Source organism: Ictalurus furcatus, chromosome 10 (genome assembly GCF_023375685.1).
Source record: "Ictalurus furcatus strain D&B chromosome 10, Billie_1.0, whole genome shotgun sequence".
NCBI lineage: Eukaryota > Metazoa > Chordata > Actinopteri > Siluriformes > Ictaluridae > Ictalurus > Ictalurus furcatus.
The window spans coordinates 24,059-94,166 of record NC_071264.1 but is presented as its reverse complement, the minus strand read 5'-3'; the positions used below and the strand labels follow the sequence as shown (position 1 = coordinate 94,166).

Below are 70,108 nucleotides of genomic sequence, written 5' to 3'. Positions count from 1 at the left end.
GTCCCTGTACACCTCGCCGAGTATTACAGTAGATATAGTATAGTTGGATATGTTGTTAATGTTATGTTCCTTGATAGATTTAGTTAGTTTAAACTATAGATTAGTTCATTTAGACCCTGCTGGTTTTTCCGCTCCCAGTCCATAGTACTAGTTCATGTTTCTTGTTTTGACCCTGTTTTCTGTGACCGTGACTTTGATTCCCTTTGCCTGTCTTGACTACGTTTTTTGGATTACGATTTGGATTTGTCTGCCTGCCCTTAAATAAATACGTCTTTACCTGCTTCCGTACTCTACTCCCTTCTGTCTCGCGACGTGACAGAATACTATGGAAAAGAAACAAAAAAGTAAACATCTGAAGAGCACGTAGTTCGTGCATGTGCGCGCCCCCTTATCGAGGTCATGACATTCGAGCGTCTCACTCTGGTTGCTAGGCTATTTGGTCGCGTCATCAAACATGTCATTATTTGGTCAAATTTATTCGGCATTTTCACTTATTCGGCCGAACACCAAAATTTTTTTTTTTGCTATTTTCGGCCGAATGATTTCGGTTGCCGAACATTCGGTGCATCCCTAGTCATTAGTGATTTCAACGAGCGTGAGAGACTGCTCCGAATGAGAGAAACAATACAAAGCAAAATGAGCAAGACAAGAAGAATCATTGCACCTATTGATAGTACTCGGGGGATGGGCTCATGGATATTAACTGTCTGTCTGAGTTCAGCCAATCAAACCCCGTCTCGCTAGAATGTGGAGGGTTGCATATCGCAGACCGCATGTGTTCAATGATAGAATAATCATTATGTGTCTGCGTGACGAGGGGACGTGTGACGTTGTGTGGGTAGCACTGTTGGTAATGATTCTTCTGACGAAAGGCGATACAGAACGGTTTACAGAGGCGGCCAATATCCTGGCATACGGGCTTTTAACTACTAATTGTCATCCAATCTGCAGCAATAGTCTACTAGAGAACTTCATGGGCTCATGTGGGATCTAAAGAAATCACGTCGCCTTAGGCACTTAGTCCCGTCACCACGATCAGCTAAATACCAAATTTGGGTGAAAGTGTGTGCGTCATGCACTCTTTCTGCTGCAACGATGTGATTGGCGTACTTCATCATTAGGTCTTCCACACAATAATCTTTCCAGCTTAAGGGTCTACCCCCGGACCCGCAGTGTTGTTGGGAACGGTCCCAGTGATGAGTTTATTTCTATGACAGGACTTACTAACAGATAAACATTGGCCCCCAGAGCAAGGTCATCTTTGTATGGCTAGTATACAATTCAGATAAACATATAAAGTAGGGCTGCAACTAACGATTATTTTTTATAATCGATTAGTTGGCCGATTATTTTTTCGGATTAATCGGATGCGGGGCCAAACTTTCAGTACCCCTTTTGTTGTTTATTTAAAATAATATCCACAAACTGAGTGTTACTGTCACGTATAGTGACGGAGCGGAGATAGGACGGATGCAAGTGCAGGATGAACAGTTGTTTATATGAAAGAGAGACAGGCAGACAAATCCAAAACGTGATCCAAAACGTAATCCACAAACATGCAAGAGGTCAGGCGATTGGCAAACAGGCATACACTGGGCAAGGCTGGAATCTAGGTCGTGGTCACGGAAAACAGGGACGATAAACAAAACGAGAAACGAACTATGATGAGGAACTGGAAGCGGATAATCCAGCACGAACTAACTCTAAACATGGACCGTGACTATGACTACGATACGAACTAAACTAACTCTATGATAATCTTCCGCGTTGTGTGCTGGGAGGCGCGCGGTATATATGCGGACATGATCAGCGTCTAAACCGCTAGCAGCTGAGAGCAATACAGACCCACGTGAAATCCCAGCCAATGACAGAACAGGGAGGAGACATGACAGAAACATAAACAAAACACACGTGTCCAGATGTCATTACGGTCAACAATGGAAAGCAGGTGCTCGCGCATTCGCGCTTAGAGCACGCTGCTTCAAGGGGGAATCATGACAGTTACAAATTTAAACTTCAGACTAAAACTAAACTGTTAGTCCAGTTATATAAGACTGAAAAGAATTTCATTATAAATATGTATTATAAATAAAACATACATAATATAAACTAAAATAAATAAATAAATAAAATATATAATACATTTAAATATTTAATAAAATAAACAACATATATAATATAAATTAAAGTAAATAAATAATTATATAATATATAATATATATAAATAATTACACATTCATACATTTAAATATTTAATAAAATAAATAAAACATAATAAACAAATAATATAAGTATTTATGAATTATTTTTTATGGATGCACAAAAAGCACTGAATTAAACCACAGTCCTAAATGAATAATAAAAACTCACTTTCACTGCACCTTGTGGTTTCTGTTCCTCACTGCCTTTAGACATTATTTTACTTGTGTTTACTTTTATTCATAATGTTTTAATTAAACATTACAGATCTTACTGTATGGAGCAACGCGGCCTCGTTACTAACACGTCACTTCCATTATAATAAATGACAGAAGTTACACTGTAAGCGCGCTGATACAACATATAATGACAATAAACTTAAATTAAACTAAACCTTTTAAGCAGCTCGCACCAGTTTCCCCTGCCCCTTACACACAGTGGAGTATTCTGGATATAAACATGTTTGTGCTCGTGCAGCACTGTTTGATCTCCGCGGTGTTTAATATAAAATGCCCCCCTGCCTTAGAGGACTTTCTTCCTCAGTCTCGTGACGATTTCGGCTCTGTCTGATGGAGACTGAGGTCATGTTGGGAATAAAAGGTAACGTTGATAAACAGTAAGCTGAAGAAAGTCAGTGTCGGTGACTCTGGGTATTAGGCTAAAGCTAGCGGCGTCACATTATGTCCGTATGACATCATGCGCCGTCGACTAAGAAGCGGCTTATACTTTCCGGTTAATAAAAACCGCTAGTGTTCCATTTGAGATGATATTACCTTTCTAAAATCCACACACTAGAACAGGGGTGCACACACTTTTTCAGCAGGCGAGCTACTTATCTAAAGTCAATTTGATCTACCTACTATAAAAATGCAAGACATATATTTATTTATAAATACATTGACAATTCTTTATGTGTACAATGTATGCTGGTGTACCTTGAATAACTGCATGAACCCATATTGCACAATACAACTGTGTACATTTTTGTCATTAGCCTACCTTACTCTAACGACTTGCACTGAATGGAATCAGTCAGGGATGCATGGTCCAGACAGTAGTTGCTGATAGCCAGCCTCAAGCAAACTTCCAAATGATCATCAGTCATGGTGGAACGGTATTCAGACTTAATGATCTTCACGTGTGAAAAAGCTGACTCACATAAATAAGTGGAGCCGAATAATGCAGTCGAGGAGGTGGCACATTTCCTCATGTTGGGGTACTTTTCCTCTGTGAGTAAGTTCCAGAACTGTCCATGAGCTCTGGACTTCAGCTCAATGTCGGCTTGTGGTGTCAAAATCTCATCCTCCACTCCAGAAGAGTTCAGGTGAAACGGTGTTGCAATTTTTGATGCGAGTGAAACAACTTCAGCATCTTCCCGAAATGGATCGCACATGAATGTAGCGATTGGCTCGATTAAAGCAAAGTCTTGAAAGCGTTTGTGAAACTCTGACAGACAAATGTCAATCTGCTCTATGTAGCGTGCACTGTCAAGCTGCACACATGACTTCCCTTGCGTCTCCAGCTCTGACACGAGGTTCTGCAAGTTTGCCGAATTATGGCCCTGCAGCTTTGAGGAGAGATGTTGCATTTTTCGTTTGGATGCATTAATTGAGCTGATCATATTGATCACGGTATTTTCTTTTCCTTGCAGCTCTAGATTAAGGTCATTCAACATGTTGGTCAGATCGGTTAAAAATGCCAAATCTAGCAGCCACTGGTCGTCATTTAGTTGGTTGTACTCTGCATGTTTAGCTACACGGAAAAACTCCTTTATCTCCGGACAGAGCTCTCGAAATCGTTGCAGGAATTTACCTCGACTAAGCCACCTCACGTCAGTGTGTAATCACAAGTCAGAGTGGTCGCAGTCAGCCTTCTCCAGATGCGCGCGGAATAGCCGTCTTTGAAGAGATCTGGCGCGAATACAACAGGCGATCTTCGTTGCCACATCCATTATCTCTTCATGTTTAGCATTTCTGAGCATAACGCTTGTTGGTGTATTATGCAGTGGTAACTGAGGAAGTCCGGAAAATCATCGTCCTCCCTGCACTTGGCAATAAATCCATTCAAGCGACCAACCATGGCGGGAGCTCCGTCTGTGGTGATGGACACCAATTTGCACAATGGGAGCTGGGTTTTCTCGATAAAGTTTCTGCAAGACTGAAATATGTCTTCTCCTCGTGTATGTTCTCTCATGGGCAGTACAGTTAACAGCTCCTCTTTCGCAGTCATATCGGTAAACACCATCCGAATAAAAATGCACATCTGGGCTGTGTCACTCACGTCTGTAGACTCGTCCAACTGCAGTGAGAAACACTCGCAATCTGTATTTCTGATTTGTTTTTAAAGTCTCGGAACAGCGAGTCAGCTGCTTCAACAAACGCCTCTTTCACCATCTCTCCATCTCGGAAGGACTTCTTGTTCTTAACGATGAGGTGACTCACCCGGGATGACGCTTCGGTGGCTGCCTTCGCTTTTGTAGTTAGCTGTGAGAAAAATGACTGCTGTCCGGACCACTGGGATTTTAGTTCTTTCACCTTTCTCCTTCTCAGCTCGCTTTTTGGAGGAGAGTCGGTGTGGTAGTTTTTATGAAGGGTCCGAAAATGGCGCTCCACATTCCCTTTCTTAGGTATAGCGATGGTAGACTGGCAGATGAGGCAAACGCACTTCCAAAATGACACAGTGAAAAAAAGTCCTCCTCCCACTCCATATGGAAATGGTAAGTTTTAGGCTTCTTACTTGGTCCAGCTTCTTTACTCATTTTTAAACCCTTTCTCAAGTTCAAAAGAAATAAATTGGAGGCTAACTGGGCAACTCGCAAGCTTGCTAGAGTTTTGCAGCACTTAGCGCCGTTGTATGTGCATGTGCGGCGATGACTGGCTGCCCTGTATGTCAATCAAGTGACAAATTTTATAGCGAGGACGGATGATAGGCTGAAGTGATTTTTTTAACGTCATGCGATCTACCCACACTACCTTTGCGATCGACCGGTAGATCACGATCGACGTATTGTGCACCCCTGCTATAGAACATAGTTCATTAACAGCACACGTCATTACATTCCCCGCGCCACGCCGTCCGACGTCCCTCCAGAATTTCACGTATCGACATACAGTTCGTCTTCATTATGGTACCGTATACAGTTTTGGGTGTTTTTATTTAAAAAAATTTTCGAACGCTTCAAAAAAATTTTTTGATTGCACGGTGGCTTAGTGGTTAGCACGTTCGCCTGACACCTCCGGGGTCAGGGGTACGATTCCCACCGTGGCCCTGTGTGTGCAGAGTTTGCATGTTCTCCCCGTGCTGCGGGGGTTTCCTCTGGGTACTCCGGTTTCCTCCCCCAGTCCAAACACATGCATGGTAGGCTGATTGCGTGTCTAAAGCATCCGTAGTGTATGAATGAGTGTGTGAGTGTGTGTGTGATTGTGCCCTGTAATGGACTGGCACCCTGTCCAGGGTGTACCCTGCCTTGTGCCCGATGCTCCCTGGGATAGGCTCCAGGTTCCCCGTCACCCTGAAGAGGATAAGCAGTATAGAAGATGGATGGATGGACGAACGCTTCAAGGTTAATTATTTGTCATGCTATACGTGCAAATAGACGATGTACTGAGTGATTACGATTACAATAATTTACGGCTGCAACAACTAATCAATAATAATCAATTATGAAAAGCGTCGGCAATGAATGCCATTATCGATTAGTTGGTCTGCTGACGTCACGGGTGGCGTTTACGTATGACGTCGCTTTCATGAAAACACAGGTGCAAAAGAGATAACCCGGCGGTAAAAAAAAGTGTGTCCCCCAAGTCATCTAAGGCATGGGAGCATTTTACATTAAATGCAGCAAAGAAGATGGTAACGTGCATGTTCTTCAAAGTGGAGTTTGTGTGACACGGGAGTACCACAGTGATGCACGAGCACATGAAACGAAAACACGTTGGTGTCACGGACGAAGGTGGAACATCAGCACGGTAAGCAAAAACCTGAGTATATCCACGTTATATGAAGATGTGAAATGGTATAGTCTAGTTGAATTCCATGCTACTGTGTAAAAAGCTTTGTTTACTAACTTCGGGACAGTCACACTAGATGTATTTTGTCTCGAGCATCAGGTTGTGCAGCATATTGATGGATTAAAATCGCGCTACCACAGAAACAGGTTAAATTAAACACGGTGTGAACAAAGTCAAGCAGTAAATCTAAAGGCAGGTGATAACAGCAGCAGTAAAAGATTTTTTAGTCACTGTAGTGGTTTTCATCGAATGCTTATGCGTTAGTGTATAATTGTTCCTGTCCTTTTAAACAAGCCTGTTAGCTTGCTGCGTTTCTCTGTGTGTCTGCTACAGTTAACTTTGATCTGTTTTTCAAATGCCATCTACTGCGGCTCTACTATGTTATATACATTAACAGAATGAATTATATATTTGAGATATTTTTGGTTTATATTGTCACATCTGAAGTACAGCATGTCTGTGTAAAAGAAATTTAACAAAAATTGTATTAATTATATATTATTTAGATTTCTTATATTAATCATGGTTGTCATCAGCAATTATCATTATAAACAATGAAAATATTAATTTACATATAAATTGCTTATTGCATACTCAATTACTGTTTTTTAAATTTAATTATTTCAGAAAGAAACAGCTCTCCATGAGTGAATTTGTTCGGAGGAGAAATCCCCCATGCACTAAAACTAAATTTTTACCTTTGTTTTTGATTATTTATATTTTGGGTATTATTTAAAGTTTTGCTGCTTAAAACTGGACAAACTGTAGACAAATGACCAATGTTTGAAAGGTTTAAATGTAAAAATTAAAGATTATGTGCGTGGACTTTTAAAAAAAATGCAAAAGGCACATACAGTTTTACTAATATAATCTTTAATTTTTACATTTAAACCTTTCAAACATTGGTCACTTGTCTACAGTTTGTCCACGCACAAATACCCTGAGGGTATTGGGGGTTTATTTTATTATAATAAACAAAATCTAATTGAAAAAAAAGTTTAGTTTTTTAAAAAAAAATCAGATTAATCAGAAAAAAATAATCATCCGATTAATCAATTAATCAATCAAATAATACATCATACTTTTTATGAGCCTATGAATATAAACCTGCAATTCCCTTCAAGTCATCATTACTGTATGAGTTGATCTTATAGAAAATTAAAGCGAACCCATCATGGCTTTGAAACGTGCCTAATTTTGTTTTAAAGCTCTCGTACAATAGATTTATATGCATCCAAGGTAAAAAAAAAACAACAACAAAAAACTAGGGTTAGGGTTTAATGTGCTCATAATTTAAATTGCAACATTACCTTTTTTCCACCCAGTGTCAAAAACGACTCGTTAAATGATCCATTCTAAAAGATTCACTCTAAACTCTTCCTTTCAGAGAGTGTCAGAGGAGTTTCAGAGACTGGTCAGGTATCCCAGTCTGTTGTGATTGGTCTACCGCTGTCAGCGTGTCGAAAAGGAAACGCCCACTACCATAACGAGTTTCAGCTCAGTCTGTTCCCGAGCAGCCGATGAAGACCAGATCCAGGGATTTTTATTACAAACCTACGTAGGCTAGTACAGGAAGTAAGTCTGGAATTACTAACGACTCGTTTCAGCTCTTGAGAATCGGTTCCTTCTTTTGTGGGTTAATAACTCCAAGACTTATAAAAAGGTACATCTTACATACTGTACAAACCATATATTCAGCAGAACCTTTTTGTTTCAAAGTAACTGACAAGTGATGAACATTTAGCACATAGCTGGAGCATGGATTTGAAAAGAAAAGTCACAGGTTTTCCTAGTGACTTGATGCACTTTTGCTAAGGCCACAACTTAATCCATTATTTTTATCATGTTTTACATATCTCCCAGGTTTTTTGTACAGGTGAAAAATAAATAAATAAATAAAACTATTGTACCTTTAAAGGAAGATGAAAAATGCACTCATTTTTTTACTTTACAGTCCCCACAAAACAACTTTGAGAGCTGTGATTTGATTCTGTATGACGACGTATTTCTTTTTGAAACAGGAAATAAGAGTGGTGGCATGTTGAAGTGTTACACAACAGCTAACAGTGTTTGGGATACGCCCAGCTCTGAAGAACATTGATGCTAATGAGCTGCTACTGTTGAGCAAGACCCGCCTCAAGACCCACACATTCCTACACATTCTAGAGAGCATTTAATTGGACGAACACAAGTCTAGTGCATGTTGAAGCATTAAAATTGTATCATTTTTCCCCAGAAGTGATTTTTTAAATTATTTTTTTAAACTATGGTATTGGAGGCCATAACAGATACAAAAACATCTCGAACCACCAGTTTTGATTTCAGGAGCAGCAATTTAAAGACTTTACCAGAACAATCCAGAAAATATATTAAAGATAAAAATATAAAGATTTGATAGCCAAAATCAAAAAAGAATACAAACAAGTATAAAATTAAATTCATTTGACCTGAAATGTGAACAGAACTTCCATCCAAGCCCTAAAACTAGATAAAGAGAACCCAATTAAACAAATGCATTATAGTTTTCACATTTATTCACTGAGCACAATTACCCAACATTAAACACCTTTGCTGAAAAAAGTATGTAAACTTTTGATTTCAGTAACCGGTGTGAGACCTTCGAGCAGCAATAACGTGAAGCAAACATTTCCGATGACTCAATCAATCCTGCACAATGGGTTTGAGGAATTTTGGCTCACTCCTCCTGCTTCAACTCAATGATGCTGGCAGGCTTCTTTGCATGAACTGCTCTTTTTAGGTCCTTCCACAACATTTCTATTGGGTTAAGGTCTGACTTGGCCATTCCAAAATGTTCAATTTCTTCTGCTTTAACCATTTCTCTGTAGACGTACTTGTGTGCTTAAGGTCGTTGTCTCTGCTGCAAGGCCCACTTACAGTTAAGCTTGAGTTCACAGACAGATACCCTGACATTCTCCTGGTACAATCTAGGATTCATAGGTCCATCAATAATGGCAAGCTGGTTCGGACCCAAAGCAGCCCCAAACCATAATGCTGCCACCCCCATGCTTCGCGGTTGGGATGAAGTTCTTATGTTGGGATGCTATTTTCAGTTTGCATCAAACAATGATTTTCAATTAAAGCAAGAAGTTCTATTCTGGACTCATCTGTCCACAGAGCATTCTTCCAATAGGCTCCTGGCATATCCACATGGATTTGAGCAAACTTCAGACAGGCAGCAGTGTTCTTTTATGGAAAGTAGTGGCCTGTAGGTTCTCAGATGTTACCCTGGGGTTCTTTATGACTTACGACTTTATGACTTACTGTGATATTATTCACCACACCCTTGGAGTGATCTTTTTTGCTGGAAGCCCACTCCTTGGGAGAGTAACAGTGGTGCTGAATTTCCTCCATCTGTATGTCATTTACCTCACAGTGGATTGGTGGAAGCCAAACTCTTTAGAAATGGCTCTGTAATCCTTTCCAAGCCGGTGAGCATTGACAACTCTCTTTTTCTGAGGTCCTCAGGAATGTCCTTTGATCGAGGCAGGGCAAACTTCCATAAACCTGTGTGGTGAAGACCAGACTTTGATGGTGAAGACCCAAGTTAATGTTCTTGAAACATGGGCGGGCTTAATTGCCATTCCCTTGATTGAAACACCTGACTTCAATCAGCCCAATTTAAATGAACTCGTACTCCTAGACTTCACATACCTTTTCCTACAAAGATATTTAACGCTGGATCATTTTTGCTTAATAAATAACTGTAAAAACTACTGGGTTTTTTTGCATCTGCTGTTAACCGGGTTCTCTTTTACCTAGTTTAAGGACTTAGATGAAGATCTGATCAGGTTTCAGGTCAAATGTATGGAGAAATACAGAAAACTGTAAACGTTAAATTTTCTAGCTGCACAGTAGCTGTAGATCAAATGAGTCATATTTGCTTGCAGTATAAGTAGGTTGATTATTTGCTTGCAGTCGCTCATGTTTTTGTGGTAGGAAATCGTGTTATTGACACGGAGCTGTCGATGCATGTATGTTTAGACCAGGCATGGGCAAACTACGGCCTGATGGCCATATACGGCCCGTTGGGCTTTTTAATCCGGCTTTAATCAGAACTTGTCCAAATGATATTATTAAACCTCAGTGTGGTGTATTACTCTCTACTTCACTTTTTCGCTTTGCCCTTTGAGCCCTTCTGTAAAAATGAGTGGACCAAAGAAAAGAAAAGTGGACAGTGAGTGCCGAGTGTTTAATAAGGAGTGGACAACAAGATATTTTTTCACTGAAGTCCGATCAACGGTTGTATGCCTGATATGCCAAGAAACTGTTGCGGTTTTCAAAGAATACAACATCAGCCGTCACTTTGCCACGAAGCATGCCAACTACGCTAGCAAGCAGTCAACGCAAGAACGGGCGGCTACGGCTCAGAGGTTGACGGCTAATTTACAGACTCAGCAAAAAAATTTTCACAGACAAACTGCGATTCAAGAGTCAAGTACCAAGGCAAGTGTTTTGCTGGCATTCAAATTAGCAAAGGCTAGCAAGCCTTTCTCCGAAGGCGAGTTTTTGAAAGAATGCATGGTAGAGACAGCAGTTCTCCTGTGTCCGGAGAGCAAAGGCAATTTTGAAAAAATCAGTTCATCACACAGGACTGTGACTCGCCGTGTGGAACTAATTGACGAAGATATCGCCAGCGAATTAAACAAAAAGGCGGATTCCTTTAAGTTATATTCACTAACACTGGATGAAAGTAACGACATAAAAGACACTGCTCAGCTCCTAATTTTATCCGAGGGATTAACGACAGTTTTGAGATAACGGAGGAGTTTTTGACCATGGAGTCCCTGAAAGGAAAAACGCGGGGAGAGGACTTGTATAACCAGGTGTCTGCTGTCCTCGAGAGAATGAAGATAGCTTGGCGTAAACTTGCCAATGTCACCACGGATGGATCGCCAAATTTAACTGGAAAAAACATTGGGCTGTTGAAAAGAATCCAGGACAAAGTGAAGGAGGAAAACCCTGAGCAGGATGCTATTTTCCTTCACTGCATCATTCATCAGGAATCTCTGTGTAAGTCTATATTGCAGCTTAATCATGTTGTGAATCCAGTCGTAAAACTTGTTAACTTTATACGAGCAAGGGGACTTCAGCATCGTCAGTTTCTTACGTTCCTGGAGGAAACTGATGCGGATCACCAGGACTCCTCTACCACTCTCGGGTCCGCTGGTTAAGTTTGGGCAAAGTGTTTCAACGAGTGTGGTAGCTCAAAGAGGAAATTATCGCATTTTTGAAGTTAATGGGGAAATCCAACGAATTTCCTGAGCTAAGCGACAACAACTGGCTTTGTGACTTTGCGTTTGCTGTGGACATATTTTCACACATGAACGAGCTGAACGTCAAGCTACAGGGGAAAGATCAGTTTATGCACGACATGTACACAAATGTTAGAGCCTTCAAATCCAAGCTGACTTTATTCTCCAGTCAAATTTCAAACAAATCTCTCTCTCATTTCCCCACACTAGCCATGCAGAAAGAGGCGTCCCGAAACGTGAAGAAATACAGATCACTGGGCGACCTGCACAGAGAATTCTGCCGTCGGTTCAGCTGGTGTCCTGTCCCCTGTCACAAGACCCTGAAACAGCACCACAGGAGCTGCAATTGGAACTGATCGATCTTCAGTCTGACTCCGTCTTAAAGAAGTTCAACTCTCTTAAACTGAATGACTTTTATGCTTCACTTAATGAAGAGACATTTCCAAACCTCCGGAGGACGGCACAGAAGATGCTGACATGGTTTGGCTTGACCTACGTATGTGAGCAGACATTCAGCGTCATGAACATCAACAAAGCCCCTCACAGATCCAAGTTAACCGACCAACACCTCGCATCTATCCTGAGAATTGCCACAACAAAACTAACTCCAGAGTTTGATGCACTGGCAAAAAAGGGAGATCAACAACACTGTTCCCACTGAAACTGGACGCGAGTTTCCCTACTGTGTTATCAAATTAATGCATTTGGAAAACAATTGGTACAACGAGCCTTGCATATTCGTGCTTTGCTACCTGTTAAAGGCCAAATCCTTTCATGTAATGGCTTTTACATGTCATTTATATTAGTTCACACAAACACTCCAGCCGTCTGTTCCTGTCCCGGCCCCTCTGTCAAATTTTAGAACCCATTGTGGCCTGCGAGTGTCGTGAATAAAATCAACCTTTTAGCCTAGGTCAAAAACTTCAGAGACAGAGAGTTTAGTAGATGTCAAAAAGTGAATAAACTTTATTGAACATCAATAAAGTGTGAATAATATATAATAATAATAATAATAATAATAATAATAATGATAATAATAATAATAATAATAATAAAGTCTGTAGTGTCCGAATTATGCATACACAAACATGTCTTTATATACCTATCTCCACAGCATAGTCTCTGTAGGTGGGGTTTTGCTTTTCCTCGTTGAAAATAGACCAATCTTCTTTTGCCACAATTAAATATTCATGTCTATGCGTTATCTTAAATTTGTGGAACATGCGCAGTTAGTTGTTTTTCTTGAAAAGGTTTCATGAGGACAAGGTTTCTTTTTACAAAAAAGGTTTCACACAGGCTTGTGTCTTGACCTTGACTCCCTTCTTAGGCCTCAATGAGCATCTGTCTGTCTCTATCGGTTGTCCCCGCTGATCTCTACCTCCTTTCCCGAAGCCCTCTCCTAACTCCCTAATTTGTATCTGCCTCAAAGTTATTTACTCACGCATGCGAATATCTACTGCCAATTTTTATTGCTGTGGAGACAGGAGCCAGCTAATACAGAAGAACAATTGTTGTACACTGAAACACAGAGTTCATTCAACTCAAATCCACTCAGAATAGAACCTGATCAAACATTGTTCTATGGATTTAGATTATGCTTCTAACTGTTGATTATACATATAGATTATGTTTTTTAACCAATATTGATTATACGATAACGCGCAAGTAATAATTCTAAATGTTGGTTACATATTGAATTCACTTCATTAACATATCCAAATGTCAGTTACACATATTGTTTGCCCTTCATAGATATTTTCCATATATTCTCCCCCTCTGGGGCTTACTAAGCCCCATCTAGCTAGAGAGAGTAATCTCACAACCCAGTCCCTTCATTTACACTAACTAGTGATCAATGTATGACCACGTCAGCCTTCTACCAATGACCAAATCCTGAAACCACTCTCTCTGGAGACCAGAAACAAACATCTCCTCTCCCATTGGCTAGAAAGGAGTAAAAGATTCTGTCTCTTTCCCTACCCACAAAAATCAAGACATAGTTTGTAAGCGTGAGCATGCGTTTGGTTCAGCACTTGCCTGTGGTTGTCATCGTGATGTAGAGTACACAGTTGATTAAGCACATATAGCTGATACAAGTATAGACTAATAAACATGAATACAAAACAATTTTATCAGTTTGATTAATCATGACAGTGATCACCCTGTCTCTTAATCACACTTGATTATATTGTAACAGAAAATGTAAAAATGAAAAAATAGAAAAATGGAAAAAGCAAAAAATAAAAACTCCATCACATCCTTTCTCAGAGGATGTGTTAACAATGTTTGTCTTCGACCCAGATACTTTGCATATCGCGGGGGCCACCCTTGAGGAGAGGTCAAGCTAGTACTTACACCCATGGCATGGCTCATCAAGCTGCTTCTTCGTCCTCACTTGAGGAACTGGAATCTGTTCCCTCCTGTTGCAGCTGATCAGAGTTCCAATCTGGCTCACTGATTGTCTCATTCAGTTTTAGTTCAGTACTGTTTTGGAGACTAGTCAAGGGCTGAAAAGTCAATTATGGAAAAGTTGTCCTGTAAGGAACGTCTGCTTGGGCCTCTTTCTCCTTCAGCAGGTGTATCAGGCTCGTCAGAACCGCTCTCAGCAGCAGGAGCCCTTCTTTCCTCCTGCTCTGTTGGTACGACCCCGACCCCTGACAGACCTTCTTCTTTGCCATCGCCTGAGACTGCCATTCTCCCTTATCTTCATTTAGACCCTCTCTCATGTCTTGTCTTGTTCTTTCTTCTGCAATGTCAACCACTGGATCGTCCCCTTCGATCAGCTGATCCTCCTTTCTCCTAGGTCTTAATCTAGGTGCTCACTTTGTATGGCCCTTCCCTTCTGGGCTGGAACACCCCTAGGTACACCTGTTCTCCAGGAGTCACAGGACAAGGAACTTCTGTCTCCTCTCTCAGTCCCCAGCTCTGGTCCTGTGAATAGATAGCTTCATACATAGCAGTTAGTTATCACATATATGCTCTTAGTTCCATCTGTAATTACTTCAGCGGCAGTTCTTCATAAGGACCTCTCAGGTATGACACAGACATGGGTCGGCCCGTAGGCATTTCATGCGGTGTTAGATGCATATTTCTGTTAGTCTGCATGCGATAGGTCATTAGTGCAGGAGGTAGAGCATCTACCGAAATGAGTTTAGTGTTAGCACAAATTGCGTTAAGCTTAGCCTTAAAAGTACCACTTACCTTTTCCACTATTCCCTGTGACTGAGGGTGATAAACACATCAAAATTTTAATTTAATCACAGTTACTGTAACACTGTTTTTTAAACGAACGCTGAGCCATTGTCAGAGCTAATCTGAGATGGTATGCCGTCTCTAGGAATTACCTCTCTGGTTAAAAATCGAATCATTGTTCCAGCAGTTTAGTCTGCTGATGGCATTGCCTCCCTCCATCTGCTAAACCTGTCTATCACCAAGTGCTTAAACGGCCCTTCTGGCATTGATATGAGCCCTATCGATACTGATTTTCCCTTTCTGACATTGTTTTGAGCATAAATTTTACACTCAGATTATTATTCACCATTGCCTGTAAGTTTAAAAAAATAATAATAATTATCCATAATTGCCTGTAAGTCCAGAGACCAGTCCTCTTGCTGTTTTATCTTTTCCCATAACTTCCCCCTCGCGCACTGGTTAAAACCATGTGCATCTGAAATTCATACAGTGAGAAGTACAGTAGGTACAATCAGAATTCGATTAAACTATTTGCTCGGTATGTTAAAGTGGCGTTCCAGCACTTTTACTAAAACCTCACTGCATTCAAACAGCTCCAAACAGATGACGCAATCCATGGGCATAATCAGAGTCAGTATATATATTAGCAATTCTACCTGTAACCAGTTCGCACTCTGTAGTGATAGCTTTTAATTCGGCCAATTGGGCAGAACAGGGTGCTCACAAAATCTTCCAGATGGAACGTCTAAAAAGTTCAAACTTTGGCTCGAGGAAATATGAATTTCAGCTAGGCAATCGTGAGTGTTCTCAGTGACTGGCTCCACAGAATTAATTAGGCAATACAACACTACAGTTGGTGTATTAGACACACTGATAGGTTTAATATTAAAATTTTGGGTGACACATAGAATAACTTCATATCCTGTTCTTTGATGAGCTGTCGTGTTGCATGTGGATCTAATTCAAAATAGAAGTGACCTGGTGTGATGAGTGTAAGATCAATGTGTGAGAGCAATTTTCCCAGTGATCTGCACTAAGAGAGCAGCTCAAGCCATGGCACGCAAACGTGCTGGCAATCCTTGTGACACCAAATCCAATGTTTTCGATAAATAAACTAAAGACCTGCGAGCGCCCCCATACTCCTGAGCCGGGACCCCCGCAGCGACAACCCCTCTCTCAGATGGTTAATACAGGATAGAATAAAGCAGGACAGAATAATGAGAGCGCTCTGAAGTCCTTGTACTAAACCACTACTTATATATATATATATATATATATATATATATATATATATATATGAAACTCAGAGCATGACATCATTCTGTGTACCGATAAGAAGCAGTTTGAGGCAGTTCAAACAGGCTTTGTTTTAGGATCTTAGATGATGTTTAGGCGAACATTGAACAGAAGAACATGTTTGTGTCTCTGTAAGCAGACAAACATTCTGATCTCAGTGACATCACATGGCCTTCTGAGTCGTTATCCTCACATGAGAATGAAACAGAACAAGAACAAAACTATTTCAAAGTAAAAATGAATAATTTCCCTCACAGTGTAATGAACAGAATCTGCTGTTTGTTAATAACTGGAATCTGTTCTGGGAGCGTCCTAGGTTGTTTCATCCTGATGGCCTGCACCCCAGCAGCCTCGGAGCGGAACTGCTGTCTGACAACATCTCCAAGACGCTACACACCAAGTGACTGTCTACCGTAAGCACATCTTCTACAATAACAACGTTCATCATAAGCAATGTTCAATTAATAGTCCAACACCTGTAGTACATTCTATAGAGACTGTGTCTGTTCCCCGAGCTATACAAATACATGGACAATTTCAGAATGTTTGTTTTAGTAACCTAATTAACCTAAAATTAGATCATACTGAATGCACATCCAGCACCTTTAATCTGAAGCTAGGACTATTAAACATTAGATCTCTTGCGTCTAAGGCTCTTATTGTTAACGACATCATTACTGATCAGGAATGTAATTTAATGTGTTTAACGGAAACTTGGATTAAACCAAACGAGTACATAGCATTAAATGAAGCCAGTCCTCCTGGATACAGTTATGTACATCAGCCTCGTTCAACTGGTAGAGGGGGAGGTGTTGGTCTCATCCATAGTCAAAATCTAGGAGTCACACAAAAACCTAGTCATAAATTTAATTCTTTTGAAATTCTTTATACCAGTATAACTTATGTAGCCACAAAAAATAAGTAAATTCCTCTAATTATTATTTACAGACCCCCAGGGCCATATACTGAATTTCTTAGTGAATTTGCAGACTTTATCTCAAACCTGGTTGTGTCTGTAGATAAAGCATTAATCGTCTGTGATTTTAATATTCATTTTGATAACCTGGAAGACCCTCTGAGAACAGCGGTTGTGTCCATCTTAGATTCAGTAGAGGTCAATCAGAACGTAATCGGGCCTACTCATAATGGTGGTCACACTCTTGACCTCATACGTACGGATTAAATATAGAAAATATTGTAACACTTCCACAGTCTGAAGTTGTCTCCGATCATTCTTATCTCGTGCATAATACGTATGGATCATATTTCCACCTCGCCACCGCATAAAATGTACTTTCACACCAGCTACTGCACCGAGCTTCATCAATAACCTCGCACAGACATCAGTTAGATTTGGATCACCGTCTGATCCGATAGAACCCGATCAGGCGACCGAATCAACGCTCCGCTACACGCTAGATCAGAGGTCCCCAAACTAGGGCCTGCGGGACAAACTTGGCCCTTCACAGGAGAAAGTTTGGGCACCTCTGCGCTAGATAGATTAGAAAATGTTGTTGGCATTAAGGGAACGGTCCTCTCCTGGCTCAGGTCTCATCAGACCGATCGTTATCAGTGTTGGATAAGATTTTTGATAGAAATAAAACACAAGGGCAATAAAATATGGAGAATGAGAATTTATTGAGAATAAGGGAAAGAACAGAGTCACGCTCTCTTCCTTATAGACAGTGTCTCTTAAAAGTTAACTACAGCAAGGCGTAGGGCCTGACCAAAAAGAGGAAGTGCAGCACACAGCACACACACCCAAGAGCATGAACTCACTCACACACACACCCAGAGTAATCAGAATAACAACGTAATGGCTAATGATTATTTTACTAAATCATACAGTACATATGCTAATAACAATGCAGAAAAAGCACACAGGTGATAAATGTCCTCACTCAAATACATTTATAATCTGAGTAATAACCCAAAGTATAAAGAACTGCAATGGGTATTAACTGCATTACCTTGAACAAACATCTTCAAATACCACACAATTCTTAGTATAATGTGTTTCAAATAGAGCTGCAACAACTAATCCATAATAGTTGATAATAATCGATAATGAAAATCGTTGACTGAGCGACCCTCCTCCCGGAACGGTCATCGACGCCGAAGTCACGTGACCCGAGTGGTGTGTTCAGGCATAGTTCATCGTTCTTTTTCTCTTTCTGTGGCGGTCTTTCTGATCGCAGCTTCAGGTTGCGTTCGGTGTGTTTTGTCGCTGACGGCTGACGGCTTGATTTGTCAGGTACGACTTCATCGTGAGTCACAAAGTGCGCTTCGGCAGCGTGGCCCCCACTCACTACACACACTCACTACACACACACACACACACCTGTGTTCATACAAGCCCGCTTTCTACACAACCCCGGATCATGCTGATTGATGATGTAAGGATTGAGGATGTGGTCATTTTCTTTAATCGCACGTCTATCATTAGAGAATCCGCATCGTGTGATCAAAAACGGAGAACGCGTGTTAATTTGTTAACCATTAAAACCAGTACCATTATTGGTTCTTAATGGTGTCCACTAGACACAACATGCCACCAAAGCAACAAATTACCAGTAGACCTACAGGGACATTACAGATTCTATGAGGGTTTCTGTTGTGATTGTTTTTTGTTTTGTTTTTTTCAGCAGGGAAATTCCTATTTCCATTTTGGGAATAAATCAGAACAAAGTGCAACCAAATAATGAGCTAATAAAATTATTTATATGTAATTTGCATTCAGTCTCTCGATCTGGCAACAATGAGAAGCTGTGTTTTTCTTTGTCTATTTTACTTTTGTTTTCCTTTATTTATTTATTTATTTATGTATTTATTTATTTTTTAAGTGTACAATATCTGGAGGGAAATACTAAAATAGTTTTATTCGATTTAAATGTATTAATTATTGACATCATTGCCTACTGGATTTCCTTTTTTATTTTAGTAATAAATATATAAATATATTTTAGGAATAAATCATAGCAAACTGTGATTAAATTCATAATGAACTAATTAATGCACAGAAGAAAAAAAACGTTTCAAATTGCACTCGATTGTTCAATCTGGCAACAATGAGAAGCTTTTATTTATATTTACATAAACTTCTGGGGGGAAATACTAGAAAATAAATGTATTAGATTTAAATTGGTTAATTATTAATTGCATTGTGGATTCCTTTTTTTGCGCCTTTAACCAACAGTTGAATAATTTAATAATAATAAAAGTGCAACAGATCTGAAATGAATATAAAATATTATTTATTTGTTTACTTGTTTGTTTAAACGAAAACAACTAACGACAGTTCCCCTCCCTCCTCACCATAAGTCAATGGTGCAACAAGGTATCTGGACTAGATGACCTATCTGGCCTTTGATTAGGCCTACTGCATCTTCTGATGGAGATGTAAAACGAAGTGCGTGAGTTTAAAAGACCCGTGTGTTCCTGTAGTTGTTGGCAGCTCAGCGGGCGAGACGTGCGGCTCTGATCGCTCGGATCAATAGTCTAAGGCTGGAAGTTCAGGGCATAGGGTAAGTCAACACCTGTTTCAGTGTTTATTTACAGTCACAGTGTTTAACTCACGCTTCACGTGCAGTCGAGAAGGAGGACAGGGTGAAGGAAATGCGCCATACCGTGGCGTAGGGCACGGCCAACAGGCTGCAGCTCCAGACCCGGCGGTAAGGATGCACAATTCAGCTAATTAAAACTTGTCTATTTTTTTTTTAACTACGTTCAACCACTCTAACGATTCATCAGTGACTCGATCACTTGAGTTTTATTTTACTGTGTTTATATTGTTTGGGGAGAGTGTGTGTTCTGTCCATGGATAACGGTTTAGATGTTCAACGAAGTGCGTGAGTTTAAAAGACCTGTGTTCCTGTAGGTGTTGAGAGCTCAGTGGAGGATACGTTTGGCTCGGATCAGGAGGATCCTTAGGCTCTTGCCGGAGTTTCTGCGCATGTGGTAAGTGCAGGAGTCAACACCTGTTTCAGTGTTTATTTACAGTCACAGCGTTTAACCTCATGCTTCCTACCTCGCCAGGCAGATCATGTCTGAGGTCAAGGCACTCAGATCACAGATGTGTTAAAGTAACATCTGAACTTATTCATTCATTCACTCTCTCTCTCTCTACAAGTTCATTACGCACCGGTTTCACTGATTGCATTTAACATGCAGCCGAGAAGGAGGACATGGTGACGGAAGGTGAGCTGCATGATGGCAGGCTGATCGCCGATCAGAAGGTACTACACTGAAATACTCCACCCCAGTCAGAGTAACTCTTCTGCACTGTAGCTTTGTAGATAGAAGTTGTTTGAGTTTGAGATGGCGTCGTAACCCTCAGGTTCGAGTTTAAAGCAGAAGAAGCGTTACAGGAACTTGTCATTAATCTCTCACTGTGACCCGAAAGCTGCTTGTTGGATGTTTAATGTAAGATTAGAAAGTTCAGCTGGTTTATCTCCTCTCAGGTGTGTGTAAAAGAGAACCTGGCTGTGTCCTTGCAGCGTGTGATTTCTATTTCATCTGTGTCTTTTCAGAAGGAGGTGGAAGAGAGGTGTTGTTTTTTTGTTGTTGTTGTAGTTATTGTTGTTTTTGTTAAATAAAAGGTTTCTTTAAACAACCAACACCTGCCTGACTGTACGAGTTATTTACATGAACCAGCCGCAGGAACGTCTTGCTATTAGGGATGTGAAAGTGATAATATCTTTTTGTACAGAGCGTAATAGAACTGAGGCATCAGGAATCCCAAATCTAGTAATGAGTGGGCAAGGTTTTAAATCTTCTCTGAGAATAGTGGACATGATAGTAAAGAAACCAGTCCAAAAACCATGGAGATCAGGGCAGAAGAAAAACATATGGCCAAGATGACAGGGAGAGCCATGGCATTTATCACACTTGTCCTCTACTTCTGGATATATTACAGAAAGTCTCGACTTGGACAGATGGACTCTGTGTAAAACTTTGAACTGGATGAGTCCAAGATGAGCACAGGAAGTGGTAGACTGTATCCTACCTATAGCATGTTCCCAACACTCCTCACTTATCTGTACTCCTAACTCCATTTCCCACGCATTCTTAATTTTGGTACTCGACTCACTACCTAACGCCAGAATAAAATCATAAATCTTAGATATCATTCCTCTCTGATGTGGATTGAACCCACTCAACCCTGTCAAATGCTTTTTCAGCATCTAAAGAAATCACAATCTCAGCCGAATGCTTTGAATAAATTATATTAAAGAGCGTACGGGTATTGAAAAACAACTGATGTCCCTTTATAAAACCGGTTTGCTCTTCAGATATAAGGGATAACGTTCTCTAAACGAGATGCCATTACTTTTACCAACACCTTTCATCTGCATTAAGCAGAGACAGCGGTCTATAAGAACCACAGGAGGTTGGATCCTTACCCTCCTTTAGAAGGAGAGCTATAGTGGCTTGTGTCAGAGCTGGAGGAAAAGACACATTCCAAGGATTCGTTGAACACAGATAAAAGCAATGGAGCTAATTTTCCAATAGATGCTTTAAACAATTCAATCGGAACCCGTCCGGGCCAGGAGCTTTGTTACACTGCGTAGTTTTAACTGAATTTAAAATTTCTTCAAGAGAGAGTGGGGAGTCCAGTTGCATGGCAGTATTCGAATCAATAACAGGGTTACAAAGGTTTTGAAGAAATGCATTCACTTTAGTATCGTCTGCAGGAAATTCAGATTTATAAGGTGAAGAGTAAAACCATTTAAAAGTAGCATTCATTTCCATGGGATCTGTAGTGACGATATTATAAGTGTGCGCGTGCTAATCTTAAACCTGTGCGTGTGCTGCGACGGGAAATACCGGTTTAAAGCGTGTTCGCGTTAAAGTCTTGCTGAAGGTGTTAAATGTCACAGAGCCACACTCACGAGCGTCATAAACCGGTTTAAAAAATTAATAATAATTTCTGTTCCTTTGGTGAAAACTTTCAGAGCGTTTTAAATCTGCACCAGCCTTTTGTAAATGTACAGAAAGTATATAATCCGTATATGTAAAATATTTAAATGAATAAAAAAGCAGTGCTCGTGTTATTACAGGAGGTGACATTTTGTAGGAAAACGTGAATAGTGAACGCGCCTCGGGGACGTGCACTGTAGGGTTGACAAAAGGCCAAAAACGCTTTAACAACAAGTTTCAGCTCCAGTTAAAGGAAAGTGCTGGACTCAAGTAGTTTTTTCCCCTACAACAATTCCTAGATAACCGGTTTAGAGTACAAGTAAAATATACTAACTTGTTGATTTGATCATATCACATTCCACAACACTGATTAAACCTGAGGTTCTGATTCTCACAGGGGCCTCTGTTACTGACTGTTTAATACTGTCTCAGTTCTGAGATTCATTTAATGTTCAGTCGAAGTGAATAAGTTTCATATTTAGTGTAAAATATTAGTGTAATCCACCTGTTTGTAAATTACATTATATAGCACATCTATCATGTGCACACTGAAAATTCAAGTCCCAGATGTTTCTAAAACTACACACAACCGTGTGTATATATGTATATTTTATATAAGTGTATATATGTATACAGGAAATCACACACACACCCCCTACTGCATCCTCCAGGAAACACGTGAAGGAAACCTCACCTTTCCCGGCTTCTAATACACTCATTCGTCTGCTTTAAATATACTTTTTTTCTACACATCCTCAATTCACAGCACCGGTTAATTCTTTATTTCCTTTTTTCTACATCACTTAAACTCTCTCTCTCTACTAAACTAATTATACACAACCTCAGCTCACCCTTAAGATATAACCGTTAAGTAAAATTTTCCTTCAGCCATCAGAACAATACATTAACTCTGACGTGTTTGATAGCATTTCGCTTCCGTTCTTGCGGTTTTGTAAACATCGAGTATACGGACGCTCCGATCGCAGGCTTGGTCTCGTATAGCTCGTATCTTTAACCCTGCAATTACACGGTTTTAAGCTAAATTAAGCTATTTAGATCGTCAACACTGTACGAAACATTCCCAATAAAATCTTGGACAAATTCTGTAACAAATTCATGCGCGTTCTCCGTTTTTGATCACACGATGCGGATTCTCTAATGATAGACGTGCGATTAAAGAAAATGACCACATCCTCAATCCTTACATCATCAATCAGCATGATCTGGGGTTGTGTAGAAAGTCTACACAGTTTACTGAGTGTAAAGTCGGAATTCAAAGAGACTGCAGTGTAACGAGGTCATTTATGAGCATGATGTTCCTCCCAGAGTGCATTTCATACCCTGCACACTTTGAAAACCACCTGAGAGAAGGACGGTGCTCTCATGGTTACAGAGCAGTGGCACATAGCATACAGAGCACATAGCATACAGAGCATGGCCCAGACCCTTTATGAGGAGGATGAAGGTGGCGGTAGCAGCGAGGAAAACAACGTTCAGAGGATTCAAGACTAAAAAATTGTGATTCTGTCCTTCGATTGGAAGGAAATGGAAATACAGAGAAGAGTGTGTGAGATTAAGAGAATCAGCTCAGGCCTGAGTAAAGAATCCTGAGATGCAGGAAGTAGTGTTAAAAGTCTCTGAAATTTCCCACCACTGAGCTGAAAAACTCTTGTTGGATTCATAATCTTTACTGATCGTTTGTAGTGGTAACAATATGCAGATATACGAGGGATTAAAAAATATCAACAAATAAAGAAACCATGAGCATGCTGCTATATGTAGAAAGATCATCAATCAACGACAGGATGGTGTAATGTGACGCACCACGAAGCTAAACCGGTCTTCCTGATGCTTTTTATTCCTTATACCTCAGCAATTTGACAATTAAACATTTTAATCATTAAAAGAACGATATTGTACTTTTTCTCTCTCCTAAAGTTACGATAAACCACAAAGGGTAATGCCCTCTCTTCTGAAGACTGGTGGAAAAGTTCAAATCTAAAATCTAGTTCATTAAACACAACCCTTCTTAAAGCTGTGTACAGAGTCCACACAAGTCATGCTTTAAGTACCTGGACATGGCCGGGTTGAGGCTGGCCACCAGTGCACCGATGGATCTCTTTCCTGCGGCACTGTCGTGGTAGCAGTCGATACCAACATCATCAGGTGCTTCAACTGAAAGAGCAGGAGAAGTCACTAAAACAGTGTTTTAATAGAATAACACCAGGGTTAGGAGGTGCCACTGTTGATCAGTTACAAGATCAGATATGCTTTTAAGTGATGATTTTGGTTGTAGTTGAAATCCCAATGCCGGATATATTTCAGTTACTTGAAAAACTCCCAGTGCTTGAAGAACAGAACCGTACCGGGATCTCGACGCTCCACGGCTCTCCTTCCATCTTGCAGTTCATCTGCAAGGAGATCTTTGTAGCGATGGTCATGAGGGTCTGAGGTCTGCTGAGGGTGTGAGCCACCACACACTGGCTTGGAGTGGGACGGTACACACACAGGTACTTCTTCACGCAATCGTATTTATCCTTACGGTTGGTTGACAGGATCATAACCACCTTACACACATGATTTAAAGTGAGTGCTTCAGAACAAGAAGTAATGGTAATCTGTAGACTGAGGCTGTTAATCTGAAATTATCTTATGCCGTATGCTTAGACCCATAAAAGGATATACTGTGACAAAAATCACATAGAAGCAGCTGCACTGCACTGCGTGTGTCACATCACAAAAGGTGAAACGACTTTAACTAAGAAAATCAAACAGCAATATCCTTAAACGTTCAATTTAAAAAATAAATAAATGCTCTGTGTGTATTGTGTATATATCTGAATAATCTCATATAGGATGTGATTGGGTGAGTTCATTTACACGTCAGATGCAAAGCGCTTTAGTTTAATGGTGTTCATTACTGATGCTCAGGATTTTTACAGCTGAAACCGGTCCAGATACCAATCTTTTTTAATTTAAACTTTAATCATACAGTCTATCATAAACAGTTAAATGTTATCTCTCTGCTCATGGTCACTGTTAACTGAATTAAAATAATAGCAATGATACTGTTGGTTAATTGATAAATAAACAAACATAAAATATTTATTTTTAGATATCTTAAAAACAATAAAGAGTCCTAATTAAAAGTAGACTAACACAAAAGTGATCCATATTAGGAAAAAGGCTAATAGCTTTCAATGAAATAGCGAACTAAGTTTAATGTCAAATTGATATTAAATGCAACCCATAGTAATTAAACATTATTTCATTTCTCATTTCATTTATATTTAGTGAAGTTATTATAATAATATATATCCATCCATCCATCCAACCTGGAGACTATCCCAGGGAACATCGGGTACAAGGAGGGGTACACCCTGGACCGTCCATCGCAGGGCACAATCACATACACACTCACACACCCATTCATACACTACGGACACTTTAGACACACCAATCAGCCTACCATGCATGTCTCTGGACTGGGGGAGGAAACCGGAGTACCCGGAGGAAACCCCCGCAGCACGGGGAGAACAAGTAAACTCCACACACACAGGGCCACGGGAATCGAGCCCGACCCTGGTGGTGTGAGGCGAACGTGCTAAACACTAAGCCACCATGTGCCCAATATATATATATATATATATATATATATATATATATATATATATATATTTATTTATGTATGTATGTATGTATGTATATATATATAAAAAGATTTATTTATAACTAAGCACATTTTCTGTCTTTACATTTTAGTAGTTTTATTTTTGTTTATCAGTTTTAGATCAGTTCCCCAGTACAGTGTCCATGTCTGGTGATAATGTTTTGGGGGATTAAATCAAAACATGGAAACTGGAGTTGACTTTTCTAGTGATATCTGGCAACCGTGAGTTTAAATGAAGTGAATTAGAGTTAGTGAAGGAGAGCGGCAGTGTACTGTATGTTTACAGACGGAACAGTTGCTACTCTTGATTATGATTGGTGAGGAATTTTTTAATAAAGAAGTTTGAATTAAACCCACCTTATAGCGTGTTAATGTCATGATTTCTCCTCACGCAAAGCGCTGGAGCTCGAAGCGAACCTGGCAGCTCGAGGGCTAAAATGCTAAAATGCTAAAAGGGTTTTGGCACTACAAAATGACGTCATCCCTGCGCTGCCCTATGGTGATTGGCTATAAGTGTAGGAAGCGCTTGATTTGATCTGCAGCTGAGTTTTCTATTAGCGGAGGACGAACTTTAAACGTTAATATCGCAGTCGATCATGTTCATTTAATCGTGGGCCGTCAGAATCGTAATCGCGATCGATATTCGATTAATTGTGCAGCACTAGTGCCGTCTATATTATTTTCCCATAGTAATGTGGGTTTTTTCTTCTACCCCCCCCCCCCCTTTATTTTATTTATTTTTAAATCAAAGTCCTTTCAATCATATATTTCATATCACATTCAAGCAGTTATCTGTTAGCAGTTAGCAGTTATCTTATACCAGTAACCATGCCATGGTTGTCTGATGTACACATTAACTGAAGCTCTTGACTTGTACCTGCATGATTTTATGCAATGTGCTGTTGGCACATGATTGGCTGATTAGACAACTGCTTGAATGTGATATGAAATATATGATTGAAATATGATTGATCTATTCACTGGTTTATTGAAAGTTTTACAGCTTCGGCAGGTAAAGAAGCCGTGGCTTTAATCTGATCTTCTGATTTCTAATGATAATTAAATGACAAAATACAGAATTAAAGAATATCTTTATTTAAATTCAAAATTATGAATAAAATCATTTAAAAATATGGACTACAAGTCATTTCTACAAGTGTTCATACAGACAGAAAGACCAGAGATGAAACGGATTTAACAGATACAGGACAATTAGGACAAGGAAAGTGAGAGAACTAGAATGATCATTTATTTATTATTTAAAAAAAAATTACAACTGTGTTCAAGATCACAGCAAAAAGACAGTAGAGGAAACAAAGGAACAAAAATATTTCACATTTCCTGTTTAAATTCAACAGTAAAATCACATGAACTGAAGACATCGTGACTTTTTGAAACCGGTCGTTACATTTTTGAGACAAACGGAGCAGGTAGTGATGAAGAAGCTGCCTCAAAAGATCATTTCTGCTCCTCGAAGAGTAAAAAAAAAAACCATTAAATCCTAAATGTATGAAAAATAAACATTATGTACATTTTATGTCTAATTACAGTGAACCTGACGGAGAGTGAAGCTCACAGAGGCGAAGTGTTCACGCTACAGCAAATTTCACCGGTTGACGCTTAACTCGCTCACTTAGGAGGTGCGTTTCTCTGTCCCGGGATATTCCTAGCACCGTGTGTGAAAGCTCCTGAGATGTCCAGCATGGAGATGTGTGTGTATGTTGATGTGTACACAGTACCAATGGTCAGGATGTACTGTTGTGTCAGAGTTTCTCGTTCTCCTGAAAAACACACGTGCGCGCGCGCACACACACACACACACACACACACACACACACACACACACACACAGTGGAATTGTAAAGCATAACATTGGAATATATATCTTAATCACATCTCATAGTCCTTTTATAGAGTCTGAATCAGTTTGACTGATTCATTTCGAGTTGATTCAGAGTCGAATCACTTTCTAGTGAGAATCAAATACTCATCTCAGTCTAGTTCGTTTGGAAGTGTGCGACCCTCACTAGAAAATTATTTGACTCCGAATCGTCTCGAAACGAATCAAACCGATTCAGACTGGACAAATGGACTAATAGAAGAGAAAGAGCAACAGGAAAGAGGACAGCCTTCCTGCTGAAAGCAAACCGGATCAGAACCTTACATTAGATTGTTTTCTATATTTTTATTTTAAATCAGTTGTGTTGTTTTTCTTCTTTCTGCACTCGATTGAGGAAACACAGCAATGATAAATAAATAAATAAATTTATCTGTCCAGCTTCCTCCTCTTCGTCCCCCAGAATGACGTGTGGGTGACGGATTGACGGATTTAAAAAAAGATGTCTGGGCAAACTGTGACCTCCTCGAGTTAAAAGTGACCATCCAAGGAAATTTAATGTGTTAACTGCACTACATTCTGCAGTCACACAGGACCAGAAAAAATATGTACATCTACTGTACATGTTAACACACAAAACAAGCTTTTGAGTATTAGTTACCCTGTCTTACTGTACAAGGCACCTGCAAATAATAAAGCAAGTAATTAAAAGTTCATCCATCATTTCACTTCCACTAATCAGTCTTTTGACCAGTCTAAAAATAAAAAGACTAAAAAGAAACTGAGACTTAGCAAGAAGAACTAAAGATCTGTGGATGATGAAGTCTCAGTTCCACCGCAGCTTCAACAGCCCTGGATCTTCTCCTTTAAAGCTTGGAGAAGGGCACGTCTTTCGGACTCTTCTTTTCCAGGGCTGCCTGCGCTGACTTCATAAGATCCTGTGTCTGCAACATGTTCATGTTCCAAGTAGCCTGGAGACGCAGAGGAGCAATCTCAGATTTCGACCGCTCTACTTTGTGTTTGTGGCCATACTGTGTGTGCATGGGTCTACCTTGAGGCTAAAAATGCTATTCATGTCTTAAGCAGGTTCTTACCATGTAGTCTAGGCTCTCAGTCACACTGTGGTCTCAGGAGTAGAGGAGGTTGATTTTGGTTCCCTGGACAGCGACGCGACTCCGGCCTGCAATCTCACCTGCTATTTCCAGAGCTCCAGCAATCATTGACTATCAGGGAACACACGACTGCAGAGATGAACAGAACACACACTTACCTTCATTTATACTAAATAATTAAGCTACATGAAAAAAAAACCTTATATACAGGTTTGACCTTATATACAGCCACAATACCAACTGTAACAGTGCTGACTTCTCAAAATACAGGTTTTTATTTCCTGAAAAGGAACAGTGTGTCATATGAGGTTTCCACTTGAGAGTGACATGTACAGTGTCCTCCACTAATATTGGCACCCTTGGTAAATATGAGCAAAGAAGAAAACCTTTTGTTAAAAAAAAAAAAATTCACAAAAATACTCTGCTCTCATGGACAAACAATTGCAAACACCACAAGTTTATAAAAAATATTTGTTAAATAGGTGTACAACAATTATTGGCACCCCTATGAATCCATGAGAAATGTATTTGAAGTATATTCCCCTTGATATTTTACTTTTTTGTACACTTGGGAAACTAGGAACAGGACATTGTTCAACCATGACTTCCTGTTTCACAGGGATAGGTAACGCATAAGCCAAATTCTCTTACTCATTCAGAACAATAAGTGAGGCCAAGATATATTCAGTGGTGCTTGAAGGTTTATGAACCCTTCAGAATTTTCTATATATATGAATAAAGATGACCCAAAACATCAGATTTTTACACAAGTCCTAAAAGTAGACCAAGAGATCCCAGTTAAACAAACGAGACAAAATGATAATATTTGGCCACAGACAGATTGTGCACAAATGGAGGAAATTCAAGACCATCATTTCCCTCCCCAGAACATATCAACCAACAAAGATCACTCCAAGAGCAAGACAAGTAGTAGTCTGTAAGGTCATAAAGGAGCCAGGGTAACATTTATGCAACTAAAGGCCTCTCTCTCACTGTAGTGAAGGTAAGGGTTCTGTTTAGTTTGACTTACCTAGGGCTGCTCCTATCACACAAACCATTGAAGTGAATAGCATGGAGGTGGTATTTGAAGTTAACGCAGGCTGTGGAGTGATCATCAGTAAAGATCAACATTCAAAGATGTGGGGGGGGGCTACAGAAATCATTTGTTGCATCAGCTGGTAAATACAGTAGCAAATGTACCAGGTCATAAATTGGCTAACGTATTGGAGAGACAATCCGAGGTGTTCAAAGAAGAGTTGGGTCCACTGCTGGAGAGAGAACTCCAGAGGCTGGTGGAAGACAAGATCATTGAACCAATGCAGTTTGCAGAGTGGGCAGCTCCCATTGTTCCAGTCAGGAAACTGATGGTTCTATCCCAATTTGTAGGATTATAAATTCGCAGTAAATCCAGCTCTAGTGTGGAGCAGTATCCAATTCCCAAGGTAGAAGATTTATTTGCTCAGTCGGCAGGAGGAAAAATTCTCCAAACTGGACATGACCCATGCGCATCAGAAGATAATGCTGCACAAAAATTCCAATAAGTATGTTACAATCAACATGCACAAGGGATTATGTACTTACAACAGGCCACCATTTGGAGTTGCTTCAAGTCCAGCGATCTTCCAGCGCACAATAGAAGGGATTCTGCAAGACATCGCACGCGTCACAGTTTATCTGGATGGCATTTTAGTCTCAGGGGCTAATGAACATCTGCAGAACTTGGATGAGGTACTGAGTAGGATAGAAAAGAGTGGACTGAGGCAAAGAAGGAGCAAGTGCGAGTTCATGGGAGAAGTAGAGGTATTTTTAGGTCACAAAATTAATGCCATAGGATTACAGTCGAAAGACAGGTCCTATATTATGTTTGAGGAAGCTGGTATTGTAGCCGTGAAATCAGCTAACGTTATGCTCCATGTAAAGTTAGCGATATCCAGTTATTTGTTAAACGCTAACGCATTGCAATGTTATAAACTACCTCCTAATGGACCACCATGCATCTCCATTCAGCCCGTGTCCTGTCAGCTAAATGTAGCCTCATGTCACTAATAATTATACACATGTTCATGCTTTTAATAAATCTTTTTATCCTGCCACCATATCAGTGAATTTAAACTAATGCTTGCATTCAGAGTATAAGGGGTGTGTGTGCGTTTAGGAGTGCACCTTAGCACTTATTAGTCATGGTCAGAGTGTTTGAACTAAAATATCCCTCTCTCTCTCTCTGCCAGTATCAGCCAGAGGAGGATGCCCTCCAGGAGTTTTTAATTTTATAATTTTTTTTAATTCCCTCTCTTTTTTTTAAATAAAAACCACACCGTGGTATTGAGCATCGTGTACTTTTGGTGGTATCGGTACCGACGACTAGATTTTTGGTATCGTGACATCCCTAATATGTAAGGAAATAGGATGAACTCTGCATACAGGGAAGCTTTGTGTTATGGGGGACTCGCGTAGTGATTCCACATCCGCGGCGTGCGGCTCTTCTAAGACATCTACACGAAACCCATCCGGGAATTACCAGGATGAAAGGCCTGGTGCGTAGCTATATGTGGTTGCCACACTTGGATGCAGAGGTGGAAGCATTGGTCAAATCGTGTGCAGTCTGTCAGGAAAACAGAAACGCTCCGGCAAACGCGCCACTGCACGCGTGAGAGTTGCCAGAGCAACCGTGGAGAGGGATTCACATTGATTACGGTGCACCGTGGATGGGTAGAATGTTCTTGATCGTGGTAGAGGCATTCTCAAAATGGATAGAGGCTTATCTGTTAATCAAGTCTACATCCACAGTTACCATTCAGTGCTTAAGACAAACCTTTAGCCAACACAGGATACAAGAAGTAGTGATGTCAGACCATAGCAGTTTCTTTGTTTTTTACCAGTGCTGAATTCCAAGAGTTTATGGAAAGAAACGGCATCAAACACAAGCACAGCACCCTACCATGCATCTTCCAGTGGTCTGGCTGAAAGGGCCGTTCAAACATTCAAAACCCTGATGAAAGAGAGTGCCGAGAGTCCATTGAAAAAGCTAGCCAGAGTGCTGTTCAGTTACCGAACGACGCCACAGTCGACCACTGGCAAATAAGCCGCTAAACTGCTGTGTGGAAGGAAACTGGTCTACACAGGGTCTCATTGAGACACAAACAATTGAGAGAAAAATGGTACCATGACCAACATGCAAAGGAAAGATATCTCGTGGTGGGTGACCCAGTGTATACTAGGAACTTCAGCTCTGGACCTACTTTTATTCCAGGAACAGTTCAGAAAAAGACTGGTCCTGTATGGTGCACAGTAGCATTGGGAAGTGGGCAAGTAGTGCACTGACATATTGATCAGGTGAGAGACAGGCACAATACAACATCCGCAGCACCAGCACCAGAGTTGTAAGACACTTCATGGCCAGATGTTGACATTCCAGTGCCTTCTACAAAAGACTCAGGTTCTTCATTCTCTGAGGAAAGTCACAAACAAAAACTGTGAGGAACTTCTGAAGTGGCTGCGTAAGAAACTTTCCTTGGGATGGAAAACCCTGAGTTGAGAAGGTCTACACGTACTAAATCTCCAAGCTATCTGAAAGATTATAATTCATGTAGCGGTGAGTTCCCCAAACGCAGGGCAAGAATGAACCCAGGAACTGAACTGAATCTCAAGAGAAAGTGGGGCATGCAATAAGACAATGGCCCAAAACAAAGAATGGTTAAAGAACAATAAAGTTATTGGTTTGGAATGGCCAAAACTGATGTCCAAGCCCATGTGCAGGACTAATCAACAGTTACTGGAAATGATTAGTTGCAGTTATTGCTGCACAAGGGGGTCAGACCAGATACTGAAGGCAAAAGGTTCACATACTTTTGCCACTCCCAGATTGGAATATTGGATTATTTTCTGCAATAAATAAATGACCAAGTATAATATGTGTCACGTTTGTTTAAATGGGTTCTCTTTGTGTAGTTTTAGGACTTGTCTGAAAATCTTGTGTATATTTTTGTAGAAATATAGAAAATTCTAAAGGGTTCACAAACTTTCAAGCACCACTGTAGCTGTGATGTGCAGCAAAAGGTTGTTGAGCTTCACAAAATGGGAAGTGTCTATAAGAAAATAGCACAAGCATCGAAAATGCTCATTTTCATCATCAGGGCAATAATTAAGAAGTTCCAGTCAACTGGAAATGTTATGAATCAACCTGGAATTGGACGCGTGTCTATATCGTCTCAACACACTGAAGAGGACGGTTCGAGTGGCCAAAACATCTCCAAGGATCACAGCTGGAGAATTGCAGGAGTTAGTTGTGTCTTGGGGTCAGAAAGTCTCCAAAACTACAATCTGAAGTCACCTACATCACCACAAGCTGTTTGGAAGGGTTTCAAGAAAAAAGCCTCTACTCTCATCCAAAAACACACTCAGGTGTCTTCAGTGTGCCAGACACTACTGGAACTTCAAATGGGATCGGGTTCTATGGTCAGATGAAACCAAAATAGAGCTTTTTGGTAATAAACACCAGAGGTGGTTTTGACAAACACAGAGAGGTAGCCATATGGAAAAGTACCTCATGCCCACGGTTAAATATGGTGGTGGATCTTTAATGTTTTGGGAATGTTTTTCTGCCAGAGGACCTGGACATATTGTTAGGATACATGGCATCATGGACTCTACCAAATATCAACAGATATTAAATAAAAACCTGACTGCCTCTGCCAGAAAGATTAAAATGGGCCGTGGTTGGATCTTCCAGCAGGACAGTGATCCAAAACATACATCAAAATCAACACAAAAACGCTTTACTGACCACAAAATCATCAAGTCATTTAACACTAATGAGCAGTATTAAAAATATTAACATGGATATCCGAGTCTGATAATAAAATTAACTTCTACTTACAGTCAAATTTTGTAGTGTTTATGACATTTAACACCCTTCCGTCCAAAAGAAACCAAAAGGGGGTACAAACTTTTACACTCCACTGTATTTGGTTGAAATTGCGCTTATAGAACAACTGAACAGCAACGTTTCCATACAGGTTTTAGTGAAAAGTTTAACAATAGCAACTTGACTTGAAATGGATGATGTTTCATTAGCGTGGCCTGTGCCCAAAGTGTTAGTAACGAGGCCGCGTTGCTGGTCACGCGCGGTGTAGACGCGCTGATACAGAGTGTAGCGCGAGTAAGATCTGTAATGTCTAATTCAAATATTATGATCAAAAGTAAAATAATGTCTAAAGACACCGAGGAACAGAAACCACAAGGTGCAGTGAAAGTGAGTTTTTATTATTCATTTAGGACTGGAGTTTAATTCGGTGCTTTTTGTGCATCCATAAAAAATAATGCTATCTATCTAACTCTATTTATAAATGTTTATATATTTATCTTATTTAGTTAGTTTACATTTATATTATATAAGTACTTATGCATTATTTTTTTTGTGGATTCACAAAAAGCACCGAATTAAACTACAGTCCTAAATTAATTATATATATATATATATATATATATATATATATATATATATATATATATATATATATATATGTGTGTGTGTGTGTGTGTGTGTGTGTGTGTGTGTGTATGTATATGTGTGTATTGGGTTCTTTTCTGTTTTGGACAAACATCTGTGTAAAGTTTTAGTCTGAATTTATATTTGTAACACTCAGTTTGTGGATTTTATTTTAAATAAACAAAAAAAGGCACTGAAAGTTTGCCCCGCCCCCATCAGATTAATCAAAAAAAATAATCGACCAATTAATCGATTGTGAAAATAATCGTTAGTTGCAGCTCTATTAATAAGCTGCATCATGAAATTGATTTTTTAAACAAAAAAAAAATCATCTTGAATATTTTCAAAAATAGAGTTGTCTTTGAGAAGAAGAATGGAGTGTAATATAGTGTGAATCATAAAAATTCTATTTCATTTCTATTTGTTTACAGAAAGACTTCAGCAATAAAAGCAGCATTTTGCTGTAGTTGTTAAGGGGCCGTTTACACCACAACGTTTTCAAATAAAAACCGAAAACTTCTGATGCGGTTTGGCTGTTCGTTTCCATGACGACGGCGTTTCGGGGCCTGAAAACTTTGGAAAACGGGTTTCAAAGGACAAGTTTTTGAAAACGATGCCGTTATCATCTCCGGTAAATCATGTAAATTATTATCCAGAAAAACCACAGCTCCTCCGTTTACTTGTATTTGTTTACAGCGCGGTCTTTCCCTCATCAATATGGCGGACAAGTTGACGTGAATGCGTACGTGCGCATGCGCGTAGTATTTCTTTACAAAGTCACCTCGCCAGCTACACACACACATTTTGTCCTTTTTTCTTGAGAAATAGAAGAGAGAAGCTCGAATGTGCAGTAAATGTTCAATATAAACCCAACTCTACCCAGGTTTAGCAGTTTATACATTAAAAACATTACAGAAATATAAAGTTATTTTAGCTGCTAAATGACTTAGCCACTTTTACACTCACTGTTGTTTATTTTAGTTGCTATAAGCAGGGAGCAAACAATGGATTTTAGGATAAAGTAAGGTTATACTTAAATAGTGCCGCTAAAACAGAACAAATATCTCCCCATGAGTTAAATAGTGCACTACATAGGGTGTAGACCGTCATTATTTCATCCCTAATGTAGTGCACTTAAACCGGAAATGACATCAATTTGGGATTCGGCCACACAGCTTCCGTTTAACTTACCTCGGGTTTAAAAACAGAACGGAGTTTTAATTCCTCAAACACAGACCAAATAACCAGCTTTTATGTTTAAACTCGATCAAATCTAACTGTAAAACTGTCAGAAATAATTTAATCTGGAGATGATTAGTTCGGTGTAATAACTCAACTGCTCAGGAGATACCAGCTGCAGCTTTTTCTTCTTCTGTGATTTCTACTGGTCGGAGACGCAGCTGTTAGGCGCGTTACCGCCACCGCGTGGACTGGAGGATATAGTTCCAGGTTGGAGGAAGTCTATCCTAACAAACTTACACCAATAATTTCCACTCATGGTTTTATTAGATCCTACTTATTATTCCAGTGGAGTTTATGACTTCTTCATGAATGCCAGCAGTGAGTCGTTCACTGTGTCTTACCCAGATATACTGAGTGAACTACTGAGTCACCACAACCTCAATCTCTAAATGTTTAACAGCACCAAAGCTTTCAATTCTGGTGACTTTGGGAGTATTTATTTATTTATATGATTATATAATGTAACAAACATTAACATAAGCATGTGCTGCACAACATTTCATTAGTTTAATTTTACATTTTAATTTACTGTAAAGCGCTTTGCTAAATTTTGCTACGTAAACTTTTTTAGGTATTAAAACTGGTTACTGTTTGATTGATGACAAACTCCATATTTTTATACCTTGGAGCTCTGTGTTACCATGGTAATTTATAAACAATTACTAACAACATTAACTTCATCAATGCAAGTTTACATTTTATTTGATACTTGACCACTGTTACGTCCTCAGTTGTATTTCTGTTTGTACTGTGTTCCATTCGTGTGTCTATGTCGGGGGAGGGATGGGTGTCTTGTCTCCTCCTCTTTTAAGCCCAGTCCACTGCAATGCGTCATGTTCCTGCTTGCCATTGGACGATCACATCTCATACACGCCTGCTCCCGCCTCGTGCTTTGGGATGAGTTGGCTGTACATTTCCGGACGTGTACTTAAGCCTCGTCAGTCTCCAACCCCGGGGCAGATCGGTGCCGTTGCTTTGTACAGCAGATATTTGGTTACGTGTGTTGATTTCTCCTGTGTACGACCTTCTGCCTGTTCTTGACTTTGTTTCTGCTCTGCCCCTTTAAGTTTAATGATTCAGCTCCCAAACTGCTGGAAATGTGGGACGGGTTCTAACTCTTCACCAAGACTGCAGTATCCTGGAGAAGAGGTTTGAGGTGAGACTCCCGTCATACGCCGTCCTGGTGAGTGTATTATAGTTAATGCTGTAAGACAGAGAAGAACATCAGTGTAAACACACAACATCAGCATAAACACACACACACACACACACACACATTATTCAGCATGATACAGTGGAGTAAAGAGACAGTAAGTCAGTAACTCACTGTAGTGTCTCCAGGTTACAGTGTGGATCCTTCAGTAGATCAGAGAGCAGCTTCACTCCTGATTCTCCTGGATTATTATCGTTCAGATCCAGTTCTCTCAGGTGTGATGAGGAGTTTGACCTCAGAGCAGAAGCCAGAGCAGCACAACCTTCATCTGTAATCCTGCAGTTCCACATCCTGCAAGAAAGAAAACCTTCTCACACTTAACACACTCAGTTTTAGCTCTGAAAACATCAACTACACAAAATCTTTATATACACAACATTTACTCTCATCTCACACACAACAATGACAATATCACATCACTACAATTACAGTCACCACAGAGGGAAACTGTGTGTGTGTACCTCAGTATCTCCAGTGTACAGTGTGTGTGTGAGTGTGTGTGTACCTCAGTATCAAGTGTACAGTGAGTGTGTGTGTGTACCTCAGTATCTCCAGTGTACAGTGTGTGTGTGTGTGTGTGTGTGTGAATGTGTGTGTGTGTGGTGTGTGTGTGAGTGTACCTCAGTTTCTCCAGTGTACAGTGTGTGTGTGTGTGTGTGTGTGTGTGTGTACCTCAGTATCTCCAGTGTACAGTGTGTGTGTGTGTGTACCTCAGTATCTCCAGTGTACAGTGTGTGTGTGTGTGTACCTCAGTATCTCCAGTGTACAGTGTGTGTGTGTGTGTACCTCAGTATCTCCAGTGTACAGTGTGTGTGTGTGTGTGTGTGTGTGTGTACACCTCAGTATCTCCAGTGTACAGTGTGTGTGTGTGTGTGTGTGTGTGTGTACACCTCAGTATCTCCAGTGTACAGTGTGTGTGTGTGTGTGTACCTCAGTATCTCCAGTGTACAGTGTGTGTGTGTGTGTGTGTGTGTGTACCTCAGTATCTCCAGTGTACAGTGTGTGTGTGTGTGTGTACCTCAGTATCTCCAGTGTACAGTGTGTGTGTGTGTGTGTGTGTACCTCAGTATCTCCAGTGTACAGTGTGTGTGTGTGTGTGTGTGTGTGTACCTCAGTATCTCCAGTGTACAGTGTGTGTGTGTGTGTGTGTGTGTGTACCTCAGTATCTCCAGTGTACAGTGTGTGTGTGTGTGAGTGTGTGTGTGTACCTCAGTATCTCCAGTGTACAGTGTGTGTGTGTGTGTGTGTGTGTGTGTGTGTGTGTGTGTACCTCAGTATCTCCAGTGTACAGTGTGTGTGTGTGTGTGTGTGTGTGTGTGTGTGTGTGTGTGTGTACCTCAGTATCTCCAGTGTACAGTGTGTGTGTGTGTGTGTGTGTGTGTGTGTACCTCAGTATCTCCAGTGTACAGTGTGTGTGTGTGTGTGAGTGTGTGTGTACCTCAGTATCTCCAGTGTACAGTGTGTGTGTGTGTGTACCTCAGTATCTCCAGTGTACAGTGTGTGTGTGTGTGTGTGTGTGTGTGTACCTCAGTATCTCCAGTGTACAGTGTGTGTGTGTGTGTACCTCAGTATCTCCAGTGTACAGTGTGTGTGTGTGTGTACCTCAGTATCTCCAGTGTACAGTGTGTGTGTGTGTGTGTACCTCAGTATCTCCAGTGTACAGTGTGTGTGTGTGTGTGTGTGTACCTCAGTATCTCCAGTGTACAGTGTGTGTGTGTGTGTGTGTGTACCTCAGTATCTCCAGTGTACAGTGTGTGTGTGTGTGTACCTCAGTATCTCCAGTGTACAGTGTGTGTGTGTGTGTGTGTGTGTGTACCTCAGTATCTCCAGTGTACAGTGTGTGTGTGTGTGTGTGTGTGTGTGTGTGTGTACCTCAGTATCTCCAGTGTACAGTGTGTGTGTGTGTGTACCTCAGTATCTCCAGTGTACAGTGTGTGTGTGTGTGTGTACCTCAGTATCTCCAGTGTACAGTGTGTGTGTGTGTGTACCTCAGTATCTCCAGTGTACAGTGTGTGTGTGTGTGTGTGTGTGTGTGTACCTCAGTATCTCCAGTGTACAGTGTGTGTGTGTGTGTGTGTGTACCTCAGTATCTCCAGTGTACAGTGTGTGTGTGTGTGTGTACCTCAGTATCTCCAGTGTACAGTGTGTGTGTGTGTGTGTACCTCAGTATCTCCAGTGTACAGTGTGTGTGTGTGTGTACCTCAGTATCTCCAGTGTACAGTGTGTGTGTGTGTACCTCAGTATCTCCAGTGTACAGTGTGTGTGTGTGTGTACCTCAGTATCTCCAGTGTACAGTGTGTGTGTGTGTGTACCTCAGTATCTCCAGTGTACAGTGTGTGTGTGTGTGTGTACCTCAGTATCTCCAGTGTACAGTGTGTGTGTGTGTGTACCTCAGTATCTCCAGTGTACAGTGTGTGTGTGTGTGTACCTCAGTATCTCCAGTGTACAGTGTGTGTGTGTGTACCTCAGTATCTCCAGTGTACAGTGTGTGTGTGTGTGTACCTCAGTATCTCCAGTGTACAGTGTGTGTGTGTGTGTACCTCAGTATCTCCAGTGTACAGTGTGTGTGTGTGTGTACCTCAGTATCTCCAGTGTACAGTGTGTGTGTGTGTGTACCTCAGTATCTCCAGTGTACAGTGTGTGTGTGTGTGTACCTCAGTATCTCCAGTGTACAGTGTGTGTGTGTGTGTACCTCAGTATCTCCAGTGTACAGTGTGTGTGTGTGTGTACCTCAGTATCTCCAGTGTACAGTGTGTGTGTGTGTGTACCTCAGTATCTCCAGTGTACAGTGTGTGTGTGTGTGTACCTCAGTATCTCCAGTGTACAGTGTGTGTGTGTGTGTACCTCAGTATCTCCAGTGTACAGTGTGTGTGTGTGTGTACCTCAGTATCTCCAGTGTACAGTGTGTGTGTGTGTGTGTGTGTGTGTGTGTGTACCTCAGTATCTCCAGTGTACAGTGTGTGTGTGTGTGTGTGTGTGTGTGTGTGTGTACACCTCAGTATCTCCAGTGTACAGTGTGTGTGTGTGTGTGTGTGTGTGTACCTCAGTATCTCCAGTGTACAGTGTGTGTGTGTGTGTGTACCTCAGTATCTCCAGTGTACAGTGTGTGTGTGTGTGTACCTCAGTATCTCCAGTGTACAGTGTGTGTGTGTGTGTACCTCAGTATCTCCAGTGTACAGTGTGTGTGTGTGTGTGTGTGTGTGTACCTCAGTATCTCCAGTGTACAGTGTGTGTGTGTGTGTGTGTGTGTGTGTGTGTGTACACCTCAGTATCTCCAGTGTACAGTGTGTGTGTGTGTGTGTGTGTGTACCTCAGTATCTCCAGTGTACAGTGTGTGTGTGTGTGTGTGTGTACACCTCAGTATCTCCAGTGTACAGTGTGTGTGTGTGTGTGTGTGTGTACCTCAGTATCTCCAGTGTACAGTGTGTGTGTGTGTGTGTGTGTGTACCTCAGTATCTCCAGTGTACAGTGTGTGTGTGTGTGTGTGTGTGTGTGTGTACCTCAGTATCTCCAGTGTACAGTGTGTGTGTGTGTGTGTGTGTGTGTGTGTGTGTGTACCTCAGTATCTCCAGTGTACAGTGTGTGTGTGTGTGTGTGTGTGTGTGTGTACCTCAGTATCTCCAGTGTACAGTGTGTGTGTGTGTGTGTGTGTGTACCTCAGTATCTCCAGTGTACAGTGTGTGTGTGTGTGTGTGTGTGTGTACCTCAGTATCTCCAGTGTACAGTGTGTGTGTGTGTGTGTGTGTGTGTGTGTGTGTGTGTGTACCTCAGTATCTCCAGTGTACAGTGTGTGTGTGTGTGTGTACCTCAGTATCTCCAGTGTACAGTGTGTGTGTGTGTGTGTGTGTGTGTGTGTACCTCAGTATCTCCAGTGTACAGTGTGTGTGTGTGTGTGTACCTCAGTATCTCCAGTGTACAGTGTGTGTGTGTGTGTGTGTGTGTGTGTACCTCAGTATCTCCAGTGTACAGTGTGTGTGTGTGTGTGTGTGTGTGTGTGTGTGTACCTCAGTATCTCCAGTGTACAGTGTGTGTGTGTGTGTGTGTGTGTGTGTACCTCAGTATCTCCAGTGTACAGTGTGTGTGTGTGTGTGTGTGTGTGTGTACCTCAGTATCTCCAGTGTACAGTGTGTGTGTGTGTGTGTGTGTGTGTGTACCTCAGTATCTCCAGTGTACAGTGTGTGTGTGTGTGTGTACCTCAGTATCTCCAGTGTACAGTGTGTGTGTGTGTGTACCTCAGTATCTCCAGTGTACAGTGTGTGTGTGTGTGTGTGTGTGTGTGTGTACCTCAGTATCTCCAGTGTACAGTGTGTGTGTGTGTGTACCTCAGTATCTCCAGTGTACAGTGTGTGTGTGTGTGTGTACCTCAGTATCTCCAGTGTACAGTGTGTGTGTGTGTGTGTGTACCTCAGTATCTCCAGTGTACAGTGTGTGTGTGTGTGTGTACCTCAGTATCTCCAGTGTACAGTGTGTGTGTGTGTGTGTACCTCAGTATCTCCAGTGTACAGTGTGTGTGTGTGTGTACCTCAGTATCTCCAGTGTACAGTGTGTGTGTACCTCAGTATCTCCAGTGTACAGTGTGTGTGTGTGTGTGTGTGTACCTCAGTATCTCCAGTGTACAGTGTGTGTGTGTGTGTACCTCAGTATCTCCAGTGTACAGTGTGTGTGTGTGTGTGTGTGTACCTCAGTATCTCCAGTGTACAGTGTGTGTGTGTGTGTGTGTGTGTGTACCTCAGTATCTCCAGTGTACAGTGTGTGTGTGTGTGTGTGTGTGTACCTCAGTATCTCCAGTGTACAGTGTGTGTGTGTGTGTGTGTGTGTGTGTGTGTACCTCAGTATCTCCAGTGTACAGTGTGTGTGTGTGTGTGTGTGTGTGTGTGTACCTCAGTATCTCCAGTGTACAGTGTGTGTGTGTACCTCAGTATCTCCAGTGTACAGTGTGTGTGTGTGTGTGTGTACCTCAGTATCTCCAGTGTACAGTGTGTGTGTGTGTGTGTGTGTACCTCAGTATCTCCAGTGTACAGTGTGTGTGTGTGTGTGTGTACCTCAGTATCTCCAGTGTACAGTGTGTGTGTGTGTGTGTGTGTACCTCAGTATCTCCAGTGTACAGTGTGTGTGTGTGTGTGTGTGTACCTCAGTATCTCCAGTGTACAGTGTGTGTGTGTGTGTGTGTGTACCTCAGTATCTCCAGTGTACAGTGTGTGTGTGTGTGTGTGTGTACCTCAGTATCTCCAGTGTACAGTGTGTGTGTGTGTGTGTGTGTGTGTGTACCTCAGTATCTCCAGTGTACAGTGTGTGTGTGTGTGTGTGTGTGTACCTCAGTATCTCCAGTGTACAGTGTGTGTGTGTGTGTGTGTGTACCTCAGTATCTCCAGTGTACAGTGTGTGTGTGTGTGTGTGTGTGTGTGTACCTCAGTATCTCCAGTGTACAGTGTGTGTGTGTGTGTGTGTGTGTGTGTACCTCAGTATCTCCAGTGTACAGTGTGTGTGTGTGTGTGTGTGTGTGTACCTCAGTATCTCCAGTGTACAGTGTGTGTGTGTGTGTGTGTGTGTGTACCTCAGTATCTCCAGTGTACAGTGTGTGTGTGTGTGTGTGTGTGTACCTCAGTATCTCCAGTGTACAGTGTGTGTGTGTGTGTGTGTGTGTGTGTGTGTGTGTGTACCTCAGTATCTCCAGTGTACAGTGTGTGTGTGTGTGTGTGTGTGTACCTCAGTATCTCCAGTGTACAGTGTGTGTGTGTGTGTGTGTGTGTGTACCTCAGTATCTCCAGTGTACAGTGTGTGTGTGTGTGTGTGTGTGTGTGTGTACCTCAGTATCTCCAGTGTACAGTGTGTGTGTGTGTGTGTGTGTGTGTGTGTACCTCAGTATCTCCAGTGTACAGTGTGTGTGTGTGTGTGTGTGTGTGTGTGTACCTCAGTATCTCCAGTGTACAGTGTGTGTGTGTGTGTGTGTGTGTGTACCTCAGTATCTCCAGTGTACAGTGTGTGTGTGTGTGTGTGTGTGTGTACCTCAGTATCTCCAGTGTACAGTGTGTGTGTGTGTGTGTACCTCAGTATCTCCAGTGTACAGTGTGTGTGTGTGTGTGTACCTCAGTATCTCCAGTGTACAGTGTGTGTGTGTGTGTGTACCTCAGTATCTCCAGTGTACAGTGTGTGTGTGTGTGTGTGTGTACCTCAGTATCTCCAGTGTACAGTGTGTGTGTGTGTGTGTGTGTACCTCAGTATCTCCAGTGTACAGTGTGTGTGTGTGTGTGTGTGTACCTCAGTATCTCCAGTGTACAGTGTGTGTGTGTGTGTGTGTGTGTGTACCTCAGTATCTCCAGTGTACAGTGTGTGTGTGTGTGTGTGTGTACCTCAGTATCTCCAGTGTACAGTGTGTGTGTGTGTGTGTGTACCTCAGTATCTCCAGTGTACAGTGTGTGTGTGTGTGTGTGTGTGTGTGTGTGTGTGTGTGAGTGTGTGTACCTCAGTATCTCCAGTGTACAGTGTGGATTCTCCAGTCCAGCAGAGAGCAGCTTCACTCCTGAATCCTGCAGGTTATTGACACTCAGGTTCAGTTCTCTCAGTCTGGAGGAGTTTGATCTGAGAACTGAGGACAGAACTCTACAGCTTTCCTCTGTCAGATCACACTCACGCAGCCTGGAAGAGAAATGATGAAATATCAGAACACTGATCTCAAACACACACACAGCCATAATACACTTACTCTTTACCATGTAACAGAAATGTGAGTGTGTTTCTCTCACACACACAAATCAGAGGACAGGACACCTCATCAGCATTATTAGTATTATTATTATTATTATTATTATTGAAATGAAAACAGAAGGGTTTTTGTTTGAATAATGGAAACCATTTTTAAGGGAAGTACATGTAAAAAAGTCTGTGTGTGTGAAAGTCTGTGTGTGTGTGTGTGTGTGTGTGAGTGAGTGTGTGTGTATGTGTGAGAGAGAGTGTGTGTGAGTGTGTGTGTGGAGTAAGTTGACGAGTTAGTTTGCTAACTGGAAATCCGTCTCACACAGTGCATGCATTATTTATTTGTTTGTTTGTTTGTTTGTTTGTTTGTTTATGGTAAATATTCACACATTTTTTGTTAGGGATTAAAGTTATAAACAGGACGTATCCCTTGATCTGCACAGAGGGATTATGATGATGTTTTTGCTAACTGGAAATCCGTCCTCGAGGACAATCCTCTTTCATCCTGTAAACTAATCCCACACCAGATCCAATCTAAAGAGAAAGTCTGATCGGTCCAAACCAAACAAGGTCGGTGTGAAAGTGAAAAAGCACAGAAGAGTGTTAATCAAGTTCTATTGTAAGTGTGTAGTGAGCTAGAAGACGTCTATGTGTTACTGAACATCAGGTGTTTTTCTGCATCTCTGTATGTCCTGTGTAAACGGAGTTAGAAGAACCGTGTGTTTTGTCTAAAGCAGCTTTACTCTGGCAATAAATGAGCAATTAGACATTCACCAGAACTGTGTTTCCAATCAAAGTCCTTTAAGCTTCAATACCAGTGTCACAATAACAGATCAGACTTCCAGGATGAAGTGTACCAGGCTGGGACTAAAGCCAGAAGATCATTAAGGTATAAGGGGGAAATCTGGGACGGGGTAAAAATCCTGTCCTGATGAAACCTTTCAGAAAATTCAACGCAAGGCGCATACGCTGCAAAAAATGACCTTGTCCCAATAAAACCTTTAAGAAAATCCAACTCACAACGCATGCACCACAAATGTAAGGTATCATATAGATATGAATAATTCATGAAGGCGATGGAGATTGGTTTGTTTTTAGAAAGAAGAGGTTAATGCCCCGCCTAGGGATAATTTTACTGCTTCAGAAAAGTATATAAAGACATGTGTGTGTGTATAATTCAGACTTTCTGCAGACTGTCTCACTTTGTTGTTTCAATAAAGTTTGATGACCTTTGGCATCTACTTTATCCCTCTGTCTCTGAAGTGTTTAACTTAGGTTGGAAAGATTGTTTTCCACGACACTCTCACGTGTCCCTCAGTGCAGATTGGGCGGTGTGATACGCTGATACACATCATAGGACCAGAAAATAGAATAATCAGTCATGTCTATTGATAGATATTTTCCTATATCCTCTATATCACTGATGTCACATGCTGTATTCATATTGTTCCCATGGTGACAGTGTTCTGTTTTTCTTCTTCTCGTTTGTGAAGTTCTGTTCAATGTCACTTTCAAATAAAAGGAGAAAAGAAAAAGTGCCTTTCACTGGTGTTTAGATCACAAAATGATCAAAAAGCAGTGATGAATACATGCAGTTATTCTGTAGAGATCATTTCTTCATCAGTTTTAGAGAAAAGGTAATAAATGGTGATAGGTTTTGTCCACATGGCCCCGCCCTCAGTGCAGACGTAACGTGTTGGTGTAAAAAGTGAAACTCTTCTGTAACAGTACCAGAGGTTTGTTTAAAGATGATTAGAGTAATTATTAACCAGCATTAATCCAAACAGTGCAGTTCAGTGTTACATTAAAATAATAAACCATGCAGTAATACATTTATAAATAAAAATACTCACACAGCTCTTCTGGAGGCTTTGACCACTGGCAGCAGCTTCAGAAGACCTTCCTCTGATCGGTCATATTCCCTCAAATTAAACTCATCCAGCTCCTGATCTGAGTTCAGTAACACAAACACCAGAGCTGACCACTGAGCAGGAGAGAGTCTGGTTCCCCTGAGACGACTGAGACCTCCTCTGTTCAGGTAAGTCTGTACTTCCTGCACTAGAGAATGATCATTCAGTTCATTCAGACAGTAGAACAGATTGATGGATTTCTCTGGAGATGGATTCTCCCTGATCTTCTCCTTGATGTACTCGACTGTTTCCTGTTTGCTGTGAGAGCTGCTTCCTGTCTGTGGCATTAAGCCTCGTAAGAGAGTCTGATTGGACTCCAGTGAGAGACCCAGAAGGAAGCGGAGGAACAGGTCCAGGTGTCCGTTCTCACTCTGTAAGGCCTTGTCCACTGCACTCCTGAGGAGATCAGACATGTCTGACTTTCTGAAGAAATTAAAACGTCCAGTGCTTTGTTCCACTAACACATTTGTCTTTCTAAAAATAAAGCAGAAAAATGCATATAAAGCAGCCAGAAACTCCTGAACACTCAGATGTACAAAGCTGAACACCTTCCCCAGGTGAAGCCCAAACTCCTCTCTGAAGATTTGGGTACACACTCCTGAGTACACTGACGCTTCTCTCACATCAATGCCACACTCTCTCAGGTCTTCCTCATAGAAGATCAGGTTTCCTTTCTCCAGCTGTTGGAAAGCCAGTTTTCCCAGTGCCAGGATACTCTCTCTGGTCTGCTGAGGATCAGGGTCACATTTCTGATGGTACTTTTGGTCCTTGTGTTTGATCTGAAAGATCAGGAAGTGTGTGAACATTTGAGTCAGAGTCTTGGGGATCTCTCCACTCTCTGCTTCACCCAACATTCTCTCTAGAACAGTGGCTGAGATCCAGCAGAAGACTGGGATGTGGCACATGATGTGGAGGCTTCTTGAAGACTTCAGGTGTGAGATGATTTTATTGGCCAGGCTCCGATCACTGATCCTCTTCCTGAAGTACTCCTCTTTCTGAGGATCACTGAACCCTCGTACCTCTGTTACCTGGTCTACACACTCAGGAGGGATCTGATTGGCTGCTCCTGGTCGAGAGGTTATCCAGAGGAGAGCAGAGGGAATCAGATTCCCCTTGATGAGGTTCGTCAGCAGCACGTCCACTGAGGCTGACTCTGTCACATCACACAATCTCTCATTCTTCTGGAAATTTAGAGGAAGTCGACACTCATCCAGACCATCAAAGATCAACAGCACTTTGTAGGAGTCTATTAATTGTAGTTTTCTCATTTCAGGGAAAAAGTGATGAAGAAGATCCATCAGACTGAGATGTTTCTGCTTCATCAGATTCAGCTCTCTAAAGGGAAGTGGAAACATGAAGGTGACGTCCTGATTCGCTTTTCCTTCAGCCCAGTCCAGAATGAACTTCTGCACAGAGACTGTTTTCCCAATTCCAGCAACTCCTTTAGTCAGAACACTTCTGATGGACTCGTCTTTAAAGAGATCATTACATTTGATGGGTGTCTCCTGTGTTGCTGGTCTCCTGGACGCTGTCTCAATCTGTCTCACCTCATGTTCATTATTGACGTCTCCACTCCAACCCTCTGTGATGTAGAGCTCTGTGTAGATCTCATTCAGAAGTGCTGAGCTTCCATGCTGTGAGATTCCTTCATTAATTCTTTTAAACTTCTCTCTCAGGCTGGATTTCAGCTTTGTCTGATACACAGAGGCGAGTTCTAATAAACAAAGTAATAAGATGTTTTAATGTAAAATCACTGAACACAGGATTAAATGTCAAATTCAAATGCTGCTGTTCATTCCTGATTCATGTAGTAAATATTCCTGAAGGAACAGGACCATTGTACAGAGTCACCACAAGCTGGACCACGAACAGAACAGAAAAGCAGCAGATGTACATGATACTAAACTCGAACTTCAAACTAAAAGTGTTCCTATCTAAAACTATTTCCTCTCTCTAAAGTGAACCTGATGGAATAAAGCCATGACTCAGAGCTCTTACTGTTGTGCAGTGTGTTAGCGAGATCTGTGTGGTTCATGTTCTTCAGGACGTGCAGTGTGATCTTCAGCGCTCCGTCTCTGACACTGTGCAGATCCTCCTCATCCTGCACCTCCCTCTCAGTGCATGCTGGGTAATCTGGACTCAGGAGCTTCCTAAACCTCTTCAGCTCATTCTTTATCAGAGTGATGACTTTGTGTTCCAGCTCCTGGTTAGAAACACACAGGAACACATCTAAATATTATAATGTTACACGCTGAGAGATGCTTTTATTTTATGAAAAGAAGAAAAGTCTCTTTCTATTACCACAGTTACAGCTGAAATTCTGCCTGATTACCCATAATGCTGCTGCACATCAATAAATCTGTAAATTGTCATGATCTTAAATAAAAAACCTGCAACCTGCTCACACACAAGTTACACACATTAAAAAGACACACACCTTGAATATGGAGTCCAGCTGATTTCTGCTGAGGTTTGATTTCTTCTGTTGTGGTCTGTGAAGAAATAAAACACATGATGTGATATAGACTATATGTATTCATAGCTGCACAACACACACTAATAAATACAGAGACAGATATTTAACACTATCCTCTTAACACTATACACTGATTTCAGGATTTCTCACTGACACTAACATGTTCATGAATAAAATAGTGATCTAGTCATTAATGTCCCAGGTGTAAATGTTGTTGTGTAGCACCACAGACCCTCCAGCTCAGGGACTGCAGGCTGAACTGAACTCTTAAAGCAGTTTTCCTCACCGCCAGTCCGAGAGCTGCAGCACTGCACAGTTTAGTGTTTTACTGCTTCAACACCTGATAAAGATCATGAAGGGCTTCAGAATGAGACCAGTGAGTTTGATCAGGTGGAACACTGCTGTAAAACACCTCACTGTACTGACCTCACATCAGGAGAACTGGCTCCGTCTCTGAAGGTAAATTGGACGATCCATTGACGCGTCACTCTTCATGGACACACAGCTGGGTTCTGGTGAGTCTGATCTCTTTCTCTTCATCATTCTAGAATGAAACAGAAATATCAGCAATAATTAATACTCTGCTGTCTCAGCACTGTTACACAATGTGTTCATCATTAAACACCAATCATTCCATCTTTTTAATTCAGTTCCAGTCTGCACACTTATTCAAACAGGAGACACGCCCCATACCTCAGGAATTACACTGATGTCAGGAGTCCCAGTCACAGATAACTGACTCAGCTGGGTCTTAAAGCCTGTAGAGTTCACTGACTCAAAGCTACGCTGCTCTTCTCCTCCACATTACACAGTCCTTTTTACTCTTCTCTCAGTGAATGATTTCTCTAAACGGTTCTTAGATCAGATCAGTGATATATTCACTGCTATTAAACACCTTAAACCAAAGTCTAGTTCCTCTGTTAACTAGTGAGTGTTTAGAGATACAGATCTGTTCCCATGAGACGGTGTGTATTTATTGCTGGTGAATGGAAAAGTAACTCACCTCTCGTCTCTCTTTAAGTCCTGTTCTCCAGACACACTCATGTTGGAGGTCATGTCTCCTTCTCCAGATTACAGCAGGACACACGTTTACTTCACTCCAACATCGGTGTGTTAAATCAAACCCTGTATCAGCACAGAGCTCACTTACAGGAAATAGTCTCTGTATCAAGTCATAAAACAACCTGTGTACATTCAAACTTCAGTACAAACCCACAAAACTCTTCTGCATCTAGTGTACATTCAGTGTGTTTATATATTATAGGTTTAGATGTAGATACTCACTGTGTTTTTACTCCTGAAACGCTGTATTTTCCCCTCCACACAAAATGGAGACTGACTTTCACTTTCACTTCCTAACCGTTTATTCTGCAGAGGAGGAGGGGCAGTGAGGTAGGGTAATAAACACACACACACACAGATATGGTTTGTTTTCAGACAGCTTTCTGATCCATCGAGCAAAGGCCTGTAAATACTGAAAGTATACGCCTGAAAACGTTGCAAATACAGAGAACAGAATTAACAGTCTGGTAAAATCTACATCACACACATTATCATTTCATTACCTTCATTTATTATCTCGTGACTTCATTCAGCTGTGCACGAACAACTGTCAGAGCTCTATACAAATATATAAACTAAAATAAAATAACAGGAGCTAGAAACACTCAGCAGATCATTAGATAAAGAAGCAGAACTCATACGCTGAGTAAGTTTACTTAAATATCTGCAGAAATGTATTTTTTCTGGTTTTCCCTTAATGAGAGCGAGTATCCTGATATTAGTGAGGATGGTGTGTAAGTAGTTTTTGTGTGAATAATGAATGTTACTCAGAATAAAAGTGATGATGGAGAGTAAGTTAAACACATTGGGCAGACGAGTAACTAACCCAGTGTTTCCCAATCGAGGTTCTGTCTGATGAGAGCAGGGGTGCGTGTGAAAATCCTTCAGACATTTTCTAAAATGATCAAATGTGTAGAAAACATTTAATATAGATGAGAAATATCTGATGTCTGAAATAATAAGCCAGATACACACCCATAACAATAATAATAATAAATTATATATAAAATAATAATAATAATCATATAAACCCCAATAAACCTTGAGATTATCACTTGTCACATTACAACAAAACACAGCTATAAATATGAGAACATGTATAAAACTAAACTAAACAACCTCAATTTATTTTATTCATTCCATTAAGATTTTTATTAAACTTCACTTTCATTAAATAGACTTATTATTTATTGTAGGCTCATTTTGTAAATGTTAGCAATTACTGTAGACATCAGCAAGAAGTGGAGCTTCCTGCAGATGTCATTTCTCACATTTACAAAACCAGGTGATTATTATATTCTCCCATCAGTGTAAATGTCTCTTTATGTATAGAGAGAAAAGAAAGATATTACAGAATGATCGCTCTGGATGTTCACCATCAGTGTAAACGTCTTTTTATGTATAGAGAGAAAAGAAAGATATTACAGAATGATCGCTCTGGATGTTCACCATCAGTGTAAACGTCTTTTTATGTATAGAGAGAAAAGAAAGATATTACAGAATGATCGCTCTGGATGTTCACCATCAGTGTAAACATCTCTTTATGTATAGAGAGAAAAGAAAGATATTACAGAATGATCACTCTGGATGTTCACCATCAGTGTAAAGGTCTCTGTGTATAAAGACAGCAGAATGAGGTGTAATCACTGTGTCTGATGGTGTAGTGTAGTGACTGTGTTTATTTGTCAAGATACTGATGAATGAAAACATGGTGCACCACAAAAAACTTTCAGCTTTGGCTTTATCATCTCAGCAGTATGTACAAAGCAAATCCAAATCACTATTTTAAAAACCTTTCCATGAATTTTGTGTCATCTGGCTCTCTCTATGGTCCCGCATGGATGGATCATAGAGATACCTGTACAATCGTACTTTCCGGCAAGAGTCGCCTCCCAGTCATTAATTTCCGGATCCGGCGCCGTGCAGACCGCCATGAGAAATGAAGCCTCGCGCACTCAACATGCTCGACCGCACACTCTGTAATGACGTCATTTTTGCTGGACATGTCGAGTATAAACCAGGCTTAACGCTGTCTAGCATCAGTGTTTGTGTAGGGTGCACAAATTTTTTGAAAATATTCAAAGGGTGCTGTGACTGAAAAAAGGCAGGGAAACGCTGCTCTAAAAAAACATAGAAACATGCACTTCCTAAACTGGGCCACTTGATGGCAGTCAAGATCCATCCAGAGCAATGGATGAAATCTCCATCCTTCCATCCACCTATTCTCTGTACTGCTTATCCTACACAGATCACGGGGAGCCTGGAGCCTATCCCAGGGGATTCAGGCATGAGGCAGGGGACACCCTGGACATGGTGCCAACCCATTGCAGGGCACAATCTCCCACTATGGACAATATAGAGATGCCAACCAGCTCACAACACATGCCTTTTGACTGGGGAGAAAACCGGAGTACGTGGAGGAAACAAAGCATGCGGAGAACATGCAAGGGAGAATCAAACCAACAGTCCTGTAGGTGTGAGGTGAACGTGCTGAGCGCTTTCCACTGTGCCCCCTGAATGAAATATGTGTTTCATCAATAATTATCATAAAGGGGGAAAAGGAGAGAGATATTTAATAATGGTGTTTACAAACATATAAACACCATTATTAAAAGCTAAATTACAGAATACCGCTTCTGGGAAATTGCCATTCCCGAGTTTGGCCACGGGAGGGCAGTCATGCTGCATCCAGCACAACACACATCGCCACCTAAAACAGAGGTAGGTTTTGGGTATTTTACACAAACAGAGCTCATCAGCGTTATCACGGTTTGTTGTATTATTTTGACATAAAAATAATACATGGTGGGCAGTGGTGGCTCAACGGTTAATGCTCTGTATTACTCAGAAGGTCGATGGTTCAAGCCCCAGTGCTGCCACTGTTGAGGCCTTGAGTATGAAATTTCTGTCGAGTGTCTACCATGGGGTCGGGATTCACGGTCTGTGAACACGTGCTGATTACACGTGCAGGAAAAGCAACCCACACGTGCAACCCTGACCGAGTGAGAACGACTCAAACGATTCAAGAAGAGAATTCTGAATCGGTTCATTTAAAGAATCATTACCAAAGCCGCTTATCCCATTTCGATGGTTTGAATGAATGAACTGAATCAGTTGAACCGACTTTCATCGCTCAGTAAGCCAACGCCGACGAGAATTTCAGGATTATTTAAAAACGTATTTATATTTTTGTTGCATTTAAACGAATGGGACACGAATGTACACTTATAATACACTTATATTTTAAAACACACACCTACATTAAGCACCGCATGTCAAACCTGTTCACAAGAATCTGCTGCAGCTGAACCAATCGGTGTGATTAGCATCAGATGCTCAGAGACTAAAATGAGGCACGGATTTGCTGGAGAGAAGTTTAACGGCTTGAGAAGTGACTCAGGCAGCTTTTTTATTCACAAATCTCACACACACAAACAAGAACACAATACCCGCTACAAAAAAATAAGTTGCCTCAAAAACGTGACAAAAATGACCTCGAAGTGTTTTTTGGTAAAGCAATGTTTTCTGTGAAGCAGTTTACCACCTACAAATGCCTCCATGTTCACAATGCACCTCATCCACCAGCAAATTATCAACAAACCTTAACAACAGACATTGAGAGTAATATCAAATACATATTAATATTGAGATTAATATCAAATACATATTAATATGGAGATTAATATCAAATACATATTAATATTGAGAGTAATATCAAATACATATTAATATTGAGAGTAATATCAAATAAAATGAATGACCTGACTTGGACCCATCCAAGATGTCCACCGATGAAAAAGAGCACAGCCTCGTTATGAAGGAAACTTAACGGCTTGCGGAAGTGACGTAATCAGTAATGTAATTGGTTGCTAGGGAATACATTGTGTTGAACACGTGTGTGATTCCATATAAATAATTAAATGTTGAGCAAACTCGTTTAAATAAGTCAGTACAACTAAATCAGCTATTAACTGGAACAACTGAATAAAATAAGTTGAACTTACTAAAGCCAAGAACTATTTTTTACAGTGGTAACTGTTGTAGTAACCTTGTTTTCTTCTGTTGAGGTGTTAGTGCTGGTTTTCGTTTGGCTTTTGTAAATATTTGAGGTATGGTTCATGAAGCCAGAAAGTTCAGATATTAAACAAAAAATGTTCTGAGTTATATCTGTGATTTTGTTTAAAAAAAAAATCCAGGTGAATGTAATTTTTTTTCCCCATCAGGCACAAAAATTAATCGGGACCCATAAAGTCCACCATGATATTTGTATTGTAATTGTAAGGATTATTATTATTATTATTATTATTATTATTATTATTATTATTCCATAAATCTGAGCGTGCAGACCAAACCGTAAGGCCTAGAGAGCTGAAACTTTGAGGGAAGGTAGTAGTCCAGAGTAGTACAGAGTCACAACGTTTCGTCCCGATCGGACAGATGGTGGCGCTATAGTGAGAATGTTTAGAAAAATGGCCATAACTTTTGAACGTTTGTCACAGACATTGTCACAGTGTCTTATATGTATGGAATCCTTGGGACCAGATGAACAAAACGTATATCTCTGCTTCCATTTCCGCCTATAAAAGTTTTCCGCCATCTTGGAGTTTTTTGTAAAACCTACTTTTGTGAACTAGTCGTAGGTTTTTTGTCCAATCAAGACCAAACCAGTGCCAAATGATTCTATGGAGTCTCATTATCAAAAGTGATCAAAAAAAGGTTGAACTTTTGACTTGCGGTAGCTACAGTATGCCAAAACACATGAAGAAGACATGGCCACTTTTACGTAAATGGCTATAACTCTTGAATGAAATGGGATATCTTCACCAAATTTGGCATGCTTATGTTTGAGGACAATCTATGGTGGCCCAGAAAAGGTGGTGCAGTTTTGCCATATGGTGGTCTATAAAACTGAAAAACCTGAAATTGGCTGTAACTACGGAGCCATTGATCCGATTGACTAAACACGATTCAAAAATATTAAATTAACCTACATATGCATTTCCTAATACTATGCCTACAAGCAGCTTAAAGAAAGAAAGAAAGAAAGAAAGAAAGAATAATAATTCCTTACATTTTTATAGCACTTTTCTAGGCACTCAAAGCACTTTATATATTATGGGGGGAAATCTCCTCAAACACCACCAGTGTGTAGCATCCACCTGGATGATGCGCCGGCAGCCACAGTGCAGCAGAACGTCCACCACACACCATAATAGTGGAGAGGAGAGTGATGTAGCCAATTCAGGGATGGAAATTATTAGGGGGCCAAGATAGATAAGTGCCAATGGGGGACATCCGCCAGGACACCGGACAACAAAAAAAGAAAGAAAGAAAGTGTGGACATCTAGGCATGAGCTTAGGGGTCATTCTATAATTGTGGGTACATCTCATGTCCATGGAATATATATTTTTAGATTTATTTTCATCAATATTAATCTCCAATGCTTATTTTTCTAGTTCAAAATTAAATTTTTCTCAATGACACTACTACATGTGGAAAAAGCTATAACTTTTATTCAAAAATGAGGTTCATATCACATACAACTCTGGTATTCAACTCTCTGATTTTGTAAAGTTGCTCATTCTACTCTGCATTTAAGCATGAAAATTACCTCAAATATAAATTAATTGAATAGTTTTGCCTTCAGTTAGATTTAGATAATCAAGATATTTGGGTGTGTTCTTAAAAAAAAAGTGTTTATTGTTATATGCCTTAATTTTTGTGTCCAAAAAACCATTATCAACTAAGTTATCCACTAGGAAAACCCCATTTAAAAATGAATGGATTGTCCCAGTCTCACATAATTTGCATATTGTGATGTAATTTCCTCTAGAAGCACATGCTTGAAAGACTAGAAGGCATGTCCTCTCTCCTTTCCCTAATATTGGTTTAAAAAGCAAACCTGTGTCAAGAGAGGATTAATTGACTGTCAGCAGTGTTACACAATTATTATTGCTGCAAACTGTAACAAGAAAATTTGCCTAAAACTTATGTTATATTTATGAAAATATATTTCTGAACATACCATGTGTTCAGTAGTTCTAGGCTTCCATGTTGTGTACAGGCCCCAAACGCTAAAAATGTCAACTAAGTTCCTGTCAACTGTGTTACCCAGTAAAGGTAACATAGTGGACAGTAGGAAACCGTTACACTTGGTGAAACTCAGGGATGAAGGAAAAAGGATCCAAATGCAGCTGAGTTTTAATAATGGAATTAATAGGAACCAAAACAACAGATGTAAAGATAAGAATTGTAGTGTGTTCCAGGAAAATGCCAAGATTATCTGCTGCAGGAAAACAGTAGACTCGGTAAGATTCTGATCCTGTGAAGAGGGAAGCTTTCAGATTCAGATTTCAGATTCCATCAGAAATGGAGAGAGTTAAGAGATCAAGGGAAAGTCAAGGCAGTAGCAGATGTGACAGAAAGAGAGAAGCGTAGGAAACGTTCTTACTGAAGGAAAGTCAAGCAGCAGAGTAGAATGAGGAAGAAGCCGGCTGAGTCCAATGTAACGCACCACAAAGTCCTGAGCCTGGTGCAGAGCCTGCTCCACAAGCACAGTCATCGCGGTTAGAAGATTGAGAAGTATCTAATATGTTACAACAGTGAGCGACTAAAGAATATGAAGATGATGTTCAGGGTAGTATATGAGATTAAAGTAGACAGCATTGTACTCAACTTTGTGAAATGTGTTTCCTGTTTCTTACAAATCGTTAATTGGAGGCAGCGACTATCAGGGAGAAGAAAGACAATAAAGAGATACTCAAGATTGTACAGAGAGAATCAAAAACTCAAAAAATTACTTCATACTCAACAATGAACCACTGACAAATACAGAAAACGTTACGCAAGACTGAAGTGAGATTTGGAATCTCCTCGCACCAAAACAACAAAGTTGCACCAAAGACTTCCAGCCAATGACGCAGTGCACAAAACTCTAGTCCATCATCATGCACTGGTTGAAAACATAAAACAGAAATTTCACACAGCAACACAGGAGAAGACCAGGCAAATTATATCCAGAATTGTATGTGGAAAAATCCTGAGAAAACACAAGCTCCAGAAATATATTCAAGAAATGCTGGGTGTTTGAAGGAAACGTTTCTGCAAGGGTCTGAGAAATGCTGAAAATATTACTTTTTTCGAAAGGGAGAAATACACCACAAAAACTATCTAAACTACAAAAAAATCTAAACTACATCAGAGCGTTGTTGGCTTTTTCATTAGGGATGATACAAGTCGTTCAACAGCTGACAAAAACAGACCATAACTAAAGGAAAGTGCAAAATGCAAAAACGCTTTTCAAATAACACACTGAAACACCTTCATAGGAGATTCCTGCTGGAAAATCCACTGAGCCATCTCCCTTATTCCCTCTTCTGCCAAGTACATCCATTTTGGATTCTCCATCCAACCATCTCAGACAGGCAAACATGCCTTTGTAACGTACATGAAAATTTGTCATCTGTAGTTGACAAACTTAATCAACTCATTCTTCTCAGATGCAAGGACTTGGAGTCCCTTGCAGAGAAATCATGCTGTGATGCAAAACAGAAAGCATGCATGTACAGAGAATGCAATACCTGTACAAACTGTGTTTATCAAATTGCTCCAGAATATGATGCATCTTCTTCCTGTTTAGTACAGAACTAGACAAGCATGGATTCAGGGCTGGCACATGGAATTTTTTTGAGGCCAGCCATGGGAAGGGTGCTGATGGGGTAGGTGGCCTCCTGAAAAGAACAGCAGACCAATTGATCGGTGAAGGGAAGGACATTCCAACTGCTAAACACCTCTTTGTATGGGACTTCTAATCCCGTCTCGGCACTGTGTGCACCGAGCTTGCATGATCTCCCCGTGCTCTGGGGGTTTCCTCCGGGTACTCCGGTTTCCACTCCTAGTCCAAAGACGTGTGCTGTAGGCTGATTTGCATTTCCAAATTGTCCACAGTGTGTGTGATTGTGCCCTGTGAAGTGTTGGCACCTGTTCAGGGTGTGCCCCGAGTTCCCTGGGATACGCTCCAGGCTCCCCACGACCCTGTATAGGATAAGTGGTATGGAAAATGGATGGATGGATGGGATTAGTGAATTCATACTTCAGTGTGAGTTTCATAGATGGAGAAATACAGGTGCATCTAAAAAAATCGTGGAAAAGTTTGTTTTTCCTGTAATTTAATTCAAAAAGTGGGACTTTCATATATTCTAGGTTCATTACACATAAAGCGAAATGTTGTAAGCCTTTTTTTGTTTCAATCTTGATTATTACGGTGTACAGCTCTTGGAAATCAAAAATCCAGTATCTCAAAATATTACAATAAAGAATTGATAATACGACAGAATTATTTATCCAAAACATCGTTTATACACTTTCTAAGTCTCAAATCTTTCTCTCTTTTTTCTGACCCTGATGTCCTCTTGGTTCTCTCTCTGACCCTTCACCCCTGTGTGTGTGTGAGAGAGAGGGTAGATGAGAGTGGTGTGGGGCTCGTGGCTCAGTTTGAGGAGACTCGGTCATGTGTTTTCTGTAGGCTCAGGCACACGCACCCTCACCTCAGCCAGCATGTGCCTGGTCCAGTTCCGCCGGCGGGGAGCCGAGGGAAGTGCGAGGATCGGTGTGGAGAGCACGAAAGGCGTCGTCGACCTGAAGGCGTTGGATCAGACCGTGCCGTCCACCATGAGAGAGTTCTTGGAGCTGGGAGAGAAGGGCATAGAGTGTGCTCAGAGGTGGGGCAGACTTCATGGACTCACTTATATGTAATCTTTTGGCTGATATCCAAAACAGCTTTCAGTCCTTAAGGTTTAGATTAGGTTTAGCTGACTAAATTTAGTCTATAACTAACAACTAAATGACTGAAACATGATAAAACATTGTCCTGTTGTCTAAAGATCGATATTAGCTGTTAAAATGTGCATGAGAGAGACTTCCTATTTGTTCCATCTGTTAGCTACATTATTGTCACAGCTCCAGTGCAAAAACTAAAGAAGCAAACCGCAGACATGAAACTTATCTTGGCTACGTTTGGTGTGAGGACAAAAATCATGCCAAATTAGAAATTCATTCCTATAAAAAAGAGGCGTCTCGCGCTCATGCCTGTTATTCTCAGGAGGAGGACGCTCGCGGTCACGTTGCCGGCTTCACCGTAGCCAGTGAGGTCAGCGCTCGTGTCTGGCAGATGAAGAACGGCAAGCAGTGGCTTCTGGGAAAAATATTCGACACATTCTGTCCACTAGGGCCTGCTCTTGTTACCACAGAAGCACTGAAGGGTAGGTGGGGGGCCGGTGAGATGGAAACCTGAACTAAAAATTGTTGTGAACGTAAAAAAAACCATGAGGCTGTGAGTCAGAGCTGTAATGTGCTGTTTTTAAATCAGACGTCCACAATCTGGGGATCCGGTGCCTGGTAAACGGTGACGTAGTTCAGGACAGCAACACCAGTCAGCTGATCTTTAAGACGGAGAAGGTGGTGGTGTGGGTCTCGCAGTAAGTATCCAGCGCATGGTGGTGAACATATTTCACTGACCTGATCTTACAGCAGTGTTCAGATTCAGTGTTCAGACTCTTCTAGGGATGCATTGATACCAGTACTGGTATAGGTCTGATACTGTGCTGAGTGAATCGTGCAGCACATTAAGCAGTAATGTGACCGTGCAGAGAAACTGTTGCACGTGTGAGCAGTTCAGATCTGTGAGCACTGAGACATTGCTGTATTGTTACTGCATCCCTAGTGTCTTCTGTACAGCTTTGTTCATTTGTCTTGAAGGCAGGTTTGTGACTCTGTACCCAGGTGACGTGTTTCTAACAGGCACGCCTCCAGGAGTGGGCGTGTTCAGAAAGCCACCCATCTTTCTAAAGGTGAGCTCAGTTTCCAGTTTCTTACACTGCGTAGGCTTGTTCTCCATTTTCCAATTTTGTGAATCTCTATAAGACTAATATGACCTGGTCATGGTGATGGAGAAACACCGTGGCTCATTTAATCCCCTTGAGTAAATATACATAAAAGACAGGGGCGCAATAAGTTTTGGTGAGCCGAAATCCTCGGAAACGTTAAGAGGTGCCCTTGGTGATGACTGGTTTAGAAAGTCATTCATCACGTCTGTTGTTTGATGACCGTGCGGAACTAAGCGATTAGAGAAATGAGTCCGAAAACAGCTCTGGAGTTATCTCCTACTGAGGCAGGAACATCTGTACAGACGTATCCTTTGAGATTACTTTTGGAGAGAGGAAACACAAAGTGCAGCGTTCTTCAAAATTAATACGAAGTCAGAAAGCTTTTTGATTAGGCGTTATCGTTAATGCACCACATCGAAAATATTTTTATTTTAAGGTCTGTGGCCTTGCAGCGTTGCACGAGTGTTTACAGTGTGTTGGTGTATACACTGATGTGTTAATCATAATCATGTGCTTATGTTTCGAATTAATTTGGGTCCAAGTTTAGATCTCAGACGCATCTTGCCGGCTGAAGTGTTTCTTTTATAACCAACAATTGAACACACCTTAGTGCTAATTTCTTTTAAACTCGCAATCCCAATCCCCCCCCCCCCCCCCCCGCCAACAAAAAAAGGAATGTTTTGCATAAAATTCTAATTAATTAGCTTTTGAATAAAATGTTCCATCAAAACAAACCTCATGACTACACCTGAGTGCTAAATTTGATTAGTTCTTTGTACTGCTTCTAAAACATGACCCATCAGACAGCTACTTATGTTGTGTAGTTTGTTTTTAATTAATATTGTAATTTGGCTAAAACCAAAATAAACAGGTCCCTACAAGTAGAAGTCACAGCACCTGCAAATGGGGGGGTGGGGGGGGGATTCTTTATAATTCAGAAGGAATACAGAAAGGACACGTCGTGGAGTGTCAGATCGAGGAGATCGGGTTCATCCGAAACACAGTGGTGTGACTCCTGCACGGTTGGCTGACTTTTATCTGAGCTACGGGGATGGAAAAAATAAAAATAAATCACTTTCACCGTTGAAATGCTTCAATGTCTAGATGTTTCTGAAATCCTAATCAGATTTGTGTGCACTAGAAGTGATTGGTCCAGAGTGCAGGTGCTGTGATCTTCCAGGAGATAGAGCTCTGTTGATTATGTTTCGGGAGAAACACTACTGTATTAGTGGGTTGTCCAACCTGCGAATCTCTCTCGACATTATCCATCGCCTTCTCCGTGAGTGTGCAGGAGGTCCTTGTGCAGTTCACCTGTGTGTGTGTGTGTCTCTTGAGATCTTACTCAGCACCTGGTGCACTATAGTAATCAGCCCTGTCCGTCAGCATCTCTCTCGCCGTGCTGCGTGTGGAAAGAGTCTGTCTATATATGTACTTGTGTGGGGTGAAAGAGGGGGGTTATGGGATTGCTACGGTGTCCCGAGAGGGCTGGTGGCATTACCAGCGGATAATCAGGGGCTGATTGGAGGGTCAGTGGTTCATGAGCTCCGTCACTCATCGTTAACAGCATCATGTATGAGAACGTGGAAAAAGAAAGATCCGGATTGAGTGACGGTGCAGAACAAAACCTGTATTCGTCTCTCCAAATCAAACAAAGCAACGTTATAAAGCAACAATTTTCATCAAACAGAAACCAGAGAAGAACTCGTTAACTTCCTAACAATCCAACATTGTCAAACACTCACTAATTAAACTGAATACAATGACCAATATCCTGCTCTCTTATTGGTTAACAGCTCTGATCAACTCAAAATCCTACCAATATTCTCACTCAAAGCCTACCATCAGCATTATATCGAATGACATTAACACACTTAACACACAACATGTAGCTCAGAGCTCAGTCTTCAGTTTGCACTAGAGCTACAAGGCTCCAAACTGTCAACAGTGTGGAAACTGAACGCTTAAATCATCACACACTGGTTTAGTAATCTATCTGTACAAATAAAGAATTTTTAGCTGCTAGTAGTAAAGGCATAATGCTTTAGGTTTCATGATGCTAAACCGCTAGATATAAGCTTTACTTGTTAGCTACAGCACATTAGGCTCATAGCTTCAGTGCAAAACTGAAAACCACAACAAACATTTCCTAACTACATTCATAAGAAAGAGAGAAACCAAATGCAGTTTTTAAAGGTCCACGTTCAAGAACACATCTTGCTCCAAGCGAATTACCAGAAACACTGATATTTTGTAACTAAACCTAGAGCGGTGTAGACGTGTGTTTCTCCTGCGTCAGCCTTAGAGGAACTGCGAGAAGAACTGGAAGAGTTTGTGTTTGTTCTCGGCCTGGAGGAAAAGAGGACTGATCTCTAGGTACACCGCCTCGCTCTGCCGGTCCTCCATCAGCACCTGGTACAAGAGAAACACACTGTAACCCAGTCTGTACAGGATTTCGGAGGGTTTTTATAATTATTTATATACATTATATATATTTATTTATTTATATTGTGATTATTGCGGCCCAAAATGCTCGATTTTTCGGTGGCTTTTTTCAAATTTACGTTGTTTTTCACACAAAATTGTTTTGCGCGCTCTTTCGCGGTGATGTTTGTTGGTAAACGAGACCTTTTAGCTGTTACTCATGTTGACGGACATGAATCGAAGAGGAAATCTTGGCCCAGATCTGCAGAAAATCTGCGGTAAGTTTAAAACGTTGCAAGCTGCTCCGAATATTGCAGCGTTTGCTCGATTCTGCTTTCGTTTCTGCGATCGCAAATGGAACCGTGGAAGAAGCTGTTCACAGGATAAACATATTTATGGCACACTTGTATGATATCCTGTGTGAAGTTTACCTGAAGACGTGTCGGAGACTCTGAAAACGTGTGAGGAAAGCTTATCTGAGACTGAGTCCGCCATTTGGCAGAAACCCAATACCCTGAGGACAACATCCCCATTGTGAAGCATGGTGGTGGTAACACTACAAAATGTGTACGTGTGTGTGTGTGTGGGGTGGGGTTAGGGGATGGGGTGTCGGAAAGTTGAAAGTGGGGTGAATACTTAGGAAATGCACTTAAATAATGAGGAAAACAGTCTGAAGAACACTCAGTCGTCAGTATACACTAAGAATTTAGTCAACAGTTTTTCTAGGGCACTCTGCACTGCGTTGTGGGGAACACAGCGGTTCTGACAAACCTCTGAGACAAAACAGCGTCACGGCACTGCAGTGATGCCTGTCTGTTAGTTTGCTTTGCCTCAGACTTATTTTGAACTGATCGAATGTTTTGTCTGCTTGTGGGTTGGAAGTCCGTGATAGTTATATAAGTAGATATTTATATAAATCTTCCACACACACACAAACATCATCCGTCCATCACAGCACCACTTCTGAAGCGGGGAAAACTTCAGCCACAACAACTACAGGAACTGTTACCATTGCTCGAACGAGAAAGATTCTTATTAACGAACAACTTTTAAATGGACAGAAAGATACAGTCCCCTCTGAAACTACTGGAACGACAAGACCAATTCTTTTTTTCTGTAGACTGAAGACATTTGAGTTTGAGATCAAAAGATGAATATGAGACGAGAGTTTCAGCTTTTATTTCCTGGTATTTACATGTAGATGTGATAACCGACATAGAACATAGCACGTTTTGTATCACACCAGCCAATTTGTAGGCGAGCAAATATATTGGAACATGTGACTGAAAGGTGTTTCTTGTTACCCAGGTGTGTCCTGTTAGATTGACTGTTTAAACAATAAATAGCGCTGAACATCTACTCTTAGTTTTGGTTTTAGCCTTCAGTTTCACCTGTGAAGACTGCATCTGTTGTTAAAAAGGATAAGCCAACATGAAGATCAGAGAGCTGTCTATGGGAGAAAAGCAAGTCATTTTGAAGCTAGGAAAAGAGGGAAAAAGAATCAGAGGCATTGTACAAACATTGGAGCATAGCCACTACAACAATATGGAATATCCGGAAAAAGAAAGAAAGCACTGGTGTACTGAGCAGCAGACACCGAATGGATCGGCCAAGGACAACAACAGCAGCTGATGACAGAAACATTGTGAGAGCTATGAAGGAACCCAACAAAACAACAGTTAGTGACATCAACAACAACCTCCACAGGGTAGGGGTGAAGGTCTCAGACACTTTGAGAGCAGAAACACAGGCCATACCACTTGATGCAGTTACTGCAAGCAAGGGATGCGCATCAAATATTAAGTGTTATTTATTTTAACTTACTTCAAGACTTGTCTGTTCCTATACATTTCCTTTTTCCAGGAAATAAAAGTTGAACTTTCATCTCATATCCATTGTTTGATCTCAAACCCAAATGTTTTTGGTGTATAGGACAAACAAATGAATCGGCTGTTCCAGTAGTTTCAGAAGGAACTCTATATTAGCAGTTTAAAACAGCATTGAGTACAACGTGGGCCGTTTAAACTTTTCAGCCTTGAAAATCATCAAGAAAGGGGACTGTATATAAGGAAAAGCACCTGATAGCCATTGTGAAATCTGTAAAGTGATGCTTTGGGCCTGATTTGTTGGTGGTGGGGGAGGCGGTGACTAATGTTATCTGTAGTAGAGCCAATACGTTTGCAGGAAATAAAGCACTCCTTAAGAAAAATATTGTTTTATACAGAATCCCCGTATGTTTAAGATCATGACATGATTTAATAAGTGGTGCGCATTTGCACGATGGGTGCCAATACTTTTGGAGCTACCGGTCTGACTCACCGGTATATACCCAGCTGGCAGTAGGTGTGTAAGCTGTAGGCTTGTTTCAGTCAGCTCCTCTTGACCAAGTGCAACATCAAACTCCATCTCTCCTCCTCCACATTCTGCCACCTCACACAGCAAGGCAGAGACAGCACAGGCTGCACACGCACACACACACACACACACACACACACACACACAGAGTTCTGATTATTACTACTTACATTATCAAATATGTCTCCTTTACCACTGTTCATCCCTCATTCCTATTGAAGGGGGTGTGGCTTATGAGACAGTCCCAGTGAAGGAGGTGTGGCCTTTGTGTCTCAGTCATAGTGAAGGAGGCGTGTCCTGTGTCTCAGTCAAAGTGAAGGAGGCGTGGCCTCTGAACTTTGCATGTTACTGGATTATGTTTGTGGATTACTGTTTGGATTTACCTGCCTGTGTGTCTCTCAATAAAACTGTTCATACTGCACTTGCATCCTACCTTATCTCCGTTGCGTCACGAAATGTGACAGAATATTCTGCCGTAACATGGATGCAGCAGGAAGACAGGGGAGACATCACGCTACAATGGGAGTAGCAGGACAATACCTTATCGGGAAACGTTCCGATTACTGACCACACATTTCTTGTCTGTGCAGTTCCCTCAACGGTACGCCGTTGAACTGCCGCCAGAGACAGCGGGATTGAGCAGCTACCCGCTGGAGTTCCTCTTCAGCTGCCAGGAATATTTCTGCAGCCTGGCGTATCCCAAGCCTACTAAGAGACAGTGGATCGGGTTCTTGGTGTCCAGGTTTTGCGGTCCGGCCCGTGACTGGGCGGAGCAGCTGGTGAGCACTGAGTCCTCTGCCCTCCAGGATGTCACTCAATTTGCAGAACTTTTTATGGAGGAGTTCACGCAGCCAGGGCAGCTTCATGGTCTGGATTTACTGGGGTGGAGAGTCAATGGACAGCCCCAGCCTGACCTGCCCTTTAACCTCTATTATGAGAGGATTGACAGGTCAGCCTCCACCGATCTGCTTCAGGTTCCAGCCAACGTGGTGGAGGTGGCACCGACATGCATGTCTGAGGGCTGCAGGAGGGAGACCAAGCTACAATGCCCTACCTGCAAAAAACTGTGTCTCCAGGAAGCATTCTACTGCTCTCATGAATGCTTCAAGAGCAGCTGGCGGGAGCATAAGAAACTCCACCGGAGAGCTCCTGCAGAGATCCAGCCCAGGGTCAACAGGGTGACCTCGGAGCTCCCGTCGGAGGTCTCAGCACCCGAGCCCCAGCCGGAGGTGAACCTGGCGACCTCAGAGCTCGAACCTGAGACCCACGAGGAGGTCTCACCCGCCGAGCTCCAGCCAGAGGTCCACATGGCGGCCTCAGAGCTCCAGCACGAGACCTATGGGGAGGTCTCAGCTCCGGAGCTCCAGCCTGAGGTTAACCTGGCGACCTCAGAGCTCGAACCTGAGACACACGAGGTGGGCTCACCTGCCGAGTGGGTCAACAGGGAGGCCCCAGCATCAGAGCCCCAGCCGGAGGTTCAGGAGTGGGTCTCAGCTCCACAGATCCACTGCAAAGCCCAGTTACTGTCCCAAGTGTCTGTTAACCCGGACAACCAAGCCCTGCTCAAGCCCAAGTCTACTGACACGGCCGACCAAGTTCTGCTCACACCCAAGTCTACTGATATGGCCGACCAAGTTCTGCTCAAGCCCGAGTCTACTGATATGGCCGACCAAGTTCTGCTCAAGCCCGAATCTACCGACACGGCCGACCAAGTTCTGTCATGAGTTCCCCTTTAAGCAGCGCGGCTGTGGAGCATGTGAGCGCGCGTGCACGAGCAGGTGCGCGAGCACCTGCTTTTCCCTTGTTGACAATCGTGACATTTCGACACGTGCATTTGTTATGTTTCTGTTATGTCTCCTCCCCGTTCTGTCATTGGTTGTTGTTTCATGTGTGTCTGAATCGCCCTCAGCCATTACGAGGCTGATTATGTTTGTATATATACCGGGCGCCTCCCAGCACACAGCGCGGAATATTGAGTTGTAGTAGATTAGTTGAGTGTCCTTACGATAGAGAACTAAAGTCACAGTTCATAGTTTCATGGTTCAATTCATAGTCATAGTTCATGTCATGTTTCATGTTTAGGTTCGTTAGTTTAGTTCACGCTGGTTTCTCCGCCCCCAGTCCCGCGCTATAGTTCATGTTCATGAGAAAGAAAGAAAAAAGAAACATCCACCCAGTGTTTAAAAAACAAAAAATTAAAAATAGAATGTAAATATATAACTGGAGCTTCTGTCAGCATTAGTATAAGACTTAATGTAGTGCACCTACTTATTTTAACTTGGTATGTGTTTGGAAAAAATCAAAAAGCTTAAAAAAAAAAAAAACAAAAGGGCTGGATTGTAAAATTTAAAAAGAAAAAAGAAATTGTGCAGTCCATGGATTATTGCTCTGAAGATAAACAAGAAAAAGAAAAAAGAAGGCACCTATCATGGTGGTCTTTCCCTGATTCAGGATCTGAGGAGATGAAGGAGAGAACAGAACAGACCCAGCACAGAGAGAGGAGAGTCACATTCAAGGGAGAAAAAGCACAGGGAGAAGGCTGGATGAGGTGCATTGTGGGAAGACACGATGGGGACTGGATCATCTTGGAGGAAAACAAAGCGGTCACACAGATGTAGTCACTCGGTCCACAGTGTTATTGACCTCGTTTTTGTTGGAGTCCAGGCCTTTGGCAGCGTTCAGACCGTTGCGGAGATTCTCCACCACCTTCTTCATGCTCCTCAGCTCTCCGGGGTGCGGCGTGGCCCGTCACAACAGCGTCCCCTACGACAGAGGAAAAGAAATAAAGAAAACAAGACCATCATTGGAGATACACGAGCTATAGTTATAGACACCTAGTTATTGCTATTCATCACATTCGATCCATCACCGTTATAAAACGGCTTCTTTCCCACGCTGGTCCTGTTACTCGGTTATTGATGAATCATTCATTCCTGGCAATAGTTGAGCGTACATATTTGCTGGTCTATGGTCTGTTTTGTACTGTGTTATCTTTAATTTTTTTTGTGGAGTCACCGAGTTGTCAAGCTATTATTCTGACAGGGTCATGTGATTAGCACGGCAACAGCTGGACTACATTCCGCTAACAATAATAATAATAATAATAATAATAATAATAATAATAATAAAGCTAAATGATGAGTGTAGGCACAAGGTCCGTGTATTTAATAACAGAAAGGCTAACTTAGTGCATATTCTGTATTTATAACCTATAGTATCACTATACATACACTCACTGACCACTTTAAGACAAACACCTGTACAGCTGCACAGCTGTGCAATTATCCAATCAGACAATCATGTGGCAGCAGCACAGTGCATAAAATCATGCAGATATACATCAACGGCTTCAGGAAATGTTCACATCAAACATCTGAATAGGGGGAAAATGTGCTCTCGGTGACTCGGTGGCATGGTTGCTGGTGCCAGACGGGTATTTGCGTATTTCAGAAGCTACTGATCTGCTTGGAATTTCACAGCCTCCTGAGTTTATTCAAGATGGTGCAAAAAACCATCGAGTGGCGGAACTAAGAGTGGAAACGGCTTGTTGATGAGCGAGATCAAAAGAGAGCTCGATAGCTAGACTGGGTCGAGCCGAGAAGAAGGCTACCATAAAATGGAAAAAAAACAAAAAAAAAAAACATGCCGAACCTGAGAAGACGTCCACATTTTATCTACATGATTTCATGTATTGGATAACTGCATGAATGAGCAGGGATATACCAATGAGTGTATAAATCTGTACTGTACTATTAGAAAACCATTTAAACAATTCTCACAGGTCCCGGTCACATAGCAATACAGGTTTCTGCTCTACTCTTTTCTTACAACAGTGATTCATTCATCACAGAACAGGACAGGGCTATGTTTACAGAACAAGGCCATTTGAATGACTTTACTCCCAACTCTCAGTGTACCACGCCAAGTACAGAATAAAACACCACAGGTGTGCTGTTCCAGATAAATAATCAACGACAGTGACTGAAGGCGAAGTAAGCCCCTAAAGCAAGGGCATAGCTTTAATTACGGATCCAAAATCAGACTCTTAGAGGGCTTTCGCACTGGCAGCTCAGTCTGAGCGTGGTTTGTGTGTAATGTGAAAGCTGTCACGTGGACCGGGAAGCACAGCGCGGTACCGGACCTGAGACTACCTGAAGGAGGTGGTCCTAGTTCGGTTGTTTTGGAACCGAGCCACGATTCCAGTGAATATGAACGCAAATCGTACTCCGTTCCACACTTATTCAGGAAGTAAAGTAACCTGCGCGTGCATTTTAGCTGAGGACGGCATCATTACGACGTAGTCTCCACAACACGTGTGTACCATGAGCGGCAGGGGAATTTGTGGGACACAGAAGAGGTCCACTGCTGCGCATAATATCTGTTGCACCTGCGTTCGAGTGAGTCTGAACCCAGACCAACGGGGGGAACAATCGCACTCGGATTTGGACCGCAGCAAACATGACCCGTGTGACAACTATCGTACTCAAAGGCTACCTTATGCTTTATATTCTAATTTTATTAGTTCCCAAGTGTGGTTCATACCACCAGGGTCACTCCCTGTATTAACAAAGATGAACTGTCAGGAATTTCTTGCCGTTGGATTTTGTGTTTATATACTTCGTTATTTTGCTATTTACTGAATGCACTTCATTCATTTAGTCGGGTTTCCAAAAATTCTGACAGTCCTGACTCGGCAACCTACAGAGTAATGTCCGAAATCCACAGGCGTGAAAGTTTCCTCACTCAAACTCGGGATTCTGACACTCTGACATAAGCGTTTGCACATTTGCATTTTAATTAATGATACAGTAAACACGTGCATCAAAACCAATCTTATAAATTAGATGGTAGCAGTAGTAATATAATAGTAATAGTAATAATAGTCCGAGCTGTTATTTCAGTTTAACACACACGCGCGCACACACACGCGCGCACACACACACGGAAGCTCAATCAGGTGATACAGAGTCCAGCATTTCACAATTCTCTCACCTGTTCATCGTCGTCATCGAGGAATCGGATGGTGCTCATTCTCTTCGTGGCTCTGTTGTCCCACGTGTCATCAGCCACATCGTTCACGAGACTCTCCAGAGTGCCATAGCGTACCAGGTTATCAGAACCTACATATACACACACAGACACATTCCACTATCACGTCTCACCTCACCATTCCCAAAATATTTTCCCAAAGCTGAAGGTTAAGCCAAAATAAAGTAACCTCAACTGAAGAGTTCACCTGCGATACCCAGCAAGTAAAAAATGTCAGATTAGGGCTCAGATTATACTCGACTTGTATAAACCCGGACTTATTTAGAGGCTTTGTGCATGAGTGTCTGTGCTCCTGCTCGGTCTCCGTCTCTCCCTCCCTCCTCCCCTCAGTGACCTAGCTTCCATGGGTTTTCCACCCTCATCGGTCCGTGTCACCACAAATGATCATAATCCCTCGGCCTAAACAAGAAAACACAGCTGCTACTCAGAAGAGGTTAAGAATGACAAACTTTCTATTCGTCTTTATCGACACTACGTTTACATTCATAGGCAAAAATATATATAGATATGAAATTAATTCTGGTGCACTCTCAGTGCACAGCAGTGGATGTGATGCCACTTGCCACTGTGGTTAGTGCTTAATAGCGACGAGTGTGGTTAGGCAGAGATAAGCTTCTTTAAGCCATGCAATCCAGCGGGTGTACATAAAACAGCTCAGGTGCAGAGAGAGAAAGTGCCAGATTTTAGGCTCTGTCTGCTTATCAAACATTCCAAAAAAATGTATTCTTCTTCTATAAGAATGTGTGCTAGACAGGCACAGAGCAAATTAAAATCCTACAAGCCATGCCGTTTAGGGCTCACGTTGAGCAGAGACCTTCTCAAACACAGGAATTCATACATACGGAGTGCTAATGTTTGCATACGCATAGGACAAAATAGCGAAAACAAAGAAATATAAATGATATGGGGGGAAACATTTCGTGAGTTGTTTTTCTTCATTATCAAAAAAAAAAGAAATGATCAAATGAACTATTTTAAGAATGAATAAGAAGAACTCAGGGTTGCCTCCACCACCACCAAGTCTAGTCCATTCCTTTAGTCTCATTACTAATCTGTATGTCTCAAACTCAAATACCCTTAAAATACATGCCTCAAAAAGCAAGAAAGCTATTGAAGAAAAACTATTTCTGACATTTGACCGTGTTTGGATCAACTCTAAAATCTAATATCAGTTCATCTTCTGTGTACAGTCACGATTCTATAAAATCCTACAAAACATACTACCTCCACCACCTAGTGGCTTTTAATTCCCTCAGTTGTAATATATTGGCTGCCTTGCAGTTCTCCCTGTAGTTCTGGCCTTGTTTCCCACTGAAGTTAAGCAAGGTTGAGCCTGGCCAGTACCTGGATGGGAGAGCTACTGGGCAAAACTAAGGCTGCTGCTGGAAGTGGTATTAGTGAGGCCAGCAGGGGGCGCTCACCCTGTGGTCTGTGTGGGGCATAATGCCCCGGTATAGTGAGGAGGGATACTATACTGTTAAAAACAGCACAGTCTTTTGGATGAGACATTAAACCGAGGTCCTGACTCTCTGTGGTCATTAAATATCCCAGGACACTTCTTGTAAAGGAGTAGGGGTATAACCCTGGTGTCCTGGTGAAATTCCCCCACTGGCCCTTCTCCATCACGGCCCCCTAATAATCCCTGAAAACCCCTGTGACCTGAAAATGACTCCAGTTTAAACAATGTATTCTTGAGTCATATTGAATTCATGCAACTGCACCTGCCAAACATGTTCGTATGCAAGTGTGGGAAGTAGATTTATTTATTTATTTTTTACATACAAGTCAGCGTGACTATGAATGCCA

At 41.4% G+C, this 70,108-nt stretch overlaps 2 protein-coding genes and 1 pseudogene across 9 annotated transcripts; 1 reads left to right on the top strand and 2 right to left on the bottom strand.

The window, feature by feature from the left end:
- Positions 1-23,516: 23,516 nt before the first annotated feature.
- Positions 23,517-26,442, bottom strand: LOC128613803 (piwi-like protein 1; annotated as a pseudogene).
- Positions 26,443-28,134: 1,692 nt separating this feature from the next.
- Positions 28,135-48,932, bottom strand: LOC128614055 (NLR family CARD domain-containing protein 3-like). Of its 8 annotated transcripts, none has more exons than XR_008386977.1 (9): positions 48,815-48,932; positions 48,534-48,655; positions 47,492-48,074; positions 47,053-47,257; positions 44,998-46,768; positions 42,914-43,087; positions 30,090-30,152; positions 28,491-29,608; positions 28,135-28,367 (listed from the first exon to the last, which is right to left on the bottom strand). XR_008386977.1 is itself a non-coding variant. In XM_053635326.1 (9 exons), exons 5-9 carry the CDS (start codon positions 47,087-47,089, stop codon positions 36,358-36,360), a joined length of 2,244 nt encoding a protein of 747 aa, XP_053491301.1. In that variant the 5' UTR covers positions 47,090-47,257; positions 47,492-47,546; positions 47,817-48,074; positions 48,534-48,655; positions 48,815-48,932; the 3' UTR covers positions 35,354-36,357. The 8 variants fall into 8 exon arrangements, 4 of the variants coding, with proteins under 4 accessions (XP_053491302.1, XP_053491301.1, XP_053491300.1 ...); XR_008386976.1 differs by having other exon boundaries at positions 28,491-28,637; XR_008386978.1 differs by having other exon boundaries at positions 28,491-28,619.
- A 6,139-nt stretch (positions 48,933-55,071) lies between these two features.
- On the top strand, positions 55,072-58,073 carry LOC128613802 (fumarylacetoacetate hydrolase domain-containing protein 2A-like). Its single transcript, XM_053634911.1, has 4 exons — positions 55,072-55,159; positions 57,118-57,313; positions 57,552-57,853; positions 57,961-58,073. The coding sequence occupies exons 1-4, from the start codon at positions 55,072-55,074 to the stop codon at positions 58,071-58,073; spliced, it is 699 nt and encodes a 232-aa protein (XP_053490886.1).
- The last annotated feature ends 12,035 nt before the right edge of the window (positions 58,074-70,108 follow it).

Coding starts and splice junctions, on each gene's coding strand:
- LOC128614055 (XM_053635326.1), bottom strand. CDS start 47,089: ATGAACCACACAGATCTCGCTAACACACTGCACAACA. Junction 46,769..47,052: donor CGCTAACACACTGCACAACA/GTAAGAGCTCTG, acceptor TTTGTTTATTAG/AACTCGCCTCTGTGTATCAG. Junction 36,443..36,565: donor TGTAACCTGGAGACACTACA/GTGAGTTACTGA, acceptor TCTGTCTTACAG/CATTAACTATAATACACTCA.
- LOC128613802 (XM_053634911.1), top strand. CDS start 55,072: ATGAGGAAGAAGCCGGCTGAGTCCAATGTAACGCACCACAAAGTCCTG. Junction 57,314..57,551: donor GGCATAGAGTGTGCTCAGAG/GTGGGGCAGACT, acceptor TTATTGTCACAG/CTCCAGTGCAAAAACTAAAG. Junction 57,854..57,960: donor TACCACAGAAGCACTGAAGG/GTAGGTGGGGGG, acceptor TTTTTAAATCAG/ACGTCCACAATCTGGGGATC.